The sequence below is a fragment of the Loxodonta africana genome, chromosome 11 (genome assembly GCF_030014295.1).
Source record: "Loxodonta africana isolate mLoxAfr1 chromosome 11, mLoxAfr1.hap2, whole genome shotgun sequence".
NCBI classification, from domain to species: Eukaryota; Metazoa; Chordata; class Mammalia; order Proboscidea; family Elephantidae; genus Loxodonta; species Loxodonta africana.
The window spans coordinates 11,477,912-11,538,859 of record NC_087352.1 but is presented as its reverse complement, the minus strand read 5'-3'; the positions used below and the strand labels follow the sequence as shown (position 1 = coordinate 11,538,859).

Below are 60,948 nucleotides of genomic sequence, written 5' to 3'. Positions count from 1 at the left end.
TGGAAGGAGGGAGCAGCCTGACTCATTAGGGGGAGAGTAAGTGGGAGTATGGAGTAAGGTGTATATAAGCTTATATGTGACAGTCTGACTTGATTTGTAAACTTTCACTTAAAGCACAATAAAAATCATTTAAAAAAAAAAAAAAGATAGACCAGACTTGCTGGCCTGACAGAGACTGGAGAAACCCTGAGAGTATGGCCCCTGGACAGGCTTTCAGCTCAGTAATGAGGTCACTCCTGAAGTTCACCCTTCAGCCAAAGATCGAACAGGCCCACGGAACAAAACAAGACTAAAGGGGTGCATCAACCCTGGGGCAGGGACTGGAAGGCAGGAGCGGACAGGAAAGCTGGTAATAGGGAACCCAGGGTTGAGAAGGGAGAGTGTTGACATGTCATGGGGTTATTAACCAATGTCATAGAACAATGTGTGTACTAACTGTTTGATGAGAAACTAGCTCTATAAATCTTCATCTAAAGTACAATAAAAAATGAATAAATAAATAAAAAGAAAAGAAAAAAAAAAGAATAGACAATTCTACCATAGCGAGAACAAGAAAAACAAAACCGGTTGCTGTCAAGTTGATTCTAACTCATACAGACCCTACAGGACAGAGAAGAGCTGTCTCCTAGGGTTTCCAAGGCTGTAATCCTCACGGAAGCAGCCTGCCACATCTTTCTTCTGAGGAGTGGCTGGTAGGTTCAAACTGCTGCTGGTTAACGCATCTGGCCACTAACCAAAAGGTTGGAGATTCGAGTCCACCCAGAGGTGTCTCGGAAGAAAGGCCTGGCAACCTACTTCAATAAATCACCCACTGAAAGCCCTATGGAGCGAAGTTCTACCCTGACACACGTGGGATTGTCATGAGTCAGGGTCAACTCAGTGAGAACTGGTTTGGTGTTTTGGTTTCTGACTATGATTACCTCTCAGAAACCCAGTTCTTTGTCTCTAATTGTCTATCTCTCTCTAAATCCCTCTCTGTCTCTGTGGTCTCTCACCTCTGGGCTTCGCCAGCTTATCCCTCTTCCCTCCTTTCAGGCTTTCCCTCCGTCTCTTGCAAATCCTTCTTCCTCTGCCTCAGTGGTATCTCAAGCTGTCCTCACTGTCTCTTTCCTCTCTCTGGCACCGGCCCCTCCAAGCCACCTCCCTTTCCACCATAACCACACAGAGGAGGCGCCTCCATCCCTAACTCCATCAACTCTACAGCTACCCGTTACCTGTTGCCGTCAAGTCGGCTCTGACTCACAGCGACCCTCTACGACAGAGTAGAACTGCCCCATAGGGTTTCCAAGGAGCAGCTGGTGGATTCAAACTGCTGACCTTTTGGTTAGCAGCTGAGCTCTTAACCACTGCGCCACCAGGGCTCCAGGTACTCTACAGTTAAGAGGGGCTTTTCCTCTCCCTGTTTCACCTCCCTCTGGGTCTCTGGAAAGAAGAAGTAGGAACTTTCTCTTTAGGGGACCGCACCCCACCCCCAAGCAGTCACTGGTCCTTGGGGGCTGGCCCAGAAACCTCTAGAGCTTCTGCACCCCTCTCCTCCACCCACAGCCAGCTGAGTCACCCTCTGCTTTCTCCCCGTCATGCCTTTCTCCATGACATCAAGCTTCTCCCAGGGCTTGCAAGCGGACCGTTGGAAGGGCGGCGTCACCTGTGTCACGACGCCCTGCCCCTTCCCACCCTCCAGAAGAGGCTCTGGCTGTGGATGGTGTCGGCGTGACAGCATTTATTCCAGACTCCAGTGTCCACAGATGAGGGGCGGGGCCGGGGTGGGGATCCAGTGTCAGACTATGCAGCAGGACGGCAGGTTGGGGGACCAGCAAGGGAGGCAGGAGGTAAAAATAGCCCCAGCCGCCCGACCCTCAGAGCCTCATCCCAGGCCAGGGCCTGGGCTTGGGTCCAGGAGCTATTCTGGGGCCTGGGAGAGTCACACTCCCTGGAGGGAGGCCCCCTCCCATCTCCTTTCCCTCCCAGCCAGTGGCTGCTCTGGGTCCTGCCCAGGCAGAGGAAGGAAGGGAGGGAGGGCCGGAGAGCGAGTGGAGAGGGAAGGCAGGGGCGGGCAGAGGTGTGAGCAAGGCCGGTTGTCTGGTCCTCTGATGCCCACTGCAGATCTGGGTCCAGTGACCGCCTCAGGGAGGTCCATGGGCTCAGCACTGGGAAGAAGGTAGAGAGGGTTAGGCTGTGCTCACAGAGGCCCTGCCACTGCCCAGCGGGCCCCCTCTTATCAAGGTGCCCAGGCCCTTACTCACCTCATCTCCAAAGCCCCCGCTGCCACCCCTGGCTCCTCCAGAGGCACCTCCCATGAGAAGGCCTCTCTGCTCTGGCCTCTCTGACCCTGAGTGGCTCAGGTCTGGCTCCCCAGGTGGCCTGCAGGGAGGAGACGGCATGTCAGAGGTGGTCAGGGTTGGGATAGGAATTGGGGATAGAAGGGCAGAGATGGAGTTAAGGTGGGTGGGGATGGAGTGGAGGGTGGGAATGGCTTAGGGTTAGGGATAGGGGTAGGAATTGGAAATGAGGGTGGGTACAGGGTTAAAGACACTGTCGGGTTGGAGATGGCAGTGTGGTTGGGGATGGTTATGGGTTGTGTTTGCAGCTGGAAATGGCGATGAGACTAGAGTTAGAGAGGGGCTTGGGAATGGGGTGGAAGTTGGGTTTGGTGATGGTTACAGGTTGGGTTTGGGATTAAGGATGTGGCTGCGGAAGAGATTGGGGGCAGATGATCAGTTGGGGCTGGAGGAAAAGTTGGAGCTAAAGGCTGAGGGTGGCTGGAGCTGGGGTTGGCAACAGGGATGAATTTGTGGATGGTTGGGATTGAGAATGAGGATGTAGTCGGGTGGGTTGAAGATGACATTAGTTCTGAGATGGTCATAGGTTGGGTTTGGGATAAAGGATGGGGGCGGGGTTGGGATTGGTGATGAAGTTGGGTTTGGGGATGGGAATGGGGTTAAACTGGGTTTGAGAATGGGGATGAGTTTGGGAATGGTTACAGGTTGCCCCTGGGGATGGGATTCGGTTTGGGTTGGTGTTCAACTGGGTTTAGAAATGGGTGTGGGTTTGGGAATGGCTAGGAGTTGGGTTAAGGGATGTGTATGGGGTTGGGGATGGCTATGGGTTGGGTTTGGGTTTGGGGTTCAGCTGAGAATGGAGTTGGGGATGAGGTCAGGGTTGGAGCTAGGGATCGGAAGGATCACAGAGGTTCATTTAGAGGCTGCAGGTCACTCACGGTGCTCCCTTCTCTCCCCGCCGGCAGCAGCCAGGACGTCCCTTACGTCTCATGCAATAGAATGCAGCAACGACCAGGAGCAGGAGACTCACACTGACAGCCACGGCCATGACAGCCACTCCTGCCTGGGCAGTCTGGGGGGCCACTGCAGCAACAGGGCAGAGAAAGGGGTTAGTCAGCAGGGTTCTGTCTGCCCCGTGCCTGGCTCCCCTGCCCCCACCATGGGTACTCACCGGCACCAAAGTGGAAGACATGCCGGACGTTCCCGTGGGGGTTGGAGGCCTCACAGGAGACGCCGTCACGGCTCAGGGCACTGGTCACCTTCAGGATCAGGGAGCTGCTCACCCAGCCCTGCCCTCCGGGGGCCAACTCTGCTGGCTGAGGAGGCTCGGGTCAGGCCCTCATGCATGGCGCCAAGGGCTGGGGTGAGGGCAGCGGTGGAGGATGACCAGGTCCCCAGGGAGTGAGGGACGCAATGCCTGGCTCAGTGAGGGGGCTGAGGAAGGATGCCTGGGTCCCAGAAGAGGATTCGGGGTGAAGAGGAAGGTCCCTTACACTACCACCCAGCCGGCTCCAGCTGAGTTTGGGCACTGGGTAGCCGCGAGCAAAGCAGACCAGCTTGACTTCATCTCCTTCCTGCCAGCTGCCCTCAGCCTTGGGCTGGGTCTCATCTGCCCTCAGCTCAGGTAACCCTGTGGGGGGCAGCGGTGGGGATCAAAGTGAGAGAGAGGCACAGAATGGGAGGGAGCCAGAAAGAGAAAAAGGAAAGGACTAGAGGGAAAGACAGGAGTCCCTGGGTGGTGCAAATGGTTAAGTGCTCAACACTAGCCGAAAGGCTGGCGGTTCGAACACACCCAGAGGCACCTCAGAAGACAGGCCTGTCGATCTGCTTCCAAATGGTCACAGTCTTGAAAACTCTATGGGGCCGTTCTACTCTGCACATGTGGGGTCGCCATCAGTCAGAAATGACTCGACGGCCACTAACAGCAACCATAGATGGGAAGACGGAGGATCCAGCCACGGGCATGTCCTGTTTGTCCCGGCCCCCCACCCCACTGTACACCATCCAGGCCTGCCCCCCACCCCAAACCTTGGACCAGCAGCTTGAAGCTTTGTGTGCGGCTCAGGAGGGGCACCATGGACATGGAGGCCTCACAGATGTAAGTGCCAGCAGAGTCAAAGGTGACGGAGCTGAGCGAGAGTGTGGGGCTGTCCCCCATGGGTGTCGAGTCCTAGGGAGGGGAGAGGCAAGGCAGTGAGGAGGCGAGGGCTTGACGAAGGGAGAGGGGTGCAGGTGGAGGGTGCGTGGCTGGGGCCCCAATCCTTCACCTTGGTCCAGTGCAGGGCAGGGGTGGGCAGGCCTTGAACAGAGCAGTTCACATCTGCGCTGCCGCCCAGCAGTAAGAAAAGCTCCTCTCCCACGCTGAGCTCCAGGGGGTCCAGGTCTGTGGTGGGGGACACACACACTGTCACTTTCCCAACCTCTCACCCACACAGGGATTCTCCAGGGCTGTCGGGGTACAGACATTAACGGATACTCCTAAGCACGGAATGGAGCCCTAGTGGCACAGTGGTTAAGTGCTACGGCTGCTAGCCAAGAGGTTGGCAGTTTGAATTCACCAGACGCTCCTAGGAAACCCTATGGGGCACTTCTCCGTCCTACAGGGTCACTGTGAGTCGGAATCGGGTTTGGGTTTTTTGGTTTAGGCACAGAATGCCAAGTGTTCCCCATCTTGTCCTCATGAAATCTCCATCCTTCCATCCAAGTCCTCAAGCTAAACTCTACAAATCTGACTCTAAAATACAGGCCAACTTGACCCCTTTCTTCCGGAGCGGACACCTGAGCCGGAGGTTAATAGATAACCCGGAGGTGTGAAGTATTCCTCACAGCCTTGCCACCCATCCTGTTACTCAAACCAAACAAGCCCTTGCTTCCCCCATCCATCGTGTCCTTATCCACTCTGCTGTCAAAGTGGACCCTCCCACTGCTCTCCACCTCCTACTCCGATGTGCTCAGATGCTGCAGTCACTTCTTCACAGGTCTCCCTGCTGCTACTCTTGTTCTTTCCAGTCCATCCTCCACTTAGCAGCCAGAGGGGTCCTTTCAAAACACACATTGGTCAGCCCTCTCCTTTGCTTAAAAATCCTGCAGTGGCTCCCCAGTACCCTCAGCATCAAGGCCAAATTCCTTAACACAGCCTGTAATATCCTACCTGGTCTGGCCCCTGCCCACCTCTTTGGCTTCATCTCCCACCCTCCCCCTTGCCCAGTAAGCTCCAACCACCACGTTCTCTTGTTGTATGCCAAAATGGGCCCTGCCTCAGGGCCTTTGCACTTGCTGTTCCCGCTGCCCAGAATGCTCTTCTTCTAGCTCTTCCCGTTTCTGATTCCTTCTTGTTCTTTGTGTCCTTGCTCAAACGTCCCCTTCTCAGAAAGGCCTCCCTGACCACCTGTTGTGGAAACGCAGATGCCTCCTCTAGGATTTACTCCTCCAGCTGCTGCTGAGAAGGCTGTCAGCTGTCAACCCTCTCTGGGAACTGCCACAGCTGCAGGGAGCCCCCTCGCCCAAGGTCATGCCCCTTTCCGGGTGCAGCCCACACCCAGTGACTACATGGGGGTACGAAGGCCCAGCTCTCCAGCCCCAACTCTGAAGGGCCAACTCAGCTTCCAAGCACCCTAGGGGAGAATGGAGGCCTTGCTGCAAGGACATCACAGTCCCATTTCTCCCTCTGCCCCACCCCTCTCTCAACAGATATTGACGCCAAGGTGGTGGTGGCTGTTGTCAGTTGCCATCGAATCTGCTCCAAATCACAGCAATCTTACATGTAACAGAATGAAACGCTGCCTGGTCCTGTGCCATCTTATGATTGCTGGTATGTCTGAGTCCATTTTTTCAGATACGTTTCCAAGTATTCTCCAATAAACTTCCTGCTTGCAGATCTCTGAATCAGAATCTGCTTTCAGGAAAACAACTCCCCCCATTTAAACACCCCCTGCTCCCCTGCCAATCCCTCTATCTCACCCACCCTGTGTTATTCCCTGTCATGCACGTATTGCTACCCAGTGTCTTCTTTAGCATTTACGAGCTCTGGGAAGGAGGGGGCTGGGCTGCCTTGTTCACAAGTGTGTCCCCAACATCTGGCACAGGGTCTTGTCCCAGGTAAGAGTGCATAGGTCCTTGTTGTTGTTATTCGTTGCCATCAAGTCAATTCTGACTCATGGAGACCCCATGTGTTTGCAGAGTAGAACTGCGTTCCACGGGGTTTTCAAGGCTGTGATCTTTAGGAGTCAGAGGACAATCGATCAGAGGGCTCTCTCTAAAGTGCAAACCTGATCCTCCTCTGCTTAGAACCTACCATGGCTCCCCAGTGCCCTCAGAAGAAAGCCCAGCCCCTCACCTCAGCCCAGGTAAGGCTGAAGGTGACTCTGGGTGGATTCGAATCACCAATCTTCCAGCTAGTCATCAAGTGCTTAACCCTTTGTGCCACTCAAGGATTCCTTAGGTTCTTAGGTCCTTCAATAAGGAGTTCTGAGAAGGAACAGCCCTTCCGCAGGGCTCGGGTACCAGCGGACTAAGATTTCTTAGAAGACTGGGTAGGAAATAGATGGTAGAGAGGGTGGGAATTTAACGAAAAAGTGAGGAGAAAAGCCTGGGCTGTGATGAAGAGATAACCTTGACGGGGGAGAAGCAACAGCTGAAGGTCAAGCTGCCCAAGTGGGCAAAGCCAGACCTTGAAGGGCTTTGAAGGCTGTGGTGAGGAGCTGGACTTTCTCCTAGGAGCCCTGGTGAGCCATGGTAGGTTCTGAGCAGAGAAAGGTCAGGTTTGTGTTTCGAAAGAGCCCTCTGATCAGACTGACAACAGCAACTCGAAAGGTCAGATAGGAAGTGTAGGGGGGGCTCAGAGTTTATGTTAACGGGGGAGGAATCATACAGAAAAGGAGGATGAGAATGATGGCACAACTTGAAGGATGCACTCAATGTCACTGCATTATTGTAGGTGTAGAAACTGTTGAATCGGTGTACGTTTTGCTGTGTATATTTTCTACAACGACAACAAAAATAAATTACTAAAAAAAAAGGAGTCCTCTAATGAGAAGGCAGAGGGGGTCAGAAGCTGGGTGAATGGACACGAAAATAGAGGGTGGAGAGGAGGAGTGTGCTGTCTCATTGGGGGAGAGCAATTAGGAGTATATAGCAAGGTGTATATGAATTTTTGTATGAGAGACTGACTTGATTGGTAAACTTTCACTTAAAGCACAGTAAAAATTAAAAAAAAAAAAAGGAGTCCTCTGGTTGCCTTGTGTTGAGTGGGTTGGAGGAGAGGAGACTGAGGCAGGAGACCAAGGAGGAAGGTAGGGCAGGGACCCAGGGGGAGAGAAGGCAGCTGGACCAGGGAGGGAGAGAAAGGGTTCGAGGGAGAATGTTCCAGAAAGGGGATGAAGGTGAGGAGGCAGTGGATGTCAGGGGCCCCGTCCTTTTCCTCCACCCTCTCCTAGGTTTCTCACAGGCCACATGCAGCTCCAGGGTCTGGGAGAGCTGGGCGTCCTCTGGGGCATCGTAGTCCTCCACCTTACAGCCGTAGGTACCACTCTGGCCCCGACGCACGCCTTGCAGAGTCAGGTTTCCGTCCAGGTTTGTGTTCAGCACTGTCTCCTGCTGGTCCTGGGGGCCATGGATGAGGAATCAGGTTTAGGAGCTACCCCGGGCAGGGGGGGTCATGCTAAGCCCGGGGCCACCGAGGTCAGAGTCAGGGGTCTTGGTGGGTCAGGGGTCACCAGGTTAGTATCATATTAGGTCTGATCCCACTCAAGTAAGAGGTCAGAGGTCCTGTGAGGTCAAGGGTCCCCCAAGGCAGGTATCATGCTAAGTGAGGACTCTCAAATCAGGGGTCAAGGTCCTGTTAGGTCAGGAGTCACCCAAGATAGGTATCATGCTAAGTTAAAAAAAAAAAAAAAAAACCCAAACCAAACCTGTTGCCGTGGAGTCGAATCTGACTCATGGAGACCCCATGTGTTACAGAGTAGAACTGCTGCATAGGGTTTTCTTGGCTGTAATCTTTATGGAAGCAGACTGCCAGGCCTTTCTTCCTGGCGCTGTTGGGTAAGTGAGAACTGCCAGCCTTTAGATTTACAGTCCTGCGCAAACTTTATACTAAGTCTGGACTCTCTCAAATCAGGGTTGGGGTCCTGTTAGGTCAGAGATCACCTAAGACAGGTATCACGCTAGGTCAAACCCAAACCAAACCAAACCTGTTCCTGTGGAGTCAATCCTGACTCATAGTAACCCTATAGGACAGAGTAGAACTGCCCCATAGGGTTTCCAAGGCTGTAATCTTTATGGAAGCAGACTGCCACTTCTTTCACCCACAGAACAGCTGGTGGATCCAAGCTGCTGACCTTTTGGTTGGTAGCCAAGTGCTTAACCACTGCACCACCCAATCTCCTATGCTAAGTCAGAATCCTCTCAAATTAGGGGTCAAGGTGGTCAGCAGCCACCCAGGTCTAATGTTAGAAGCTAGTGCTGGTGAGCTTGTCCCAGAGGTCAGGGGCTGAGGGTTTATAAGGGACAATGGAGTGATCACCTGAAAACGGAAAAAGGTGTACTCTGGGTTGGGACTACCATCCCCCCGGCAGAGTAGTTGGACTGTGTCGCCCTCTCGTACCCAGCCCTCTGTGGTTGATGGGCTGGCCCGCCAGAAGTGTACATTCTCCGTGGGATCTAAGGAAAGGGCACAGAGATTAGGGGTCAGGGGTGAGAGGCAGGACTGGATTAAGGGAGAAAGATCAGCACTAAGGTTGGTCAAAGGTTAGAGGTCAAATGTTTGAGGGCTTAGGTTCACACATCATCTGAGATCAGGAACCAGAGGTAAGAGGTTGAGAGAAGCTGAAGTTACAGGTCAAGGGTCAGAGGTCAGTGTGTGTGACAGGTCAGTGTGAGATTAGGGGCCTGATGTCATCCTGGGACTCAATTTAGTGTGAGGTGAGTGCGGAGAGGGGAGAGCTCAATGTTTAGTCATAAAACTTGATGGGGCTCGGAGTAATATGGATGGTCAGAGGTTAGAGGTCAGAGGCCAGCACCGGCACGCATTTGTGTGTGAGGCACTGTGAGGTAGGTCAGGCCATGGTGAGGAGGGGTCAGAGGTCAGGGCCAGCACAGACTCACAGTGCAGGGTGAGGTGGAAGGGAGGGCTGTCCAGGCGGCCGTGGCGGCCCCTGGGCTGGCTATAATGAGCGGCACAGTGGAAGCTGGCATCCCGGTCGGCTTTGTGGAGCCGAAGGTAGAGGACACTGGAGAGAGACTGCAGGCCTGAGGCCTCCCGGATGGTGCGGCTGGCCGTGTAGCCCTCTGGGAGAGACAGGGAGAGATGGTCAGTAACCCCCAGCCAGCCCCTCACCCCCACCCCCATGGCTGCAGTGCCGCTCACCCGGGTTCACCTTCGTGGGCACCTCCAGGCGCTGCCCGTTTCGATACCACGTGATCTGGGGGGCTGGGTTCCCATTCCGGCTGTAGCAGGTGGCAATCTGAGGCAGATGCAGGTGTGGCCCTGGGCTTAGAGCCAGGGCTCTCAAGTCTAGGTCCCCAGGCTCTCCTCCCGCAGGACCCCTCATTATTCACACCCAAGAATCTGGGTTCCCAATCCCCTCCTCTCCCAAGTTTCAGGAGTCCAGGTCTCCGTTCCCCTCCTCCCTCAGATCCAGGAGTCCAGGCCCCCAACTCCCTCCTCCCTCAGATCCAGGAGTCTGGCTCCTCAGCCCCCTCCTCCCTCAGACACAGGAGTCCAGCCCCCAGCCCTCACCTCCCTCAGATCCAGGCATCTGGACTCCAGCCAGTCACCTCCTTGCAACAACCCAGGGATTCAGACCCCTCCTCTGTCCAGGCCCCAGCCTCTTCCTCCCCCAGGACCCTGGACTCAAGGTCTATTCCCAAGGTACCTTATGTGCCAAGTTTTCCATCACAGACAGTGTCCCTTTGTTGGGCTCAACCTCGGTGGCCTCTGGTTTTGCTATGGAGAAGACGTTAAAGCCAGGAGCCTCTCCCTCAGCTCTCACCTGCCTCCCTGCCCCCGGGGAGACCCAGGACACTCACCAAAGACACGGAGCCGTGCGGTGGCCTCGGCAGTGCCTGCCGCCCCAGCCTTCACCACACACACGTAGTCCTGCTCGTCGCTCACCTGGGCCTCAGTCATCACCAGGCGCCCCTGGGAGTCCAGCTGGTATGGGGGGCTGCGGCTCCAGGAGTCAGACACTGTGCCCTGCAGCTTCGAACCCTGCAGCTCCACCGAGGTCAGGATGTGGCGGGCCCCAGACCGATCCACCTGCGAGCAGGCAGGGCCTTAGCTCAGGCTGCCCAGTTCGACCCTCCTCCACCCCTCCCCTTCTCTTTCCACATCGCTTTCATTCTGCTCCTCTAAGGGCCTGTCCTTTTTCATCTTGCTTTCTCTCTCAGGTCCCTCTGCCCCTTTCTCCGCCTCCTTCCACCCTTGCTTCCCTATCTTTTGACTTCCTTTGCTTTCTCTCTCCCTCTGCCTCCATCTCATTCTGTTCCCGTCTTTCTTTCACTCTGTCTCCTCCCTTGTCTTCTCGTTTTCTTTCTCTCTTGGAACAAAGGCCTGGTGATCTGCTTCCATAAAGATTACAGCCAAGAAAACACTATGGAGCGCAATTCTACTCTGTCACACATGGAGCCGCCATGAATCGGAATCAACTTGATGGCAATGGGTTTCTCTCTCTCTCTCCCTCTCTCTCGATTCCTGCCCTGGGGTCTCTTGCTTTCTTGGTGTCTCTGTCTCTGAAAGTTCTCTCTCTCAAGAGCCAGCACTCCAAAGGACAAAATCATTCTAGTCTCAGCTGTACCCAGCCAGCAGGGAACCTTGTGAGTCCTTGCTGGGCCTTAATTTCCCCATCTGTAAAATGGAAACACAGTTTGGTGGATTGCTAAGGGTCCTTTGGGCTCTGTCAAGGTAGCCTTTGCAGACCTGAGTGCCCTGACTCCCGGCCTGCAGCGCTCACCAGGAACCATTTCATCACATAGTGGTCTTGGGCCCCCGAGGGGGTACAGTTCAGAGTGACAGGCTCTCCTCGCATCACCTCCACCAATGGGGGCACGGATACCTGCACTTCAGCCTCAGCATCTGCAGGAGAACAAGAGAGCGCTCGCCCACTGCCACCAGGGACAGTCGGCAAGACAGAGTCCCTCCTCCCTCAGACCCGGGAGTCCAGGCCCCAGCCCCAGGAGTCCAGGTCCCCAGCCCCTCCTCCCTCAGACCCAGGAGTCCAGGTCCCCGGCCCCCTCCTCCCTTAGACCCAGGAGTCCAGGCCCCAGTCTCCTCCTCCCTCAGACCCAGGAGTCCAAGTCCTCAGACCCCTCCTCCCTCAGACCCAGGAGTCCCAGCCCCCAGTCCCCCCTCTCTCAGACCCAGGAGTCCAGGCCCCAGCCCCCTCCTCCCTCAGACCCAGGAGTCCAGGCCCCAGGACCCTCCTCCCTCAGACCCAGGAGTCCAGGCCCCCAGCTTCTTCCTCCCTCAGATCCAGGAGTCCAGGCCCCAGCCCCCTCCTCCCTCAGACCCAGGAGTCCAGGCCCCAGCCCCCTCCTCCCTCAGACCCAGGAATCGGGGGCCCCCACCCCCCATCTCTTATCTCTGTCTCTGACAGTTTCTCTCCATCTCTCCCTTCACTTGCCGAGCTGAGGGTTCATCCCTGGGTGGCACAGTGCCCTGGGGACCTCCATTCAATCAGCCTGGCTGAAAACTGTGTCCGCCCTGCTTCTCCCACTAGACCAAATGCCCTCAGAGTAGCACCCGGGCTGGGCCTGCCCAGTGACGTGGGCACCTGTCTCTCTCCATTCTGGTCTCCATCTCTGCACAGGTGATGCTCAACCTAGGTCTCAGTCTATTTCTTGGTTTTGGTGCATTAATCTCTCAGTTTCTCTGTCTCTCTGGGTCTCTATCTCTCAGCCTGTCTCTTTCAGTCCCTGGGTCTCTCATCCTCCCTCAGAAGTGGGGTCTGGGGTGTAGGTTGCGGCTGGGCCTGGAGCTGAGGCGGGCTGGGTGCGTGGGGGTGGTGAGGGGGGACAGGGCTGGGCAGGTTTCAGGAATGTGGGAGGGACAGGCTGGATCAGACCTGCCCGGCTTGGCGCCAGAGCCCCCTGCTCCCCCTGTCTCTTTGATAGGGGGTAAGGTGAGTCACCCAGAAGAGGGTAGTGTTGAGGCCCAGAATCCTGGGTCCTGAAGGAAAGGGGTCTGGGGTCCTGGCCTCCTGGGACCGAAGGAGGAGGGGGCTGGGGGCCCTGGCTCCTGGGTGTGAGGGAGGAGGGGGCTGGGGCCTGACTCCTGAATCTTGGGAAAGTCAGGGGCTAGGGGGCTGGACTTGTGGCTCTGAGACAGGAAGGGGCTGGAGGCCTGGACTCCTGGGTCTGAGGAGTTGGGGCCTGGGGACCCAGGCTCCTGGATCTGAGGGAGGAGGGGGCTGGGGCCTGACTCCTGAATCTTGGGAAAGTCAGGGGCTAGGGGGCTGGACTCCTGGGTCCCAGGTCCAGGCAGAATGAGCCGTGCTTGTTAGGAAACCACGCTGCTCTTTCACCCTCTGGGCTGGCATACTGGTACCACAGCTCTCAATTCTTAGAACCTCCCTTCCCTGCCCTGCCCAGCCTGGCCCAGCCCAGTCCCTGGGGACCCACTATTTGCCATACTTGTGCCAGGGGCCTGGATTCCCAGGCACCCACTTCTGGCCCCCGCTGGTCCCAGGGGAGTGGGAGTGAGGCCAGGCTGGAGTCTGGGGCAGGGTCTGAGCTACAGACAGAAAAGGAAGGCAGAGAGGTTTACTCTGTCTTCCCCAATCTCTCTCACTGCTCTGTTCCTCAGTTCCCAGCCCCTCAGGGCCTCCTCCCCTCCCACCACCATGCAGGCGTGTGGATTTATCTGGGGCCCCAGGAAGGGGGCACTGTCATTCGGAAACACTGTTCCAGGGTCACTGCCCAGGCCAGTGCTCTAGCCCTTTGTAGAAGGGAAGTGAGCCCTTTGGGGTCTGACCTCCGAGACTATGTTGGAAAAACTCCTAATGAGTGCCACTCGGTGGTTTCTAGCCACAGGGTCTCTAGCTTCTTTGAGGGGTCCCTGACCCCCTCCAAACTTGAAAACCTTTGAGCCAGATCCCTGAGGTTTTGGTCTTTTGTGTCCTGAGGGAAGAGGCTGCTGGAGGCTCGAACTCCTGGTCTGAGGGAGGAGGGGGCTGGGGACCCAGATTCCAGGGTCTGATCTGAGGGAGGGGGACTCGGGGCGAGGACTCCTGGGTCCTGAGTGGGGAGGGAGCTGACTTCTCGGGTGCTTTCTGATCCACTGCCAGGCTATCCCCAGCTCCCCTGCCTGGCTGTCCCCAGGTCTTTCATTGGGACGGGTATCCCCCCATACTCCCATATCCCTTCTCCCTGGGGTTCCCAGGTTTTGCTCCTCCGCCCGGAGTCTCGCAGAGCCACCCCCCAGTGCCGCCCTGTTCTCGGCCCGAGCCATACCTGGACGCGCCCAGAGTAGGAGCGTGAGCAGCAGCAGCCGGGAGGCCCTGCGCGCCCCAGCCAAAGCGTCGGGGGGCTCCATGTTCGCGGAGGTGGCGGCAGCGACTGAGCCCTGGCTGCCTGCGGCTCGGCCGCAGCGGGCAGGGGAGCAGGAGGCCCCGCCCCGCCCCGCCCCGCCCCGCCCTCCGGCCCCCCCACCCCCCCGAGTCCGGGCGCGGGGCCAGCACTTCCCACTGCCCCACAGCGGACCTCCCAGCTCACCGCGAACTGGCGGGTGCGGGGTTCCCTACGCCCTTAAGCCCCGGTGTCCGGGCTAGGCCGACCAGCACCGGTGGCAGTGGCCTGACCGACCAGCCTAGCCTGTGGCCTGGGCTCTGACCTCACCGGCCCCGTCGCGGACGTCTCGTTCCTCAGTCTCTCCAGGGACTTTGGGATCCTTCCCAATATGCTCAGTGACCTGGTCAATGTAAACCAGCAGACCCCAGTACAACCAGTGGCCTACATTGTCCTCTCCCAGTGTCACTAGTGGCTCCCAGTATTACCAGGGACCCACACTGGCCTCTCCCAGTACAAGTAGTCTGACCAGTGACCTGAGTTAGCCTCCCCCAGAACAGCCAGTGAACCCCAGTCCTAACCAGTGGCCTGGGTTGGACTAACTAGTCTGCCCAGTGGCTCCCAGCCTGACCAATGGCCTAGAACAGCTGCTCCAGGTATGCCCTCCCCTGTGGCCAGTGCTCTGAGCTGTTCTCTGGTCAGTGGTCTGGAACCAGCCAGTTCAATCTCATGTATAATAGTCTTCTGATCCCAGCTCTGCGTGGTCCTCTGTGACTGGGGGGGACGGGGCTGCCGGTGTTCTCCCCTGTAGGGCCCTCCCTTTCCGCTCCCATCTCCAGGGAATCCCAGGAATGCCACCCCCCTTCCTCCTCTCTCCTCTGTGCAAGCTCCCTCCCAGCCTTGAGGGAAAGGGAGGGAAGCAGGCAGGCAGTGCAGGTGAGTGGGGGAGGGGAAAGAATCAGTGCACCTGGGTCTGGGGTAAGGAGCCTACCTGGTGAGAAGGTGGGGGTTACAGGTCACACTGGAAGTCACAGGTCAGACTGCCCCAGAGGCTCCTCACAACCCAGGTCACTGCGGGACAAAATCCCCCAGACTGCTGGTTGGGAAGGGAAGTGGGGGTGGTGGGACAGGTTACCTGGGAGAAGCTAGCCCAGGAGCCACTGGTCAGAATGCGGAGTCGCTGGTCAAGGTGGGAGAGGTTCCCGAGGCCTCTGACAGAGTGTGTGTGTGGGGTGTCACATGAGACACAGAGGGGTCTCTTAGATCATAGGTCAGCCTAGAAGTCATTGTCAGATTGGTCAAGGCTACTTATTCATTGCTCATTAAAAAAACAAAACCAAACTTGTTGCTATCGAGTCGATTCTGACTCATAGTGACCCTATAGGACAGCGTAGAGCTGCCCCATAGAGTTTCCAAGGACCAGCTAGTAGATTTGAACTGCTGACCTTTTGGGTAGCAGCCAAGGTCTTAACAACTGTGCCACCAGGGCTCTGCATTGTTCATACAGGAAATCAACTGTTATACTGGGTTATTGTTGTTAGGTGCCTGCCGTGGAGCGGTTCTGACACATAGTGACTCCATGTGACAGAGTAGAACTGCCCCATAGGCTTTTCTAGGCTGTATTCCACAGAAGCAGATCGCTAGGTCTTTCTCCCACAGAGCTGCTGAGTGGGTTCGAATCACCAACCCTTCTGTTAGCAGCTGAGTGCTTAACTGTCTGTGCCACCAAGGCTCCTTGTTATACTGGGAAAGGTGACTTTTTTAGTATTAGTCATACCATCCCCTCCTCCAGGAAGGCCTCTGTACCCCTCAGGCTGAGTCAGCATCCCCCTCTGGGCTCTTCCAGCCCCCTAGGCTCCCCTATCTCAGTCCTGCCAACTCTGGATTGTTGCCATCCGGGGTCAGGTCTGTCTCCTGCTCTGGACTGTGAGCTGTGAGGCCTCTATCACCTCTGTGTCCCCAGCACTCTCTCTCCAGCACAAGCCCAGGCACAGCGCACGTGCTGGGAGAAGGTTTGCAAGACTCAAAACTCAGGAGCACACAGGCTCACATGCAGACCCCACCCAGATTAGATCATCACAGGATACACAGTACAACCTCACACCAGAACCTGAGACCGTGCGGTGGCGCTCCCACACAGCCCCAAGTGCTCTCAGGCACGAGCTCGCACGCTGCCACCCCAGCCACCCACTCCCAGCTCTTCCATCCCCGGCTTGTGCACCTGCTGCCCTGGCCTGGATGGACACTGGTGGGTGCCCTCTCATCAGCTCTCCCCCTTCCGCCTTCCTCAGGAACCCCACTAGCTGAAATTCTAGGAGAGGGAGAAGGAATACATTGAGTGTACACGGAGAAGGAGCCCTGGTGGCACAGTTAAGTGCTCAGCTGGCTGCTAACCAAAAAGTTGGCAGTTTGAACCCACCTAGCAGCTCCACGAGAGAAAAAGACCTGGCAATCTGCTCCCGTAGTGATTATAGCCTAGAAAACCCTATGGGCAGGGGTAGGTTAGCCAGTAAGCAAGATACGCACTGATTTACAGTAAGCAAGGTATGCCGGATTTAATTGTATTTACTTACCAATCTGTAGGGCACAATTTCACAGGGCACACAGCAATAACATATGGAGGATGGAAGTCATAAATACCAGCTGCGGCCCCTTTGCAGACTTGCAGAAACCAGTATTGTAACATCATCTGTCCTTGCCCCTACAATTTATTCCCAAAGAACAGCCAGAAGGATCCTGTTAAAATGTGAGTCAGATAGCATCATTCTTCTGCTCAGATCCTCCCAAGTGGCTCCCTTCTCACCCCAGTAGAAACTGAAGTTCCCTCTGCGGCTCACAAGGTCTTGATCTGGCCTGGTTACCTCTCTGACCCATCCGCTGATCCCTCCCCTTGCTAATTCTTCTTGAGACAACAGTATCCCGGGATTCCAGGCTTTCCCTTCTAAACACTAGGTAAATTCCAGCCTCAGGGCCTTTGTGTCTGCTGTTTCCTCTACTGCGACACCACCCTCTCCTCCCCCGGAAATCCACTTAGCTCCCTCCCTTACCTGCTTGGAATCTGTCCTCTATCATCACCTCCCCAGAGAGCTTTCCTGGCCACTCCTTATTCCCTTTCTCTTACTTCATTTTTCCTCCAAAGCGTTTATCACGGTCAGGTAGGTTATGTTTCGTTATTTTGTTGTTGTTGTTCATCTTGCCCGATAAACAAGAGAATGGGAACTTTGCTTTGTTGACCCCTGTACCCCCAGCTCCTGGAGCCCTGCTTGGTATGGGGAGGAGCCGAACAAATATTTGTGCAACGAATTAATTATTTTGCCAATTCCATCCTTTCCCTGGTGGTGGTGTTGTTGTTGTTGAGTGCCCTCTATCCGATTCTGACTTATAGTGACCCCATGTGTCAGAGGGCCCCACAGTCTTCTAGGCTGGAATCTTTACTGGAGCAGATCACCGGGTTTCTCTGGAGGAGCCACTGGGTGGGTTTGAACCGCCAACCTTTCGGTTAGCAGCTGAGCACTTAACTGTTGAGCTACCAGGGCTCTTTACACGTCACACACAATAAATAAGTATATATATACGTGTATAGATACATAAAATTGTGGTGAAGATACACACACTGAAACTTTTACCAATACAGTAACTCCCACATTATAATTCAATGACATTTTTCATGTTGTACCACCATTGTCACTATCCTTTTCTAAAACATTCCACCACCATTTTTACTTATGTATTTTAACTAAAAGGGGCCCTGGTGGCACAGTGGTTACGTGCTTGGCTGCTATCCAAAAGGTTGGTGGTTCCAACCTACCAGCCCTTCTAAATGTGTCATGATCCCCAATTTGTACAAGCTGTGAACTAATTTTAAAGTTAACCACATGGTATGCTCTATGTAAAATAATAGAATGAAAGTAGAGAAAAGATAAAGCTTGTTAGTTAAAATAAAATCCTAAACCAAACCCGTTGCCGTCGAGTCCATTCCAACTCATAGTGATCCTATAGGACAGAGTAGAACTGCCCCATTGGGTTTCCAAGGTTGGCATCCTTATAGAAGCAGACTGCCACATCTTTTCCCCATGGAGCAGCTGGTGAGTTTGAACCACCGACCTTTCAGTTAGCAGCCGAGTGCTTAACTGCTGCACCACTAGGGCTCCCTATGTCCCCTCCTCTTAAGTCTGTGCGGTCTCGTGACTCATATAACCACAGAAAGTGGCTGAATGACTCCTGAAGTCAGCCCAGAAAAGACCATATAGCTCCAGCCTTGTTCGTTGGAATATTCTCAATGAAGCCTTCAGCCACCTTATAAGCAGTCTGTTACCGCATGGTGGCTGCCATGCTGTGGGGAAGCCCCAAGCAGCCAAAGCAGAGACACGTGGGTGGGCTCTGAGACTCCAGCTCCCAGCTACTTCAGCTGCAGACTCTGTCTGATTGCAACTGCGAGACCGATGCTAAGCCACAACCACCCAACTGAGCCCTTCCCGAAATCCTGGCCCACAGAAACCATGAGCAGTAATAAAATCCCTTTGCTTTAAGCCACTTTGTTTTGAAGTGATTTGTTATGGGCACTCGCTAATGAGAAGAGCAGCCACATCCGGTTTCTAGGGCAGCAGCAGCAGCAGTGAGGTGACTTCAGCGTCCAGTGGTCATCAGGGCACCAACGTGTCCTCATTAGACCGGTTCTGTGATGTGATTGTGGCTGGGCTACCGTGGCTGGCCAGCTGCCAATGTTCTTGCTCATTTTCTGCTCTTGGTTCTCCAATCCCTCCCGGGATTCTGGGAGTGACCCAAAATCCTTTCAATAAATTCTCTTACTGCCCCAGAGGTGGTTTCTATTGCTTGGAACTAAATCTGGCAGACATGCTTCTGTGCTCCTGGTACACTGTCTTTCTCTCATCTTTTGAGTCTCAGCTCAGACAACACCCCCTCCTCCTGGAAGCCCTCCCTGACTGCTCAGGCTGGGTCAGCTGTCCCCTTGGGATTCCCATAACCCCTGGGGTCCCGCATCCCAGTTCTTCCCACTCTGGGCTGTCACTATCTGGAGACAGGCCTGTCTCCCCACTGGACTGTGAGCCCCGGGTTGGCAGGGCTGGGGCTGTTGTCATCAGCGCTGTGTTCCCAGCCCTGGGCTGGGCACAAGGCAGGGGCTCAGGGGATGTGGACTGATTTAACTAAAGCGAGAGAGGCTGCGTTGTTTACTCTAGGATTAGTGACAAGGTGGGGAGACACTTCCTCGGCCGGATTTAGACCAGAAGTTACTAGTACTTTGGGAGAAGGAGCCCAGGTGGGAATAGAGGAAAGAGGGATGAGAACAGGCAGGGTGTGGCAAGACTGGGTACATAAGCCTCATGGAGATGTGGGATCTTCTGTGACTGGGGATTTAGAACTTGGATACCTGGGTCCGGGTCTAGGAATTTTTTTTTGTCCTGATTAGAGCCCTGGTAGCGCAGTGGTTAACAGCTACAGCTGCTAACCAAAACGTCGGCAGTTTGAATCCACTAGCGGCTCCTTGGAAGCCTACGGGGCAGTTCTACTCTGTCCCATAAGGTCACTATGAGTCAGAATCGACTTGATGGTAATGGGTTTTTTTTTCCAGTTTGGGGAATACAAGAATAAATGCCAGATTTTCTGAGAGCCTGGGACTCTGGTGGTACAGTGGTTAGAGCACTCAGCTGCGAACCAAAAGGTCAGTGGTTCGAACCCACCAGTGGCTCAGCGGGAGAAAGATGTAGCAGTCTGGTTCTGTAAAGATTCTAGCCTTGGAAACCCTTTGGGGCAGTTCTATTCCGTCCTATAGAATTGCTATGAGTCAGAATTGATTTGCAGGTAAGGGGGTGGGGTGCTCTGGACTCCTAAGTACTGAGGGCAGAAGGGAGAGTCTGAGGGAGGAGGCTGGGGGTGCGGAGGATTCTATTTGGAGGTCTGAGGGAAGAGATGACTGGGAGCCCAGACTCCTGAGTGCAGAGGAGCTGGGTCCCTCACTTGTCCCTCTGATTCCCAGACTCCAGGGCTGGTCAGGTGGCATTCGGGCCTCTGGGACCACCTGTTTCCAATGCCAAGCTGCCCCCTGGCGGCCGCCTCACTCTTGCTTCACACACCAGACGACAGACCAGGCTTGGTACTTTATTTCCACTTCACAAACCCCTTCCAGCCCCTGGAGCTCTCTTTAGCAGCACTTCTTGGTACCCTGTGAGTTGGAAAGAGGTGGGTTAGGTCAAATCACATCAGGTTGGGGCGGGGTGGTGCGGGATGGGGCTAGGCCAGGGGAAGGAACCTGGAGGAAGAGGGGGAGACTCACCTGGCCTCCAGGCTTGGGCAGCAGTCAGGGATAGCTTGGAGGGGGGAATTTCCCTTTAGGAGTTTCTGCAATGGACACAGTTGGGGGGCATTGATTTCCTGGGGTCCAGTGCTTCCCCTCTGTCCCCTGACCCCCTTCTTCCCACAGCTCCTGGCTGCCCCCTGCACTTACTCTGTGGGCCTCTCCCTGGCCTGGGGGCTGGAGTTGGACTCCCATGGGACTGAGGCCACAGTTCTAATTTTCGGCAGGGGAAAAGGGGCCCGAAGTCTGGGGAGGGCCAGAGGTGCCTGGAGGGGAGAAGATGAAGAAATGTCAGAGCTGAGCTGTGGCTGTGGGCTCGGTGTCTCATTTCACAGGCCCAGACAGTGATGGGGGTGGTATGGTGGGGCCTTGTCCTCAGTCCATGCTACTTTCTCCCTTGTACCTTTGCCTTGAGTAAGAAGTTGTTTTAAGTTGTTTGTCCATCTGTCCATCCATCTACCCATTCACCCATCCATCTGCCCACCTATTCATCCATCCGTTTCTCCATCTGTCTGCCCACCTATTCATTCATCCATTTCTCCATCCAACCACCCACCCACCCACCCACCTATTCATACATCCATCTATCTACCCACTCACTCATCCATCCATCCATCCACCCATTCATCCATCTGCCCACCTATTCTTCCATTCATCCATCAATCTGTTTCTCCATCCATCTACCCACATATTCATCCATCCATCCACCCACCCACTTATCCATCCATCCACCCACCTTTCAACTGTTTTTCCATCCATCCATCCATCCATGCATCCATGCATCCATGCATCCATCCATCCGTCCATCCATCCATCTGCCCCCCATGCATCCATCCATCCATTTATCCATCCATCCTTCTTTCCTTCCATCCATCCACCCACCCATCCCTCATTTGTTCATTCATTCACTCCGCAAACATTTCCTGAGCACTTACTGGTCTTGGTTGGCTCTGAAGAGACAGTCGTGAACAAGACAGACAAAAATCTCTGCCCTTGTGGAGCTGACCAAGAGACTCATCAAGAGCTCAGCAAGAGACTTACTGTGAGTAATTCATGCAAGAACAAGGACATATCTCCGAGAATATTACAGGATCTCCAGAGAACTGAAATATGTATGGGGAGAACGGGAGTGACCACAGACAGGTGAGTGGTGGGGGAGGCCTCTCTGAGGAGCGGACAATTGAACAGAAGCCTGAATGCAAGAAGGATCTGGCCATAGGGGGTGGGAGAGGTGGAGAGGTGTCAGATCCCCAGGCCTTGTGGGCCCTGGACAGGACTTTGGCTTTAATCCTCAGAGCCCTGAGGAGTTAGCAAGGGCTTCTGAGAGGTGAGGGAGGGGATCCAACTCAGGTTGTTGTTGTTGTTAGGTGCCGTCGAGTCGGTTCCGACTCATAGCGACCCTATGCACAACAGAGCGAAATACTGACTGGCCCTGCGCCATCCTCACCATTGTTGCTATGCTGGAGCCCATTGTTGTAGCCGCTGTGTCAATTCATCTCGTTGAGGGTCTTCCTCTTTTTTGCTGACTCTCTATTTTACCAAGCATGATGTCTTTCTCCAGGGATTGATCCCTCCTGATAACATGTCTGAAGTATGTGAGAAGTAATCTCGCCATCCTTGCTTCTAAGGAGAATTTTTCGTTGTACTTTTTCCAAGACAGATTTGTTTGTTCTTTTGGCAGTCCACGGTATATTCAACATTCTTCACCAACGCCACAATTCAAAGGCGTCAATTCTTCTTCGGTCTTCCTTATTCATTGTCCAGCTTTTGTACACATATGAAGCTATTGAAAACATCATGGCTTGGGTCAGGTGCACCTTAGTCCTCAAAGTGACATAACTCAGGCTATACTAAAAATACTACATATGCCCAATTTCACTGACTTCCCCAAATCTGTGGGGCTTGTGTCTATTCTCCACATGGGGACACTGAATCAGAGAGTTCCCTAGCAGAGGATGGAGGCACTGAGATTTGCACCACGGTCCTATCGACCTAGAGGTGGGTTTCTCTAATGGAGAACATTGCTGCTCAGAGAGCATTCCCAGGGGAAGGAACCTACCGCCACTGAGTCCATGCCGACTCATAACGACCCTATAGGACAGAGTAGATCTTTCCCCATAGGGTTTCCAAGGCTGAAATCTTTACGGAAGCAGACTGCCACATCTTCCTCCTGTGGAGTGGCTGGTGGGTTTGAACCAACGACCTTTTGGTCAGTAGCCGAGTGCTTAACCATTGCACCACCGAGAGAACAGCATATGCAAATCACAACCACAGTGACCCTGACCCTTAACAGAGTCCTCACCTGGGGCCCTGCACCATCACATCCTGTCCCCACAACAGCCTCGTGTGGCAGGGACTAATATCATTCCCATTTTCCAGATGAGGTAATCAAGGCCCACAGAGGAAATGGAATATGAACTTTGGTGTCTGGAGCCAGGAGCTTAGGTTCCAGGGCTGGCTCCATCACTATGAGCTGGGTGGCTTTCAGATCTGTGAGCCTGAGTGTCCGCCTCTGGATAGTGGGATTGTAACAGTATCTAACTCATTGGCTGTCATGACAATTAAATGAATTATGGTAAAAAGCAGTGCCGAGCACAGGTCGTTGTTGGTGACTCTGTACACAAGGGAACAAACACTGCCCAGCCCTGTGCCATCCCTGTGATTGGTTGGGGATTGGACCACTGTGATCCATAGGGTTTTATTAGCTGATTTTTGGAAGCAGATTGCCAGGCTTTTGTTCCTAGTCTGTCTTAGTCTGGAAGCTCTGCTGAAACCTGTTCAACATCATAGGACACGCAAGCGTCCACTGACAGCCTGCAATGGTGGCTATGTGTGAGGTGCGTTGGCCGGGAATTGAACCTGCGCCTCCTGCATGGAAGGCGGGAGTCCTACCACTGACCCACCAACACCCCTTTCCCAGTTGCCTTACTGGGAAGCGGCAAAGCCCAGTGTGCGCCCCGGGCTGCTTCTTCTGTAGCAGGTTTTGAAGGGTGGAGGAGCAGGAGTTGATTGGACTTTGAATCAGGCAGGGTCTGGGGAGAAGAGAAAAAGGCAGGCCGGGTGGAGGGCACAGCCCAGGCAAAGGTGCCACAATGTGACAAGGGGTACCCGTTGGCGAGTAGTGCTGGCTGTGCCTCCTTGGTGTCCTCAGGGAGCCAGCTGAGCACCTCCTAATGTTTCCATTTTCATTTGGCTGCGGGTTGGATCTGTTTTTAGCTTCGTTGGCTAGTCTCACCACCACCCCCCCTTCCTGCTCCCTTTCTTGTTTGCTGTGGTCGAATAATGTTCCCGGACTTCCTGAGCTGTTTGTTTGAAGACGGCGGAAGACGGCGCAGTATTGATTTAATCCAGCCCACAGAGATGGCCCCCCCAGTGGAGGACTGTGGTCTTGAAAAATCCTGGGGAGGTACGGGGGTGGGGGGAGGGAGGGAACGCCAGGCTGGGGCTTTGGCTTGCTTATGCATTTGCTTAAAACAAAAGCAGAAGGACTGGGGGGGCTTTAAGGCCTCCCAGAGGAGCCCTGGTGGTGCAGTAGTCAAGCACTTGGCTGCTAACAGAAAGGTTGGCCATTCAAACCCACCGGCGGCTCCTCGGGAGAAAGACGTGGCAGTCTGCTTCTGTAAAAATTCCAGTCTTGGACATCTTATGGTGTAGTTCAATGCTGTATTATAGGGTCCCTATGAGTTGGAATCAACTCGATGGCAGTGGGTTTGATTTTTTGGTAAGGTCCCCCAACACTGGCTTCTCTTTCAGGCTATGTGGCTTTGGGCAGAGGAAGTCACCTTTCTGAGCTTATTTCTTCTACAAAACGGGGAGAAGAAGATTATTGACTTCAGAGGGCTGTTGGGAAGACTCAGTTCAATGTATTCACTCAACACCTATTTGCTGAGCACCTACTATGTGTCAGCATTGGTAGTTCAGTGGTAGAATTCTCACCTTCCATGCAGGAGATCTGGGTTCGATTCCTGGCCGATGCACCTCACATGCAGCCACAACCTGGCTATCAGTGGAGGCTTATGCATTGCTATGATGCTGAACGGATTTCAGCAGAGCTTCCAAACTAAGACTAGGAAGAAAGGTTTGGTGACCTACTTCTGAAAATCAGCCAGTGAAAACCATATGGGTCACATAGTTTCATCCGCAACCGAGAGTGGGGATGACGCGGGACTGGGCAGCATTTGGTTCTGTTGTGCATGGGGCAGCCATGAGTCGGGGCCAACTCAACGACAGCTAACCACAGCTATGTGTCAGGCACTGTTCTATACTCTGGAGATATATTGGAGAATAAGGTGCCTCAGAAGACAGGTCTAGCGATTTGCTTTCAAAAGGTCATAGCCTTGAAAACCCTATGGACACTCTGACTGGGATCACGACAGAGGGTCCTGAACAGAGTGGGAGAAAAATTGTAGAACAAAAAATCAAATTTGCAAAAAAGACCAGACTTACTGGTCTGACAGAGACTGGAGGAATCCCTGAGACTATAGTCTAAGACACCCTTCTAACCTGGAACTGAAGCCATTCCCGGAGATCACCTTTCAACCAAAACACAGACAGGCCCATAAAATAAACACCACCACCCAAGAGGGACATGCTTCTTAGAACAATCAATTACACGAGATCAAAGGGTGACATTTTCCTAAAAGCAAAGATGAGAAGGCAGCAGGAAGGGGTGGAAAATCAGGATGAAAGGTAACAAGGAAACTATGACGGAAATGGGGGGAATGCTAACACATTGTAGAGAATGAAACCAATGTCACTAAACACTTTATGTACAAACTATCGAATGGGAAACTAATTTGCTCTGTAAGCTTTCACCTAATGCACAATAAAAAAAGAGAAAAAACCTCTATGGAGCCCTTCTACTCTGCATGTATGGGGTTGTCATGAGTCAGAACTGACTCTGATGGCGATTAACAACAACACAAAGGCCTAACCCTCCAGGGTGGGTACAATTTACTGATGGTGGTACCAGGCAGTCCAGTCGATCCCAACCAATAGCAACCCTATAGGACAGAGTAGTACTGCCACACAGGGTTTCCAAGGCTGTAATCTTTTCTGAAGCAGATTGCCACACCTTTCTCCCGTAGAGCAGCTGGTGGGTTCGAACCGCCGACCTTTCATTTAGCAGCCAACTGCTTAACCATAAAGCTATATGCTCCACTAGGTGGTGGAAGGGCTGTCACAATACAGCAGAGCCAGGGGATGGAGAGATGAGGGTGCTATTTTCAATAGAGTGGTCAGGAAGGCCTCCCTGAGGAGTGGGCGAGAAAGCAAACCTGGGGGAAAGGAGATCCAGGTAGAAGGTACAGCAGGTGCAAAGGCCCTGAGGTGGGACATGCCTGGGTTGCTGGAGGAAGAGCAAAAAAGCCAGGGAGGCAAGAGAGAAATAGGAGAAGAGGGTCACGGAGGGGTGGGGGACAGATTGTGCAGGGCTTTGAAAACAGGGGCAAAAGGGGAGTGGCCTGGCCTGGCCCCCCAGGGTATCCAGTCAGACCAGGGACCCTGGGGCTGAGTGAGACCCAAGCAGACCACCCCAGCCCAAGGCCTGACTCACCACCTCCAGTCGGCCTCCACTTCTGGGTCTTGTGGGGGATAGATCTAGCCGAGGGGGGAGAGGGGGCGCTGAGGAGGCCACCTGGGAGGGACAGAGGGTGGAGGGGGTATTGTGAGCTGCTGTTCCCTTCTCACCCCTGTATCCTCTTGCCTGGGGTCCTGGCATTCAGGCATTGTTCTCAATTAGGGAGTTATGCAGTTCTACTCTGTCTTATATTTTTTTTTTTACTCTGTCTTATAGGGTCGCTATGAGTCGGAATCGACTCAAAGGCACTGGGTTTATTTTAATGGAGAATAACACGAAGTCCTAACCCTCAGGGGGGTTACAAGCAAAGAAAGCTACAGCCCCAGACCCCTGGGAAATCAAAAGTCCAGACCCCCAGGACCCAAGAATCCTGTCACCAGCCCCTTCCTCCCTCAGACCAGGAGTCTGGGTCCCCAGGCCTCTCCTTCCTCAGACCCAGGAGTCCAACACCCACCCCCTCGCCGGCCCAATCAGGCTCCAGGATTCAGCCCGATCTACTGCCTGGCCCTGCTTACCTGCCCCATCTCCTCCTCCCTGTCTTCCTGGTCACTGCTGTCCTCTGGGTCCTCATCAGCTGCAGACCTGGCCCCCGCCGGCCTCCCTGGGAACTGATGGACACTGATAGGCTCTCGGCCCTTGATCTCACAGCGGCAGAAGGGGCAGGTCTGGCTGTCCGAGTGCTGGGGGAGGTGGGAGGGGAAGGTCAGGGGTTCCCTGTTCTCACCATGTCCTTCCATCCCTAACAGAGTGATGGGGAGGACAGAGAGGGAGAGGGAGAGGGAGAGGATGAGAGAGAGAGTGAGAGAGAATGAGGGAGAGAGAATGAGACAGAAAGAGAGTGAGAGACAGAGAATGAGAGACAGAGAATGACAGAAAGAATGAGAGAGAGAACGAGAGAGAGATTGGACGGGAGCTGAGGTAAGGAGAGGCACGCACAGACGGAGCCCCATGGAGCCGACGGCAACAGTGCCTGCCTCCCAGGGGCCTCTCTGGACCAAGCCTTTGCTGAGAGATTCCTGTGGCTGGAATCCTCACTATGACCCTTGGGAGGGTCATGCCACCAGCCCCACTCTCCAGAGGAGGAGGCTCAGGCTCAGAGACGTGTAGCTGCTTCCCCAGATCACCCAGTAAAGGAGAGATGGGGCCCTTTCTACTAATAACATAGCTGGAGAAGGACAGATGGAACGACAGACAGAGCAAGATGGAGACAGAGGCACGGACATAGACAGCTGGGCTCCTGGCCTCACTCCTGGGGGAGTCTCTGCTCTCCTGGGCCTCAGTTTCCTCATTTGATCAAGTAGGCACATGAGAGCTCCCTGGGTCCCTGGGAGAAGCAAGCGGTTAAGCGCTCGACTACCAGCTGAAAGGCTGGTAGTTTGAACGCACTCAGAGGCGCCTCGGAAGACAGGCCTGGTGATCTTCTGAAAGGTTACAGCCTTGAAAACTCAATGGAGCAGTTCTGCCCTGTACACATGGGGTTGCCAGGAGTCGGAATCGACTGGAGAACAACAACTGGGGCTTTCCCCTGCAGAGATGGGGAGACGGGGCGGCAGGGTGGGGTGGGGCCACAGAGGTGTAGCTAAGGGGGTGGGGGAACATGGGGGCATTTGCCCCTCGGGCACAGGTCCAAGGGGGAGCTAGATGAAGCGTGGAATGGCATTCCGAGGTGCCACAAATATGAAAGGCACCCGATTAAGGCAGCAGGACAAGAGGGGGAAAAGTGTATCTGCTGACGGGTCACTGCTACCATCGTCTGTTTGTCTTGAAACTGGGGGGTGCAACTGAAAGATTGTCCCGTGCACTCGTTATCCTTGATATACCCCTGCGGGGCTAAGACTCACCTGCCAGGCAGCCAGGCAGCGGCTGCACAGCAGGTGCCCACAGGGCTCGATCTTCACATCCTTGTCATTCTCAGCACATATTTTGCAGAGCTCGAATGTGGAGTCCATGGCCCAGTAGAGCTGCAGTTGCTCCTGGTGGGAAACAAGATGCGGAGAAAGAAGGTGGGTGTCAGGCACAGGGATGCAACTCTGGTCAAGGAAGAAAGCCCCAGATCTCTGCTCCAGGCCAGACCCTCTCCCAAGTTCAAGGCCTCCTATCCAACTGCCTTTTACATGTCAGGAAATGTTTTCCCTAGGAAATCTGTTTGCCAGATTCAGCAAATAAAAATAAAGACGCCCAGTGAAGTTTGAATTTCAGATCAGCAATGAACGATTTTTTTTAGTATAGAAAAACTATACTAAACTCGTTGCCCTTGAGTCAATTCTGACTCAGAGCGACCCTATAGGACAGAGTAGAACTGCCCCATAGGGTTTCCAAGGAGCAAGTAATGGATTCAAACTGCTGACCTTTTGGTTAGCGCCAAACACTTAACCATGGCGCCACCAGGGGCCCTTTTTTTTCCTTTTTAGTATAAGTATGGGCCCTGGTCCTATAGTGTCGATCTGAGTTGGAATTGACTTGACAGCAACAGGCTTTTGTTTTTTTTTGTCCTGAATAAGGTCCCTGGGCGGTGCAGTTTGTGATCACTTGCTAATGTAAAAGCTGGTGTTTGAACGCACCCAATGGTGGTGGAAAAAAGTCCTGGCGGTCTGCATCTATAAAGATTACAGCTAAGAAAATGCTAAGGAGCAGTTCCACTCTGTAACACATGGGGTCACCATGAGTCAGAATTGACTTGATGGTAACAGGTTTGGTTTTTTTTGGCTTGCGTCCCAAATATTGCATGGTACGTGTTGTTGCTAGTTGCCAAGAAGTCAATTCTGACTCATGGCAACCCCATGTGTGCAAAGGAGAACTGCCCCATAGGGTTTTCAAGGCTGTGACCTTTTGGAAGCAGATTGCCAAGGACTTTTGGTCAGTGTCGACTGCTTTAACTGTTTGCTGTACCCAGGGACTCATTTATACTCAGAATGTACTAGGGTGGCTGGGAGAGTTAACAGCTGGCACAGGGGCTGTCACTGGCGAACGTTCAAGCACCATTAGCTCTTCTGATGATCTCAGCAGCTCAGTTTCCTTGTCTCATCCCCACGATGACCCCTGGGAAGGAGGCAGGAGGAACTAACTGAATTTTTGAGAAGATGAGCAGAGGCTCAGAGAAGGGAAGTGATTTGCCCAAGATCACACAGCTGGCTAGCCACACTCCAAGGCAAGGCCTTGGTGATTCCAGGGCCTGAGGCTGTGGGGAGGATTCCTGAGCTCAGGCAAATGGTGTAGTGTGACCCTCAGCAGGGCCAGGAGCACAGGCCTATCTCACCTCTGACACATGGATGTGCTGGTGAGGCTCCATGTGGCAGAGTTCAGTCAGGTCCGGGTTGTGGTTCCTCCCGTCTGGGTACAGGTAGCTGTGGGAGGGAGGAGAGGGGTGCTGAGGGGCCATTCAGCACCCCTCACCCCTAGGCTGACAAGCCCCGCCCCCTGGGGGGTCCCACAGCTCCCTGGGATGAGGATCTGCCCCAAACCCATTGCTGGCCTGGGAGTATTTTCCCTCCTCAGATTGGGACACTGTGTCCCCTTACACCTCTCTCAGGACATAAGAGTGTCCCCTCAGACCCAGGGCAGGGTGTGTCCCCTCAGATCCCTCAGGGCAGGGTGTGTCCCCTCAGATCCCCCAGGGCAGGACCATGTCCTCCTCAGACCCCAGGACAGGGTGCGTCTCCCAGGCTCCCTAAAGAAGGACATAATAAACCTATAAACTCAAGCTCTGGAAACAGATCACATGGAACCAGAACAGGAAACTGATAAAAATCTTGAGTCACAGCTCCCAGAAACCCCCGCCTCCCCTTCACAGATTCTTCAGGTCTGAGCATAGAAGCCTCTTCGGGTAACAAAGTGTGGAAGTGACCAAATCTTAGAGTCTTAGACCATCAGGGCTGAAACGGGGAAGGGCCCTCTGAGGGCACCCACGCAGCTTCTCGCCTTACTGATTGTGGTGACCCAGGGTTCCGTGTGGGAAAGGCACTGGCCCAGGGTCACACAGTGAGGCTGGGAGAGATGCAGAACAGCGGCTGAGGGCAAGATTTGAGGGCTGGGCTGTAAAGGAGCGGAGAAGAAGGTTCTAGACCCTCGGGGTCTCCCATCTGGATTGGAACAGCATCCTCAAATCAACGGGGGGGCCAAGTTCCCAGAGACCTGGGCTCCAAAGTGCCTCTCCCACAAACACACCTTGGTGATTCAGGCCTCAATTTCCCCTTCTGTAAAACGGACACAATCATGCTTAGGGCAAAGGTGAAGCAGCTTTGGTAGCCCAAAACAGTTCAGCGCTCAGTTGCTAACTGAAAGGTTGGGGGTTCCAACCCACCTCGCAGCTCTATGGGAGAAAGACCTGGCAATCTGATTCCTAAAGATTACAGCTAAGAAAACCCTATGGGGGCAGTTCTACTCTGTCCCACGGGGTTGCTGTAAGTTGAAATCGACCTGATGGCACCCAACAACCACAACGGGGCAAAGACTGGTGGTGAGGATGAAATAGGAGTGCTGGTAGCATAGTGAATTCTCCACTCCGAAGGAGAAGGATGTGGCGGTCTGCTTCCCTGAAGACTCCGGCCTTGGAAACCCTATGGGGCAGTTCTACTCTGTTCTATAGGGTCACTATGAGTTGGAATCGACTCAACAGTAATGGTTTGGTTTTGGTTTTCGGTAGCATGTCCAGCACAGTCCCTGCTCAATAAAAGGAAACTGCTATGATCAACTTTAGACCCAGAAAGCCACCTTGAGCCCTGGTGGTGTAGTAGTTAAGCAGTCAGCTGCTAACCGAAAGGTCAGCGGTTCGAACCCACCAACCTTTCTGTGGGAGAAAGATGTGGCAGTCTGCTCTCGTGAAGATTACAGCCTTGGAAACCCTATGGGGCAGTTCTACTCTGCCCTCTAGAGTTGCTATGAGTTGGAATTGACTTGAAAGCAGTGGGTTTGGTTTTTGTTTATGTAGTAGAAAGCTCTGCCTCCCGTCCCTTCTCTCTGAGCCTTGATTTTCCCAACTGTAAAATGGTAGTGTGTGTGTTTATGGGGAGGGGGGAGGCTGGACCAGGTTCACACTGATATGAACTGTGGATCTTCTCCTCCAATGAAATTTGACCTGGAACTCAGGACAGTGTAGTGGCAAAGGGCCCGGACTCTGAGCTAGCTTCAAATCCCAGCTCATTAGTTCAGTAGCTGTGTGACCTGGGACAAGTGACTCTGCTTCTCCGTGCCTCAGTTTTCTCAGCTGTAAAATGGGAATATAATAACAGTATGGGTGTATAGGAGTCTCTGGGTGGCACAAAGAGTTAAGTGCTCAATTACTAGCTAAAACGTTGGCAATTTGAACCTACCCAGAGGAGCTTCAGAAGACAGTCCTGGAGACCTGCTTTCAAAAGGTCATAGCCTTGAAAACCCTGTGGAGCACAGTTCTCCTCTGTACGCATGGGGTTTCCATGAGTTGGAATGAACTAGATGGCAACTAACAACAACAGTCAGATAGCATATCAATTACATCAGGGTCTGGTTAAAAGTCCAGGGTACGGCTCCAGAATCTCACCCATCTGTTCTTCCCTCCCCTCCTATCCATGGCAGCTTCTGAAAAAGGAGCCCTGTGGCAACCGAGGTTAGAGGTCAAAAAGCACTATGAGTCAGATCAGAATCGACTCAATGGCAGCGGGTTTGGTTTTGGGTCTTAGCTGGTCCCCTGGTGCGGTGGTAGAATTCTTGCTTCCCATGCGGGAGACCTGGGTTCAGTTCCTGGCCAATGCACTTCAGGTGCAGCCACCACCTGTCTGTCAGTGGAGGTTTGCATGTTGCTAGGAAGTAGAACAGGTTTCAGCAGAACTTCCAGACTAAAATGGACTAGGAAGAAAGGCCTGACAATCTACTTCTGAAAATCAGCCAATGAAAACCCTGTGGATTCTCCTTTGCCATGAGACCAGAAGAACTGGATAGTGCCTGGCTACCATTACTGAACATTTAATCAAAGAGTCTCTAGAAGAATCCTCATCACAATGGGGAAAATACAGAAAGGAATTTCAAATTTCTGTGGACTGCAGACTTTCTGGAGCCATGGAGGCTGGATGAACCCCTAAAACTGTTACCTGGAGATATCTTTATACCTTAAGCCAAAAATGTCCCCCGAAGCCTTTAAATCTAGCGATAGTTTAATTAGTAAAGAATGTCTGCTTTGAGCATTATGCTCTTTTAAGATCTATCTGTATGGGATCAAATGGACAACAGCAACTTGAAAGGTTAGACAGGAGGCTTAGGGGACAGGGAGTTTATGCTAATGGGGGAGGAATAACTCTGAAAAGGAGGGTGAGAATAGTTGCACAACTTGAAGAATGTAATCAATGTCACTGAATTGTACGTGTAGAAATTGCTGAATTAGTGTATGTTCTGCTGTGCATGTTGTCAACAACAAAATAAATTATTAAGAAAAAAAAAATCTATGGATCATGTGGTCTTTGTGTGAACTAGAAGGTGCCACTTCCTCGAGACCCTTGACTGCCACCTGCTGGAGTACTGTGGTATTACAAATTTATGATGTTGCTAGGTGAATGTGTGTCTTCAGACATGGTGATCTTGGGCAGTGGGCAACATGCATAACCTTTTGCTGTGGGTTCTGCTGACACCTTCCCCTTGCCGGGATGGGGACTCACAGGCCTTTTGTTTGTCCTTCCAGGAGCACCTGGAACAGAGGTTTGTTGGGAGGGATGGTCTGTAGGATGTTGCCTTCCGTGCTCACGTATCCAATGGCCCACTGCCCCAAGCGAGTGCAGCTGGGGCGAAAGATGTAGCTGGAAGGAGAGGTAGGGGAGGTGGGGTCAGGGAGTGGTCATCACTGCCCCTTCAGGGACCTCCCATCTCTCCACCCTGTTGGGATTGAAGTATTTAAATCCTCATCCCTTTACAAACCCAATTCCCTACCCTTTACGGATATGGTGCCAGATCCCCTTCCACCACTATAGGGGATACCTGTCGTTTTTACCTTCTTCCAATAACAACACCCCAGTGTTTATTTGGGGACCTCCCTCTCCTTTACTGGGGTTCAGACAAGGCTGATTCTAGCTTGGCCAATCAGTATATTTCAGAACCCTTGACCACAGTGATGGGAGTCTGACCTAAGACTTTTGCTGGAAGTATCAGGAAAAAGGTACCCATTTCTACAGAGCTTGCTAAAGTGGGAGGGTATACAGCTGGGGCTCATAGAAACCATTCTGCCACCGTGAGGACAGGATCAGCCTGGGAATGAAGCCAACACAGGGGAAAGCAGAGACGATGAATAGGAATCAATTCCTGACTATCACTTGAGCACCTGGGTCCAGCTGTGCCTGAAACCCAATATTCTGGTCTTTCTGATTATGGGAATTAACTCGTTCTTCCCCCCCCCCCCGTTCTTAAATCAATTTGAAGTATAATCAATTTGAAGTATAACTGGAAGAGTACTAAAACACTCACCTTCCTGGGGATCCCTCCACCATGAATCTGACCACCTATCCCTTTATCCTCTTGGTGTTTCAGGCAGCTCAGTCTCTTAATTCTTAACCCTCTGGGGAACCCAACAGCTTAAAACTCCAAGTTTGAAACATTCAGGTGTCTGGTTTTCCAGTCTCCTACCCCCAGCAGGTGGGTGTCACATTAAAAATATTTAACAGATGGGGCAGCTTGGGCTGCACCTATCAGTGTTAACAAATCTTGACCCAGGGCAGGGTCTTTGGGGCCTCTGCTAGGCTAGGCAGTCCCTTTAGTTGCTGGATTGTGGGAGGTTCAGGAAGTTCAGGGAGAGGAGTGGGGGTGGCAGGGCCACTGGGCATTTCCCTCCAAATCATTGACTTTCTGGGATCCCAGAGACCTCAGCCCTTCACTCGTCACTCCCTGAAGAATGTCTGGGCTTCCACCACCCACCAGCCCAGGACCCTGACACCTGAGCCCCCGGCAGCCCCATCCCCCTGAGGCCTGGGTTTTTACCTGCCAGGCTTGTCCCTGCAGGCCTGCAGCCGTGCGCGGACCTCATCATACGTGAGGAAAGCCATGTAGCCTGGGTGGTTGACCGCCAGGAGCTCCCAGTTCTTGAGGAGTGTGGACCATGGCTGGGGTGGGGCAGGGTGTGGTCAGCGAGGGGCCTAGGAAGCAGCCCATACCTCTAGTGCCTCCAACCAAAACAACCAAACCCATTGCCGTGGAGTGGAGATTCCGACTCATAGTGACCCTGTGGGACACAGTAGATCTGCCCCATAGGGTTTCCAAGGAGTGGCTGGTGGATTTGAACAGCGGAGCTCTTAATCACTGCACCACCAGGGCTCCCTAGTGTCCCCAGGGTCCAAGGTTTTAGTCAGCTCACTCGCATCCAAAGGTCTCAGGAATATCTCTACATGGAAGACTCCAGCCCCTTCCTCCCCCAGAATCCAGGAGTCCAGGTCCCCAGACCTCCCTCCTTCAGACCCGGGAGTCCAGGCCCTCAGCCCCCTCCCTCCTCAAACCCAGGACTCCAGGCCCCCAGCCTCCTCCAACCTCAGAACCAGGAGTCCAGATCCCCAGTCCCCTCCTCCCTCAGACCCAGGAGTCTTGGCCCCTAGCCCTGACCTTCTCTGACCTGGAAGAGCCTGGTGAAGATGTCAAACTCGAAAATGGACACGTGGCCGCTGCAGGTGAGGTCGATGGTGGAGCGCAAGGCCAAGGCCGTGGAACCTGATTCCACAGGGTGGCAGGTGTGCAAGAGGGACTCAAACTCAGCCCAGGGCAGCACACACCTGATGAGAGTATGGAGCTGAGGTCTCTGGGAGCCTAGGACAGGAGGATCTCTGGCAAGGAGGGGGCTGGGGCCTGGACTCCTGGGTCTGAGGGAGGAGGGGGCTGGGGCCTGGACTCCTAGGTCTGAGGGTGGAGGAGGCTGGAGGCTAGGACCTCTGGATCTGAGGTAGGAGGGAGCTGGGGGCTGGGACTCCTGGGTCTGAAGGAGGAATGGGCTGGAAGATGGGACTCCTAGGTCTGAGGGAGGAGGGGGGTGGGGGCCTGGATTCCCATATCTGAGGGAGGAGGAGGCTGGGAGCCTGAACTCCTGGGTCTGAGGGAAGAGGGGGCTGGGGGGCTAGATACCCATATCTGAGGGAGGAGGGGGCTGGGAGCCTGAACTCCTGGGTCTGAGGGAGGAGGGGGCTGGGAGCTTGGACTCCTGGGTCCCTGGGAAGGGGCAGGAGGGGCCTCCAGGAGCTGAAGGCTCTGGGGAGCCAGGGCAGGGGCTCACTCACCGAGCCCCGCAGTGCTCCCTCCAGAAGGTGTGGGCTGGCACCTTGGTAAGCTGGTACGTGTGTCCACAGTACTGCCCCCCGGGGAATAGCGCGTCAAGCTCTGCATGCATGTGGCTGAAGATGAGGGCCAGCTTGGCCAGCTGCCGCCTGCGGGGAAGGGCTCTAAGGACCTGGGCTGGACCTTGGGCTTCCCACCAACTCCCTGCTACCCACGGGGCATACCCACAGGGACAAACCCCCCAGACTCTAATGATCAGCTCAGCGTAAAAGCCACTTCCAAGCCTGCCTGTTCTGGGCCTCATTTCCCTCATCTGTGAAGGAAGTGTAAGTACTGCCCCAGATCCAGGTTGTTGCTGGTTTGTCATGGAGCTGGCCCCCACCTCATGGCGACCCCACGTGTTACAGAGTAGAACTGCTCCATATGGTTTTCTTGGCTATAATTTTTATGAAAACTGATCACCAGGCCTTTCTTCCACAGCACCGCCAGGTGGATTCCAACCACCAACCTTTAGGTTAGCAACCTAATGCCAACCGTTTGTGCCACCCAGATGGCTTATTTGCTGTAAAGAAGGGGTGTGGGGCCTGATGGGGTTGAGAACCACTCACTGCTCTAGACCTTGTTCGGAGCTCTAGGCCTCACACCTCATCCGCCCCTGTCACTCAGCAGAGTTCAGTTGCCCACTAGAGTTGGCCACCTACAGACAGGCCCTAGGTCTTGAGCTGGCTGTTACTCAGGAACTAAAGGACCAAGGCCCTGGAGAGCCAGAGAGGGGAGAGTTGGTACCTGGGTCTCCAAACAGGACAGGGCCTGGAGGCCTTGGCCCCTGGGTTCCCTAGAGAGGCAATTTGGAAGTCTGGTGCCCCAAAAAAGAGTAAGATAGGGTGGCTTTGGTGGGTAGTGATAGGACGGGACTCTCCAGGCAGGGGCTGTGATAGGGACTTGAAGATCAGTTTCTCCAGGTGTGTGAATCCTCCTCAGGCAAGAAGCCCCACAGGGTCCTCACGTTCCCAGAACTGCCTATATGAGGCCCCTGGAGGTGGGGCAGAGGCTGCTGGGTGCCCAAGAAAGAGGGGCAATGGGGAGCCTAAGGTCTGGATCTCCAAGGAAGGAAAATGCTGGGCTAGGTCTTCTCAGGGAGGAGGGGACTGGGAGGCCCTGACTCCTGGGTCTGAGGGGAAGCTAGGGCCCTCCAACTCCTGGGTCTGAGGGAGGAGGGGGCTGAGGGCGTGGCCTGGGCCTCCCTCCTGATCCCACCTTTGTCCTGGGGCCCAGGCATCTGCTCACCTGAGTCTGGAGCCCTCCCGGAAGAGCTCGTCATTGGCTTCCGTTCGGCCCCTGGGAGGCAGCAGCATTGCCACCTGCCTGCCCTTGGCCTCCAGGTTGGCGAGGTAGATGGCGAGGAAGTCCCAGGCTCCGCCGGGAACCTCGAGGCACCTACCGCCCTCCGCCCGCCGGGCCAGGGTCACCTTGCGCAGCAGCTGCGCGGTGCGGGGCAGCAAGTCTCGCAGCGAGGGGGGACTCGAGGCGAGCCGGGGGTCCCCGCAATGCGCTTCCAGGCGCTCCAACAGCTTCACCACCCGGCCGAGTGCGCGGGCGTCCCCCGACTGCCGCCCCCAAGGGGCCGGCGCCGCCGCAGCCATGTGTCCCTCGGGTGCCCTGGAAGGGACAAGAGAGGCGGGAAAGGGCGCGGCACAGAGTGGAGGCGGACGGGGCGGGCCCTGAAGAACCGGAGTAGGGACCCTGGTACCTGTGTCTCCAAAGGGGGCGGAGTCTGAGGCTCTGGCACCTGAGTCCCCTAGAGGTGCGGCTTGGAAGTCTGACTTGTAAAAGAGAGCAAGATAGGGTGGCGTCGGTGGGTGGCGAGAGGAGGGCGTTCCTGAGGAGGTGGGAATTGCAGGTAGGATGCCTAGGCCCCTTCAGGGAAGAGCAAAGGGCTGGTGCCAAGATTGCAGTGGAGGACAAGGCTGGGGAGACATCTTTTGGGGGGCGTAGGGCTGGGAGTTTAACTCTCCAAATCCTTCAGGGAGGTGGGGCTGGCACGCAGAGCTCCTGGGTCGCTGCTGGGATTAAAGGTCAGAGAGCTGGGCTGTAGGAGGAAAGGTCAGGGAGCAACGCTATCTCTTTGTCCCCGAGAAGGAAGGCACAGCCTGACCAGACTCCTGGGTCTCTTAGGAACAGGGCTTGGGAGGAGGGAGTCTGAGGGGGCAAGAATTTGGTGACAGGACTCCTGGGTCCCATAGTGGGGGCCTGCGGAGAATCAGGCCGGAGTTGAAACACCCGGATTTACAAAAGAGGCAGACTCCTGAGTCCGGAAGGGGAGAGGCTGAAGACAGGGTTTAAGAATGCAGTGGCGGGGCTAGATTTGCGAGTGCAGGGCTTGCGGGCGGGATCTTCCCTCCAACCTGCAGGACCTGTACCATCAGTCCCGCCTGCGCTGCGCTCTGGGCAGCCACCAGGGGGCGCCGTGTAGGGCCGTCTTGCCGCCCCAAGGCATCCAGGCCACGCCCCACGGGCCCAGGCCACGCCCAAGGCACCAGACCACGTCCCCAGGAGGCCAGGCCAAGTACTGATCCCAAATATGCAGGCGCTGAGACAATTTGGAAGCCTGGTGCTCCAGTGGTTAAGAGCTCGGCTGCTAACCAAAAGGTTGGCAGTTCCAGTCCACCAGCAGCTTCCTGGAAACCCACAGGGGTAGTTCTACTCTATCCTGTAGGGTTGCTATGTGTCGGAGTCCACTCCACCGCAATAGGTTTGGTTTTTGGTTTCAGAGAATTTAGTATCAGGGACAAGTCATAGCTAACATTTTTCAACACTCGCTGTGTGCAGGCTTCACAGCATTTATTTTCTCTGAATCCTCAAAAATTCTTTGAGGTGGATCAGAGGGGAGGGGGTTTAGGATGAGGGCTGAGGGGTGAGCCTTCCACCGCCCCCCCTCCCACCCAGCCTCCACCCTCCATCTCTTAAAGAAAACAAAAAACATTGCCATAGAGGCCGACTCATGGCGACCTCACGTGTGTCAGAGTAGAACTGTGCTCCATAGGGTTTTCAATGGCTGTGATCTTAGCCCTGTGGTGCAGTGGTTAAGCGTTAGGCTGCTAAGCGAGAGGTGGGTGGTTCCAACTTTTGTGGTCCAGAGATGTGGCAGTCAGCTTCCCTAAAGACTTACAGCCTTGGGAATCCTATGGGGCGGTTCTACTCTGTCCTATAGGGTCGCTATGAGTTGGAATCTAGTCCACGGCACCCAACAGTAACAGTAATCATACAGAATAGGAGGCCTGGTGGTACAAACGGTAAAATGCTGGACTATTAGCCAAAAGATTGATGGTTGGAACCCACCCAGAGGCACCGGTCAGCAGTTCCACTCTGCACACCTGGGGTCGTCATGAGTCAGAGTTGACCGCACGGCAACTAACAATTGTCCTACTGAAGTTGGTCACCAGGTCTTTCTTCCACCATCTGCTGGCTGGATTTGAACCACTAACCTTTCGGTTAGGAGCCAAACACAAATGATTTTTGCCACCCAGGGAACCTCTTCCATCTCTTAGAACCTGAGAATCCTGAACGTGTGGACTCCTTGATATTGCATTTCACACTAAGTGTCTTTGCGGTCAGAATGGCTGTTGTATTCCAGCTCCCAGTGTTTCTGCCCTCTCTGAGCCTCAGTTTCCTCCACCAGTAAATAGGATGAAAACCCATTATCCTGGCAAAAATTCAAATTTCAGACAATGCCAACAGTTGGAGAGGAGGTGGTAGGAGTGTAAATGGCCAAACGACTTTGGAGAGCAATTTGGCAGCCTCCACCAAACCTTGACAGGACAAGTCCATTGCCAACTATGTCCTTCAGAGTTGTGGCTTAGAAACATTTTTGCTCCCATCGGGGTATTAATACAGACGTATAACCTGAAACAATGGCAGTTCAGCACAAATGGTTAAGTGATGGACAACCCACTAAATTGATTTCATAACCCACTAATGGATCTCGTTCGGCAGTTTGAAACATACTGCCCTAAGAAACTCCAAGAGACGTGTCCAGGAATATTAATTGCAGCCTTGTCGGAAATGGAGAAGACTGGAAACAGGGGAAGAGTTCATCACCAGGAAAAGGGATACATAAATTGTGGCTTCCCACACTGGCCTCCCAAACAGCAGGTAAGATGAATGAACTAGACACACATACCAGTACACGTGAATCTGAAAAACGTAATGATGAGCAAAACAAACAAACAACCAGGTGCACAACAGTTAGTACAGCACTGTGTCATTTATACCAAGCTTCAAAACAGGGCAGGACATCCCACTTTGGTGAGTGGCATCTGGGGTCTTAAATGCTAGCAAGCGGCCATCTAAGATGCATCAATTGGTCTCAATCCACTTGGAGCAAAGGAGAATGAAGAACACCAAAGACACAAGGTAATCATCAGCCCAAGAGACAGAAAGGAACACATAAACCAGAGACTACATCAGCCTGAGACCAGAAGAACCGGTGCCCGGCTACAACCGATGACTGCGCTGATGGGGAACACAGCAGAGAATCCCTCAGGGAGCAGGAGAGCAGTGGGATGCACACCTCAAAATCTCATAAAAAGACCCGACTTAATGGTCTGACTGAGACTAGAAGGACCCCGGAGGTCATGGTCCCCAGACCTTCTGTTAGCCCAAGACAGGAACCATTCCCAAAGCCAACTCTTAAGACAGGGATTGGACTGGACTATAAGAAAATGATACTGGTGAGGAGTGGGCTTCTTGGCTCACGTAGACACATGAGACTATGTGGGCAGCTCCTGTCTGGAGAGGAGATGAGAGGGCAGAGGGGGACAGAAGCTGGCTGAATGGACACGGGAATACAGGGTGGAGAGGAGTGTGCTGTCTCATTAGGGAGGGCACCTAGGAGTATGTAGCAAGGTGTATATAAATTTTTGTATGAGAGACTGACTTGATTTGTAAATTTTCACCTAAAGCACACACACACACACAAAAGGCAGGAACACAAGTAGCTGGGTTGCAACAGCCATTCTGAGCTCAAAGAGGCTTAGTCTAAGATACAATGTCAAGGATTTCACAGGTTCAGTGTTCTCAGATTCTAAGAGATGGAGGAGGAGCCCCTGGTGGTACAGTGGTTAAAGGTTCAGCCGCAAACTGAGAGGCCAGTGATTTGAACCCATTAGCCACTACGTGGGAGAAAGATATGGCAGTCCGCTTCCTTAAAAACTCTGTAGGGGCAGTTCTACTCTATCCTAGAGGGTTGCTATGAGTCGGGATAGACTAGACGGCAATGAGTTTTCAATGGGTTAAGAGATGGAGGCAGTTCCCCGGGTGACGAAAATCATTTTTGCTTGGCTACTAACAAAAAGTTGATGGCTCAATTCCACCCAGTGGGCTGCAGAAGAAAGGCTTGGTGACCACCTTCAGTAAAATCATTGTTGTTGTTAGTCGCCATCTGTCGTATTGTTTGGGAGTGCATACATATGTGATACAGTATAAAAGCATACATGGTCATTCTGAACGTGATGGTCGGGATGCAGAGAAGGATGGAATCTGATATGGATGCGCTGGTACTTTAATGCTTTGATGTTAAAAATCTGGATTCAAATATGGCAAAATGGTGATGAGTTAATATACACTTTGTAGGGGATAAAAGCGAAGTAGACGACATGAAGAGATGCTCAAATCATTAGTCATTAGGGAAATGGAAAGATAAACCATAGTGAGATACCACCTCACGCCCTCTCGTCGTTGTCAGTCTCTGCGGAGTCTGTTTCGACTCACGTGGACCCCATGTGTGCAGAGTAGAACTGCTCCATAGGGTCTTCAAGGCTGGGACCTTTTGGAAGCAGATCGCTAGGCCTGTCTTCTGAGGCACCCCAGGTGAGTTTGAACTGCCATCCATCCAGCTAGTAGTAGAGCCTTTAACCATTTGTACCACCAGGGTGCTTTCATATATCCCAGAGCCCTGGTGGTGTGGTGGTTAAGACCTCAGGCTGCTAACCAAAAAAGTCGGCAGTTCGAATCCATCAGCTGCTCCTTGGAAACCCTATGGGGCAGTTCCACTCAGTCCTGTAGGGTCATTATGAGTTGGAAAGAACTTGAAGGCAACAGGTTTTTTTTTTTTTTTTTTAACCTGTTGCTGTCCAGTCGATTCCAACTCATAGTGACTGTATATGACACAGTAGAACTGCCCCATCAGGTTTCCAAGGCTGTAATCTTTATGGAAGCAGACTGCCACATCTTTCTCCCTTGGCTCGGCTGGTGGCTTCGAACAGCCGACCTTTCGGTTAGCAGCAGAGTGCTTTAACCACTATATCACCAGGACTCCTTTTACTTCCTCTAGGATGGCTACAATAAAATAAGACAGACCATAACAAATGTTGGTGAGGATGTGGAGAAATTAAAACCCCCATACACAGCTGGTAGTGCAGCTGCTTTTGAAAATAGTTCAGTAGTTCTTCAAAATGCTAAAAACAGTTACCATATGACCCAGCAATTCCACTCCTATGCATATACCCAAGAGAACTGAAAACACGTGTCCACACAAAAGCTTGTACATGAATGTTCATCGCTGTTGGTAGGTGCTGTCGAGTCGGTTCCAATTCATAGCAACCCTATAGGTTACAGTAGAACTGCCCCATAGGGTTTCCAAAGAGTGGCTGTAGATTTGAACTGCTGACCTCTTGGTTAGCAGCCGAGCTCTTAACCACTACACCACTCACAGCAGCATTACTTATAATAGCCAAAAAAGTGGAAACAACCAAAATGTCCATCAACAAATAAATAATATGTGGTATATCCATGCAATGAAATAGTATGTGGCTGGAAAAAGGACTGAATTTCTGATACATGCTATGACATGGTTTTTTTTTTTTTTTGAACATTTTATTGTGTTTTGGGTGAAAGTTTACGCAGCAAATTAGTTTCCCATTCAACAGTCCATACACAGATTGTCCCCTGACGCTGGTTGCTGTCCCTGCTATGTGTCAGTGCTCTCCCTATTTCCACCCTGCCTTCCTCATTTCTGTCCCTCCAATGTCCCTGCCCCTCGTTGCCTTCTCATCTTTGCTTTTTGGCAAATGTTGCCCATTTGGTCCCATATAGTTGAGTGTTGTAAGGAGCACATTCCTCACGGTTGTTATTGTTGCTTTTATAAGCCAGTCTACTATTTGGCCGAAAGTTCACCTCTGGGAGTGGCTTCAGTTCCTGGTTAAAAAAGGGGGTCTTAGGGCAATAGCCTTGGGGGTCCCTCCAGGCTTTATCGATCCAGTAAATCTTTTTAATTTATGAATTTGAGTTTTGTTCTACATTTTTCTCTCATTCGAACCAGGACTTTCTATCGTGTCCCTCAGAATGGTAGGTCGTGGTAGCCGGGCACCATCTAGTCCTTCTGGTCTCAGGCTAGAGGAGGCTGTGGTTCATGTGGGCCATTAATCCTGTGGACTAATTGATTCCTTGAGTCTGTTTTCCTTCACTCTCCTTCACTCCAGGCATGAAGAAACCAATACTTGTATCTTAGATGGCCTCTTGAGAGCTTTTAAGACCCCAGATGCTACTCGCCAAACTAGGATGTAAAACATTTTCTATATGGACTACGTTATGACAATTGACCTAGATGGTCCTGTACGACATGGTTGTAACCTTGAAAACATTACGCTAAGTGAAAGAAGCCAGTCACAAAAGACCACATGCTGTATGATCCCATTTTTATGAAGTATCTAGTATAGGCAAATTTATAAGGACAGAAATTGGAGTGGTTGCCTAAAGATTACAGCCTAGGAAGCCCTATGGGGCAGTTCTACTCTGTCACATCGGGTTGCTATGAGTCGAAATTAACTTGATGGCTCCTAATAACAACAACAGTACGGCTGGGGGAAAGGTCCCTGAGTGGGGCAAATGGTTTGTGATGGACAACTAACCTGAAGGTCGATGGTTCGAAGACACCCAGGCAGTATAGCGACCCTAAAGACTAAGCTAAGAAAACGCTATGGAGCAGTTCTACTCTGTTAACACGTGAGGTCACCATGAATCAGAATTGACTGCACGGCAACCAAGAACAAGGGCTGGGGGGTCTGGGGGGAGTAGGGGGGTGACTGCTAATAGGTATGGGTTTCTTTTGGGGGTGATGAACATGCTCTAAAACTGATGTGGTGATGGTCGCACAATTCTGCGAATACACTAAAACCGCTGCGTTGTATACTTGAAATGGATATATTGTATGATGTGAGCATTGTGTCTCAATAATGCTGTTTAAAAAAAAGTGGATGATAACGCTCCCTACCTCAGCAGAGACCAGACCTCCGAATAGCCACAAGAGGGCGCGCTCGGTACAGCGTTACCTCTCCCCTTGGGAACGGAGTGTCTCTGGCCACGCCTCTGGCCTGTGGCCGCGGCTCGGACAAACTGGCCTCGCCTCTGAGGCCCCGACCACACCCCCACCGTCCTGGCCCGACCTCTAGGCCTTAACCACACTCTGAGGCCCTGATCCTAAAGGACTCAGCGGCAATGGGTTTGGTTTTCGGTTTAACTCTCTTTGCCATTGGCATAAACAGTATGCCAGCCACTTTTTAATGCCTCTGGACCTCAGAGAGAAACCCTGGTGTCATAGTGGTTAAGTGCTACGGTTGCTAACCAAAGGCGTCGGCAGTTCGAATCCTCCAGGCGCACTTTGGAAACTCTATGGAGCAGTTCTGCTCTGTCCTATAGAGTCGCTATGAGTCAGAATGTACTGGAGGGCACTGGGTTGTTTGGTTTTTTTTTGGTTTGGACCTCAAAGGAAAGGCCGTTTCCCGGGTTCTAACGCTTTAAGGGTAGTTCGCTAGTGAAGTTCAGCAGACCAGAGCTGGAGCCTTAATTGTTATGTCGGTTGAGCATTCTATCAGGTGAGGCTTCCTGGAAGGGTTAGTTTTGTAAGCTTTTGCCTTTTTTCCCTTTATTTCTGTGAGAAAAGATTTGCAAGCATAATTATGGCTTTCCTATGTGACAGTTTGGGAGCCCTAAAGGTTTTGTTTTGGCTTTTCTGTGTCGTGTTTGGAAAACCAGACGTTCCCCGTGTAACCTGATGGAAAGGCGCAGGCAATAAATTCCTTATCTAGTAGCTCTTACTGGTATATTGTCACACCACAGATCAGTGGCGCCACAGTGCCACTCACCTCATTGGTGGCTTGCATTACCAGATCACATTTCTCAAAATCCATATTACCAACCAAAAATTTAAACACACTCAGCTAGTAAGCACGCACTCCAATACCGAAAACGCATGCCACTAAAAAAAAAAAAAAAAAGACCAGACTTACAGGTCTGACAGGGACTAGACAAACCCCAGGAGTATGGACCCCGGACACCCTTTTAACTCAGAAATTCAAGTCACTCCTAAGAGTTCACCCTTCAGCCAAAGATTAGACGGGCCCACAAAACAAAACAAAACAAGACTAAGTGGGCATACCAGCCCAGAGGCAAGGATGAGAAGGCAGGAGGGGACAGGACAGCTGATATAATAGGACCCCAAGGCCTAGAAGGGGAGAGTGTTGACACGTTGTACGGTTGGCAACCAATGTCACAAAACAATATGCATACTAATTAATGAGAAACTAATTAAGGAGAAAAAATGTAGTAATAAAACTAAGGCCCTGAAGATCACACCCCCAGACAGGGTCTGAAGCAAAAAATTCACCCACACTCTGACCACAGGCTTAGAGACACAGATCCTCAAGGCTGCAGGCTTTTAAACCATGACTTTTAATTTGAAATCATTTTGAACTTGCAGAAAACTTACAAGAATAGGACAAAGAAATTCTTGTCTACCCTTGTCACAGATCCACCAACTGTTAGCAAGTTATCACATTCGTTCCATCTCTTTTTCCCCCCTAGATCCATTTAAGAGTAAGTTGCAGACATTCTGCCCCTTTGTTCCTGATACTTCAGTGTGTATTTCTAAACGTAAGGATACTTGCATAGCCACAGCACAAGACCAAAATCAGGACTTTAACACGGTTACAGGAGTCCCTGGGTAGTGCAAATGGTTAAATGCTGGACTACTAACCGTAAGATTGGCAGTTAAAACCCACCCAGCGGTGCCTTGGAAGTAAGGCCTGGCGATCTGCTTCCAAAAGTTCACTGCCTTGTAAACCCTATGGACCACAGTTCTAGTCTGCACACATGGGGTCGCTGTAAGTCGGAACCGACCCAACAGCGATTAACAACAAATGTTGATACTAGTATCTACGAGTTCAGACCATATTCACATTTTGCCAGTTGTCACAAAACCATCCTTTCTAACAAAATTTTTTGCCACTCCATCGTCCGGTTCAGCCTTATGTGCTGCATCTAGTTCTCCTGTCTCTTTAGGCTTCTTCGGTCTGGTAGTTTTTCAGACTCTGTGTTTCACGACATTGGCAATTTTTGAAGATTATAGGGCAGATATTTTGTAGACTGTCCCTCAATTTGTCTTTGTCTGATATTTCCGTGTTACCAGACTGAGGTGGCAGGAATATCACAGAAGTGACGTTGTGCCTTTCTTGGTCCCTATATCGGGGGAACCCTGGTGGCATAGTGGTTAAGTGCTATGGCTGCCAACCAATAGGTCGGCAGTTCAAATCTACCAGGCACTCCTTGGAAACTCTATGGGGCAGTTCTACTCTGTCGTATAGGGTCGCTATAAGTCAGAATTGACTTGACGGCGGGGGGCTTGGGGGCAATATCTGACTATAAGTCAGAATTGACTTGACGGCGGGGGCCTTGGGGGCAATATCAGGAAGCACGTGATGTTGGTCCCATTAGCAGTGACAAATTTGATCACTTGGCCAAGGTGAACCCTAGACTTTTTTTTTTTGTGCTTTAGATGAAGGTTTACAGAGCAAATTAGTTTCTCATTAAACAACTCATACATATAATGTTTTGCGACCTTGGTTGCCAACCCTGTGATATGTCAACACTCTCCCCTTCTTGATCTTGGGTTCCCAATTTCCATTCATCCAGCTTTCCTGTTCTCTCCTGCCTTCTTGGCCTTGTCCCTGGACTGGTGTGCCCATTGTCTCATATACATGGTTGAGCTTCGTGTATCATTGTTTGTTTTATGGGTCTGACTAATCTTAGGCTGGTGGGTGAACCTCAGGAGTGACTTCAGTACTGAATTAAAAGGGCATCCAGGGGCCATACTCTTGGGGTCCCTCCAGTCTCTGTCAGACCAGTAAAGAACCTGAGACTCTTAAGTTCATGGGATCCTAGACCCATAGGCTTACCAGGTCCGTTCCTTCCCTCTCTAGACCTCAGTTTCCTTTTCTGTAAAATGGGTCTGCAAACAAACCTACCTAGCCAGCAGATGAGTTCTGTTCAGCTCTCATGCTCTGAAAAACTATTCTTTGGCACATCACCAACATTTAAAATTTCACAGATTTCACCCATGCATCTGAAAGAGACATTCTCTGAGTGTCAGGGTTTACCCAGGGTGGTAAGAATAAGTAAAACTTTGCAATAGGGGCCAGGGGCCCCTGAGAAATGTGTCTAAAACATGACTTCTGGTTTTCGAGTTGACCCTGGAATTCTAGGACTGTCACTGCTGGGAACAGTGATAGTGGTGGTAGTTGTGGTTGAGGGGGTGGTAGCTGAGGGGCGGGGGCTTAACTCTGTGAAGGCTGGAGGGCAGGAGGCCCTCCCATAGCCCCCCCACCCACACTCTGCCTTTCTCTCAGGAAAAAGGGATGCGTGTTGAAGGACACCCGCCGGGTCCCAAGGTCTAGGAGGCTGAGCGGGGATTTCCATGTGTGAGAAGCCAGAGCCTTTGTTTTAGGGAAGTAACTACCAAGGTTACTGCTGAGTTCAGTTATCCAACCTGGTTGCAGTGTCTTACACACAAAGAGGCACGTCTCCCACAGCCTGGGCCCACAGGTGCAGAGAGACTCCTGTTATGGATTGAATTATGTCCCCCAAAAATGTGTGTAATAAATGCAGATCGATTAGGCCATGAGTCCCAGTATTCTGTGGCTGTCCTCCATTTTGTGATTGCAATTTTATGCTAAAGAGGATTAGGGTGGAATTGTAACACCCTTACCAGGTCACATTCCTGATCCAGTGTAAAGGGAGTTTCCCTGGGGTATGGCCTGTACCACCTTTTACCTCTCAAGAGATAAAGGGAAAGGAAAGCAAGCAGAGCTGGGACTTCATACCACCAAGAAAGGAGCAGAGAGCATCCTTTGGACCTCAGATTCCTGAGCTGAGATGTTCCCAGACCAGAGGAAGAAAGATGCATCACAGGGGCCTTCTTTCAGAGCCGACAGAGAGAGAAAGCCTTCCCCTGGAGCCGGCGCCCTGAATTCGGACTTCTAGCCTATTGGGCTGTGAAAGAATAAACTTCTCTTTGTTAAAGCCATCCACTTGTGGTATTTCTGTTATAGCAGCACTAGATGACTAAGACAACTCCCAACACACACTCCCGGGAGACAATGGGCCAGGTCCTGTGCTAAGTGCTTTACATGCATGCTCATTAACCCCTCATCCACCCTGAAAGGTGAATGTTTTGCCCCTCTTACAGATGAGGAAAGTGAGGCTTAGGTAGTGAAGTCATTCACCAAGGGTCATGTAGTCATTTTGTGCCACAGCCCTGGTAGGACAGATGCACTTGTCGTGTTGACTGCTGACCAAGAGGTTGAAGGCTTGAGTCCACCCAGAGGCACCTCAGAGAAAGGCTTGGTGAACTGTTGAAAACTCAACCAATGAAAACCCTATGTAGCACAGTTCTATTCTGACACACATGGGGTCACCATGAGTCGGACTTGATTTGATGGTGTCTTAGGCTGGGTTCTCTAGAGAAGCAAAACCAGCGAAGTGCACACACACACACACACACACACACACACAGAGAAAGAGAGAGAGGGAGATTTATCTCAAGGAAATGGCTCATGCTGTAGTGCAGACTGGCAAGTCCCAAAGTACGTGGGTCAGGAGTCAACTGGAGGCTTCTGACTCACGTGGCTGCACGGGCTGACAAACCCAGAATCAGCAGCTCAGAGGGCAGGCTGCTGGCTCACAGGGCTGTGGAGCTGGTGAATTCCAAAGTCAGCAGGTCAGGCGGCATGCTGCTGACTCAAAAACCGAAGGTAAGATGATGACAAGCCAGAAACAGGATCCAGAGCACGCAAGTGAGCTTAGCCAGATATATATATATATAGGTTGTAGACCACATCCCTGGGGAAACTGATTGGCTGATCACATCAGATCACATCAGATCACATCATGGAGGTGATTATATTATATCACAAAATGGAGGATAATTAAGTCGGATCACAAAATGGAGGATAATTATATACTACTGAGAATCATGGCCTAGCCAAATTGCCACATAACATTAACTATCACAGTCCACCCCTTGTCAACTTGACACCTGTATGCACCTCTTTTAGTCATGCGTAATCTCTAAATAAAGACAATCATAAAGTCATACTTTTGCCTAATATGATACAACTAACGTATGTACAACCAAAAATGCACTATCCTAGTTTACATCTTATATTTTATAAGTGATGGGATAAGGGAGCAGAGAAAGCAAAAATATTTCATATATATATATGTATGCACACATACACATATAATAAAAAATTTAAAAAAGAAGAAATACTGATAACAATTATAGTCCTTGTTTCTGCAACTGGTCACATGGCTGTCACTGGACTTAGAACTACCTTCTTCCACAACCTATTCCATATTCCCCTTACCCTCAGCAAGCACCTTAGCTGCTTGTGGTTCTTTGCCTGGTGGGGTGACCCAAAAGTTCATTCCTGAAGGGCCTGTACCATTAGTAGTCATGTTGGAATTGGGTTGCTGTAGTTTTCCATTGACTTCAATCACAGGGCATGGTAGTACTAAGAGTTGCCCTAAGGGATCTCCTGAATTCCAGACATACTCTTCTTTACCTCTATTATGTAATATCAGTCTAATTGCCTCCTGGTAATCAGGATCAATTACACCAGCCAATATGGTAACTCCCTTCTTTGCCTGTTGATCCAGAGGCATGAGGAGCCCAAAGGGCCAGGTGGCATTCTTAGCTTCCAGTTCAATAGAATCAGCATTGTGTATCCAGGTGGGAGAATTCTTCCCTTTGGTACTAAGACCTTGAGACCTGCAGAGCATAGAGTTGCATGGAGAGGAAGCAAAAACTTTATGAGTGTGTCACTGGGGGTAATATTGAGTGGTGCCATTCACATTTACACCCCTTGGTTCCTGGACCTGTGAATCCTGTCTATGAGAGAAACAGCACCACATATCGGATGCTGGTTTAGAGCATATATAGCCTCGTGGAGAACTCTGCCCCAACCCTGTAAGGTATTGCCACCCAGCTGGGGCCATAATTGTGTCTTTAGGAGGTCATTCCATCGTTCTATCAAGCTAGCTTCTTCAGGATGATGGGAAACATGGTAGAACCAGTGAATTCCATGAGCATAGGCCCATTGCTGTAATTCATTTGCTGTGAAGTGAGTCCCTTCATCTGAGGTGATGCTGTGTGGTACATCATAATGGTGGATAAGGCCTTCTGTGAGCCCGCGGATGGTGGCTTTGGCAGAAGCATTGTGTGCAGGGAAGGCAAGTCCATATCCAGAGTAATCATCTATTCCAGGAATGATAAAATGCTGCCCTTTCCACGATGGAAGTGGTCCAGTGTAATGAACTTGCCACCAAGTTGCTGGCTGATCACCTCAAGGGATGGTGCCATATTGGGGACTCAGTGTTGGACTCTGTTGCTGGCATATTGGACACTTAGCCAAGTCGACCTTGGTGAGTGGAAGTCCATGTTGCTGAGCCCATGCATAACCTCCATCCCTGCCACCATGACCACTTTGTTCGTGAGCCCGTTGGTCAATGACAGGAGTGGCTGGGGAAAGGGGATGATTTTTTCCACAGAACACGTCATCCTATCCACTTGATTGTTAAAGTCTCCTCTACTGAAGCCCCCCTTTGGTGAATATTCATGTAAGACACAAATATCTTCACTTCTTTGGCCCATTCAGAGAGGTCTATCCACTTGCCTCTTCCCCATACCGGCTTGTCATCACTTTTCCAATCATGTTCCTTCCAGGTCCCTGACCATCCAGCCAAACCATCGACCACAGACCATGAATTAGTATACAATTGCCTATCTGGCCATTTCTCCTTCCAAGCAAAGTGACCAACCAGGTTCACTGTTTGAAGTTTTGCCTATTGGGAAGATTTTCCTTCACTGCTATCTTTCAGGGAGGTCCCAGAAAGGCACGGTAGTGCTGCCTCTGTCCACTTTCCCATGGTGCCTGCATATCAAACAGAACCATCTGTAAACCAGGCACAAATTTTCTCTTCCTCCGTCAACTGATCACAGGGAATGCCCCATGAGGCCACAGGGCAGACTGGAAGATGGAAGGAGCGGAGGCCGTGGTCATTTGGTCCACTTCCTCATGTAACTTACTTGTGCCTTCAGGTCCTGCTCTAGTCCGATCTCGTATATACCACTTACATTTAATGATGGAGTGCTGCTGTGCATGTCCAACTTTATGACTCTGTGGGTCAGACAACACCCAGTTCATGATGGGCAGCTCAGGCTGCATGGTGACTTGGTGGCCCATGGTTAGGCATTCAGTCTCTACTAAGGCCCAGTAACAAGCCAAAAGCTATTTCTCAAAAGGAGAATAGTTATCTGCAGAGGATGGGGTGGCTTTGCTCCAAAATCCTAAGGGTCTGTGCTGTGATTCACCAGTGGGGGCCTGCCAAAGACTCCAAAGAGCATCTCTATCTGCCAGGGACACTTCAAGCACCATTGGATCAGCCGCATCATATGGCCCAAGTGGCAGAACGGCTTGCAGCAGCCTGAACCTATTGCAGAGCCTTCTCTTGTTCTGGGCCCCACTTAAAACTAAAAACTTGTTGCTGTGAGTTGATTCCGGCTCACAGAGTAGAACTGTCCCATAGGGTTTCCAAGGAGTGGCTGGTGGATTCAAACTACTGACTTTTTGGTTACTAACCAAGCTGTTAACCACTGTGCCACCAGGGCTCCCACTCAAAACTAGCACTTGATAAATGGTCTGAGGTAGCACACCCAAATGAGGGATATGTTGCCTCCAAATTCCAAAGAGGCCCCCTAGGCATTGTGCCTCCTTTTTAGTTGTAGGAGGGGTCAGACGCAATAACTTATCCTTCACTTTAGAGGGAATATCTCTACATGCCCAACACCACTGGACTCCTAGACATTTCACTGAGGTGGAAGGCACCAGAATTTTTGTGGGATTAATTTCCCACCAACTCGGATGCAAATGTTTTACCACTAAGTCCAGAGTCATTGACACTTCTTCCTTACTAGCATAACGTCATCATTGTAATGGGCCAGTGTGATGTCTTGTGGAAGGGAAAGGCGATCAAAGTCCCCGCAGACGACTAAATTATGACATAGGGCTGGAAAGTTGATACACTCCTGAGGTAGGCAACTGAAGGAAACTATTTTGCTCTGTAAACCTTCACCTAAAGCACAATAAAATATTAAAAAAAAAAAAAAAGACTAGTCAGACTGGAGAACCTTGGAGCAAGGGAGAATGAAGAAAACCAAAGCCACAAGAGAAAATCAGTCCAAAGGACTAATGAACCACAACTACCACAGCCTCCACAAAACCGAGTTCGGACCAATTAGGTGGTGCTCAGCTACCACCATGGACTGCTCTGACAAGGACCACAACAGGCGGTCCCAGACAGAGCTGGAGAAAAATGCAGAACAAAATTCTACTCACAAAAAAAGACCAGGCTTACTGGTCTGACAGAGACTAGACAAACCCCAAGAATATGGTCCCGAGATACTCTTTTAACTCAGAACTCAAGTCACTCCTAAAGTTTCACCCTTCGGCCCAAAGATTAAACAGGCACATAAAACAAAACGAGACTAAAGGGGCACACCAGCCAAGGGGCAAGGACGAGAAGGAAGGAGGGGACAGGAAAGCTGGTAATGGGGATTCCAAGGTCAAGAACGGGAGAGTGTTGACATGTCATGGGGTTGGCAGCCAACACTATGTCACAAAAGAATATGTGTATTAATTGTTTAATGAGAAACTAATTTGCTTCTGTAAACCTTCATCCAAAGCACAACAAAAAGAAAACTCATCCTTGCAATTTTGTTTCTCTAGAACTACTCTCAGTACCAAATGTCTTAGGCTGGATTCTCTAGAGAAGCAAAACCAGTGAAGCGTATATATGCATTAAAAAAAAAAAAAAACCAAACCCAGTGCCGTCGAGTGGATTCCAACTCATAGCAACCCTATAGGACAGGGTAGAACTGCCCCATAGAGTTTCCAAGGAGCACCTGGCGGATTCGAACTGCCAACCCTTATGGTTAGCAGCCATAGCACTTAACCACTATGCCACCTGGGTTTCCTATATATACCCAAATCTGTGTGTGTGTATATACGTGTATATACACACACACATACACATACATACATACACATATAGAGAGAGAGATTTATCTCAAGGAAACGGCTCACACTGTCATGGAAGATGGCAAGTTCCAAAGTCCATGGGTCAGGCGTTGGCCGGAGGCTCCTCCTTACTCACATGGCTGCAGGGACTGATGAACCCAGAATAGGCAGGTCAAACAACAGGCTGCTGGCTCAGGGGTGCGGAGCTGGCGAACCCCAAAGTCAGCAGTTCGGGCGATAGGCTGCTGGCTCAAGTCCCAAGAACCAGAGGTAAGATGATGACGAGCCAGAAACAGGATCCAGAGCAAGCAAGAGAACTTTGCCGGAAGGTCCGTATATATACTGGATGCAGGCTACACCCCTGAGGAAACTCCCCAGACAACTGATTGGCTGATCACATCAGATCACATCATGGAGGTGATTACATTACATCACAAAATGGGAGATAATTACGTAATATTGAGAATTATGGCCTAGTCAATTTGATGCATAACATCGTCACAGACAGGAACTGTTAATCCCTGGAACCTGTATATGTCTCCTTAAACAGCCAAAAGGAGTTCGCAAATGTGAAGTTAAGGTTCTTAAAATGGGGGGATAATTCTGGATTAGCTGGATGGGCCCTAAATGCAATCACATGTATCCTCAAAAGAGGAAGGTTTGACTACAGAAGTAGGAGACGTGGTGACAGAAACAAGAGACTGGAGTGATGCAAGGAGGACTCATAAACCAAGGAATGTGGGCAGCCTCCAGAAGCTGGACAGGGCAAGGAAATGGATTCTCCCCTGGAGCCTCTAGAAGGAGCCAGCTCTGTGGACACCTTGACTTTAGCCCAGTGGCCCTAATTTTGGACTTCTGACCTCCAGAACTGTAAGAGAATAAATGTGTGTTGTGTTAGCCACAAAGTTTGTGGTGATTTGTTACAGTGGCAGCCAACACAAACCCTGCCCAATTTGCACAGTCACATCACAGAGTCAAAACACAGACAGTAACTTACTGGAACCTGTAGAGCCACTGAACAAAATGTGACAAATGTCACACAAAATGTGACAACAGTCAGACACTCAGAAATCATCACATGAGGACCCCCAAGTCTCGAAGTTAGAAACACTCAAAAATGCTACGCACACAGAAACCCGACGTGCAGCCACATGGTTGGTCTTGGTAACACCAATTAAAAACCGGTTATCAGCCAGGGTCTTAAAAGCTTGCAGGCATCCATTCAAGGCATAACAACTGGTCTCTATTCACCTGGAGCAACAGAGGAAGGACAGTCAGGAATAGGAGGGGGATATGGAATGTGTGGGCAATTGCCTCCATGAACACCTGCCTCCTTTGCCACGAGACCAGAAGAAATGGATGGTGCCCGGCTACCACTAATGAACATTCTGAGCAAAGATTCTATAGAAGAATCCTGATCAAAAGGGGGAAAATGAAAAACAGAATTTCAAATTCTCATGGAATCCAGACTTTCTGGAGCCATGGAGGCTGGACGAACCCCAAAACTATTACCCTAAAATAATCTTTATACGTTAAACCACAACTATCACCAGAAGTCTTCTTATAACCAGAACAACAGTTTAACTTACCTAGTAAAGAATGTCTGCCTTGAGCTTTATGCTCTTTTAAGATCTATTTTTGTATGGGATCAAACTGACGACAGCAACTTAAAGGATTAGATAGGAACCTTAGGGGGCAGTGAGTTGATGTTAACTGGGGTGGACAACTCAGAAAAGGAGGGTGGGAAGGGTTGCACAACTTAAAGAATGTAATCAATGTCACTGAATTGGACACGTAGAAACTTCAGTTGGTGTATGTTTTTATGCATGGTTTGTGTATATTCTCAACAAGAAAATAAATTATTTAAAAAAAGACAGTTGCCATCAAGTCAAAATTGATTCATGGTGACCCCAAGTGTGCCACAGTAGAACTGTCCTTCTTTGGGTGTTCAATGTCAGATTTTTTGGAGGTAGATCACTAGGCCTTTCTTCTGAGGTAGCTCTGGGTGGACTTAGACCTCCAACCTTTTGGTTAAGAGCCGAGTGCCTTAACCGTGCTAGCCCGGAATCCCTTTCGGTAATACAAGGACCCCAAAACCACCGAATCCCTTAGAAACACACACATACAGAAACCCAGAATCAACTATGGAATCCAGCTGGATTCCCTGCAAAGATGTCACACACCAAGTCACCCCCGAACATAATGATGCAGTGATATCATGTAAAAAACACTCACATTCCAAGCCAAACACACTTGAAGTCCTAGAGTCACACATGGCCATGTGATCATTAGTTTGTGTAGTAAAGAAATGACCTCATCCAAGAAGAGGGCAGAGGCCAGAGGTCAGTGGAGGTTCAATGGTAGAATTCCCACCTTCCGTGCAGGAGATCTGGGTTCCATTCCCGGCCAATGCACCTCGAGCAAAACCACCACCCGTCTGTTAGTGGGGGCTTGCACGTTTCTGGGATGCCGAACAGGGTTCAGTGGAGCTTCCAGACCAAGACGGACTAGGAGGAAAGGCGTGGCAATCTACTTCTGAAAATTGGCCAATGAAAACTTATGCATCGCAGAGGTTCAATTTGCAACCCATCATGGGGATGGCACAGTACTGGGCAGTGCTTCACTCCGTTGTGCGTGGGGCCTCTACGAGCGGGGGGGGGCCCAACTCAATGGAAGCTAACAACTACCAGGAGGGCTAGCCTTAGCCCTGGGTTATTGGGAAGTGAGCTCTGAGCCCTGCCTGATAAATGTCCTTACCTGGAGGCCTTGGGCCACACTGCACAGTCTAACCATATGATTTATAGTTGGTGCTTCGGGCACACAGTATCCACTCTACCTCCAGAGGGGCTGGAAACTAAAGGTCAGCCATGTGGTCAGTCAGCCCTGTCTACGCGACTGAGCCCCAGTGAAAACTCTAGACACCAGGGCTCAAGTGAGCTTCCCTGGTTGGCAATACTCTGCCTGTATTGTCACACACTCTTCTGGGAAATACAGCACTGTCCATGACTCCATGGGACAGGACTACTAGAGGCTCCGTGTGTGGGACTTTCCTGCACTCCACCCCGCATGCCTCTTCCCTCCGCTAATTTTAATCTGTATCCTTTTGTTGGAATAAGCTATAACTGTGAGTGGGGCCCTGGTAGCGCAGTAGTTAAGAGGTTGGCTGCTAACCAAGGCTCAGTTTGAATCTACCAGCCGCTCCTTGGGAACCCTATGGGGCAGTTTTACTCTGTCCTGCAGGGTCACTATGGGTCAGAATCAACTCAAAGGCTACTCTTTTTGCGTGTGTGTCTTGTGTGAGTCCCTGGCTGGTGCAAATGGTTAATCACTCAGCTACTAAAGGAAAGGTTGGCAGTTCAAATCCACCCAGAGGCACCTCAGAAGAAAGGTCTGGTGATCTACGTCTGAAAAGTCAGCCTTTGAAAATCCTACGGAGCACAGTTGGATTCCACGAGTTGGAATGAACCTGACGGCAACTGGTTTGTTTCCTCGGTGAGTAACAGGTCATAACAGGTTTCAGTGAATTCCGTGAATCCTCCTCGCAAGTTATCGAAACTGAGATGGTCTTGGGGACCCCCGAACTTGCAAGCGGTGTCAGGAGTGAGAGTGGTCTTGGGGGTTGTTCCCTAACTTTGCAGTCTGAGACTCACAAAGCCGCTCACGGGGTCGGCTGGATACAGCGTACAGTTGTGAGCACACCAGAACACATTCCCTGCAGACCTCCTCAGAGAACCCCAGCTAAGCAAGAGACACGGTACAAAAATAGTTTATTACAAAAGAAATTCAACCAAAATGCCTAATAATTTACATTGTTATCAGTGCCCGCCTACGGCCCATCTCTCCTCTCCTTGTCTGTCCGGGTACAGGAAAGAGAAGAGTGGCTGTTTCTGGTTCCACCAACTCTGGGATAGGACAAGGAAGTGAACGTTTGGATGGAATTCCAGACAGGGGCCTGGTGCCTGAGAATAACCGGGTCAGAGTCCTGGGTGGGGGGACGAGATGGGGGAGTATCTGCTCTTAGAAGAAGGGACTTATGGGTAGGTGCATGTGCCTCTGTGCAAATCCTGGTCCCAAAGATTGGGGGGGGGGGGCAGAGTGAGATCTTCACAGTTTTCAGGAGGGCTGACCCCACAGGACAGGGAGGCCCCTCCTCATGAGTCCAAGATCTGCCCCCCCGTCCCTCTCAGCTGCCTCCTGGAGCTGGAGAGGGCGGTATAGGACGGCCTGGGGCTCGGAGGACCCCAGCAAAGGGCAGGAAGGCAGGTGGAGATGAAGGAGGAAGGAAGAAATTGGGGGGAACCATGGGAAATCCAGGGGGGTCCTTGGGGGGAGACTGGGAAGGTGAAGAAGATGGTGATGCAGAAAGAAGACCTGTGGGGAGAAAAGAGAAGGGTGACAGCAGTGAGAAACTGAATCTACACATGAAGGGGCTGAGGCCCGGACTCCTGGGTCTGAAGGAAGAGGTGGCTCGGGGCTGTGACTCCTGAGTCTGAGGGAAGAAGGGGCTGGGTCCTAGACTCCTGGCTCTGAGGGAGGAGTGGGCTCGGGGCCTGGACTCCTGGGTCTGAGGGAGTAAACGGCTGCGGGCCTGGACTCCTGGGTGTGAGGGAGGAGGGGGCTGGGGGCCTGGACTCCTGGGTGTGAGGGAGGAAGAGGCTGAGGGCTGGATTTTTGGGTTTGAGGGAGAAGGAGGCTGGGTCCTGGACTTCTGAGTTTGAGGGAGGAGGGAGGGAACCAGCAGCCCGGACACCTGAGTCCTGAGGGAAGAAAAGGTTGGGGGCCCGACTCTTGGGTCCGAGAGAGGAGACTAGGAGCCTGTGGGTTGGGAGGAGGTCTCACCGTTGGAGCTGAGGCGGCTGCTGCTCTCAGGGGAAGTGGTGGCACTCCTCTCAGGAGATGGCTCTGGCTGTGGCGGAGGAGCTGGCCGCGTGGCCTTCCCCCTCAGAATGTCAATGACCTGTGGGAAGATGGGGGATCACCAGGAAGCCACCCCTACCCACATGCTCCTCCATCTCTTCTTGCTCATGGGGTCTGTCAGTCCAGGGCCTCCATGCCAGAGCCTCTCTTTCTCAGAGTGTGACATGGGAAAGTTACTTTCTTCCTTTGTGCCTCAGCCTTTCACTTCTAAAACTCATGCTCACAGGCACACTAGTGCCTTTGCACCCACCAATTCACATGCCCACTCGTTTTTAGTTACCATGGTGTCATTTCCGACTCATGGCGACCCCATGTGTGCAGAGTAGAACTGCTCCAGAAGATTGTCAAGGCTGTGACCTTTTGGAAGCAGATCGCCAGGCCTGTCTTCCGAGGTACCTCTGGGTGGGTTCAAACTGCCAGCCCTTCCTCTGGGCTAGGAGTGGACTGCTTAACCGTTGCACCACTACGCCCACTCCTTACACTCCCATACTGGCCCAAACACACATTTTCACACACACTCCTGCATCCTTGCACACACATGACCACGCACCTGTCCCGCCGCACACACACGTGTGCATTGGCACGCACACACCCCCGTACATTCTCACCCTCTCAGGCTCCTGCCCGGACCTGCGCCCCCACCCTCACAGAAGGGCCAACCTCTGGCGCGCACACTCACCCGACGGCTGCGCGCCACCATGAGCGGCGTGTCGTTGTGGCAGTTCTTGAGGCCGCTGTCAGCGCCGCTGCGGACCAGCGTGCGCACCAGCGGGAGGAGCCCGCGGCCGGACGCCGAGTGCAGCGCCGAGCTGCCGGAATACATTTGCGCGTTCACGTTGGCGCCGTGCTGCTGGGCGGAAGGGGCGGGTTAGAACGGGCCAGAACCCGCAAGAGTGGGACAGACCTGGGCCAGACACGGTGGATAGGCCGTGGCCCACAGAAGGGCGGGTCTTGCGAGAGTGGCAGGGCCCAGGGCGCAGGCCAGGCCGGGGGCGTGGCCAGCCGAGTGGGTGTGGTTACACGAGGGCGTGGCCAAAACTAGCAGCGGGCCAGGGACAGTTGTCGTGGGCGGGCTCCTAGACCGGCGTTGCCCGAGCCGCTTGAGCGAGGGGCGGAAGAGGGAACCGGGGCGGAGCCATATCGGGCTGGGGTGGGGTCATAGGAGAGTTGTCGCTAGAACTAAAAGCAGCCCAGAGGGGATTGGGCGGGCGGCGCTGAACCAATCAAAGCTGGAGCGGGCGGACTGGCCGAGGCAGGGGCGGTCAGATAAGGGGAGGGTCCAGAGTCTTGGCCAGATCGAGGGTGGAGTCAGGGCGGAGGGTCAGTGAAGGGACAAGGTCAAAGCCTGTAGCCGGAGTCGGAAAAACCATCGCTGGGAGGGGCCTGGGGCGTTGTGGGGGCGGAGGAGGAGTGGAAGAGAGCCCGGCACAGGGTCGCAGCCAGGGGAGGGAATTCAGGGAGTTAAGGGACGAGCCCTAGAGGAGGATCAGAGCTGGGAAGCAGAGCTCGAAACGGAGAACTAGCCAGAACTGGAAGGCGGGGTCAGGGCCGGGCGGGGGCCCAGAGAAGAGGGTGGGCGAGAGACTAAGGAGGGGGCCGTACCCACCTGCAGTAGCAGTTGCACCATGCTAAGGCTGTTGTTTTCCACGGCGTGGATGAGAGGGGAGCGACCGCTCTTAATGTCCTGTGGCAGGAAGGAAGGGTCTCTGAGCTTCTCCAATTTCTGTCCAGCCAGACGCCAGCATCCGACCCGCCTGGTCCAGCCTTGGTGTCCCGCAAGCTCCTTCAAGCCCCGCCCACTCGCGCGCTCTCACGCAAGCTCCACCCATGTCCCCGCCCCTTCCGAGTAAAGCCCCACCCCTGCCTCTCTTGGCACCAACCCCGGTCAGCGCATGCTCACCACGGCGTCGATATCGGCGCCACGCTCCAGCAGCAGCAACACGGCTTCGTGGCACTCGGTGTTCACCGCCACGTGCAGGGCGGTGAGCCCTGAGGGGGGGGTGGGGGGGGCTCAGTCAACCTCTGGCCCGGGACCTTGCAGCCCCGGCTGGACTCCAGGTCCTGGCGACAGCCACCCTCGCTCGCCCTACTCACCATCATAATTGCGGGCCTCCAGGTCCACGGTGCCCGGGGCTGCACTGTCCAGCAGGGCCCGCAAGCAGGTGGGACTGCGGTGTTCGCACGCCAGGTGAGCTGCCGTCTGACCGTGGCGGTCCAGCGCCATGGGGCTGGCGCCGGCCATCACCAACAACCGAACCACGGATGGCAGCGTGGTGATCACTGCCAGGTGCAGCGGTGTCTAGAGGATAGCGGCTATGAGGGACCCATGCTCTGCCCAGAGTTCCAGTCCAACCTTCCTAAAATTTCCAAAGCCTGACCCCTAGCAACCCATAACCAGAAGTCTGGGGCACCTCCTTCAGGTTCAAGTCAGAGCCCCCCAGCTCTTCCTCCCTTAGAACTCAGAAGGCTGGGCTTCCAGCCTCCTCTTACCCCACAATCCGGATTCTGGGTCCCCAGTCCCCTCCTCCCTCACACCCAGGAGTCTGGGGCAGCTTCCTGCTTACAACTAAAAGTCTGGGGTTCCAGCCCGCTCCTGGACCCGGGAGTCCCAGCCTCCTGTCCCCTTCTCCCTTAGACCCAGGAATCCAGGCCCCAAGCCAGGTCCCTGCTCCCTCAGACCCAGTAGTCTGAACACCCCTCTCTCAAGACACAGGAACCCTGGCCCCCTGCCCCCTCTTCCCTTAGACCTAGGAACCCAGGCCCCCAGGTTCCTAGGTCTAAGGTCCTTCCTCCATCAGACCCAGGAGTTCAGCTCCCAGACAGACCCCTCCTGCCTCAGACACAGGAATCCAGGCCCCTGTCCCCAGACCTCTCTTTCCTCAGACCCAGGAGTCCAGGCCCCCACCCCCAGGCTCACCTGCCGTAGGTTGTTATAGATGTCCAGCTCCCGGCCCCCGTGCTGGAAGAGATTGACCAGCCGGTGCACGGCCGGCAGGTTGCCCTGCACCACGGCAATGTGGAGGGGCCTAGAGGGGGAAGAATCACAGGTGTGAGGAATGGTCGCCTCTCACCCCAGTCTCTTGGCTGTGCTAACTTCAAGGTGTGTTGGCTACTTTGGAAATCTGCAGAATCCAACCACTTCTCCCCATGCCCTCCACCCTGGTTGAGCAACCATTGTCTTCCTCCTGGATTATTCTAGTCCTCTCCTCACTGGCCTTGCTGCTTCCACACCAGCCCTACAGGTCTGTTGCCTATGCACTAGCCAGGGGGACCCTTTTAGAACCTAAATCAGGTTACGTCCATCTTCTACCCAGAACTTTGAGCTCCTGTGGCTCACAAGGCCCCATGTGATCTTGCTGCGCCTGTCTCCAGTACCCTTTGACCTCATCTCCTTTGTTCTCCACACCCTGCTCTGGCCACGCTGGTCTCCTTGTGTTCCTCAAATATACCAAGCATGTGCACCTCTTCAGGCCTTTGCACTGGCTGTTCCCTCTGCCTGAAACATTCCCCCACATATCTGCAAGGCTTGTACTCCTCAAGAGGTCCCTGGGTGATGCAAACAGTTTGCACTTAACAGCTAACCTGAAGGTTGGTGATTGGAACCCCCCAGTGGCACCTCGGAAGAAAAGTCCTGGCAATCTGCTTCTGTAAATATTACAGCCAAGAAAACCCTATGGAGCAGCTCTACTCCGTAACACGTGGGGTTGCCATGAGTTGGAATCGACTTGATAGCAACTGATTTTT

The 60,948-nt window shown here is 52.3% G+C and overlaps 3 protein-coding genes across 5 annotated transcripts in view; all 3 read right to left on the bottom strand.

Annotated features, from left to right (window-relative positions):
* Window positions 1-1,700: 1,700 nt before the first annotated feature.
* On the bottom strand, window positions 1,701-13,830 carry BCAM (basal cell adhesion molecule (Lutheran blood group)). Of its 2 annotated transcripts, none has more exons than XM_003406475.4 (15): window positions 13,725-13,830; window positions 11,228-11,349; window positions 10,305-10,533; window positions 10,151-10,221; window positions 9,643-9,739; window positions 9,381-9,563; window positions 8,800-8,936; window positions 7,724-7,880; window positions 4,547-4,662; window positions 4,308-4,449; window positions 3,773-3,909; window positions 3,451-3,595; window positions 3,218-3,362; window positions 2,244-2,361; window positions 1,701-2,147 (listed from the first exon to the last, which is right to left on the bottom strand). In XM_003406475.4, exons 1-15 carry the CDS (start codon window positions 13,804-13,806, stop codon window positions 2,142-2,144), a joined length of 1,887 nt encoding a protein of 628 aa, XP_003406523.2. In that variant the 5' UTR covers window positions 13,807-13,830; the 3' UTR covers window positions 1,701-2,141. The 2 variants fall into 2 exon arrangements, with proteins under 2 accessions (XP_003406523.2, XP_023398928.2); XM_023543160.2 differs by having other exon boundaries at window positions 8,881-8,936.
* Window positions 13,831-19,352: 5,522 nt separating this feature from the next.
* Window positions 19,353-36,525, bottom strand: CBLC (Cbl proto-oncogene C). 2 transcript variants are annotated; one of them, XM_064293790.1, is made up of 12 exons: window positions 36,167-36,525; window positions 34,882-35,028; window positions 34,227-34,383; window positions 33,602-33,723; window positions 32,293-32,430; window positions 28,926-29,013; window positions 27,511-27,642; window positions 26,185-26,349; window positions 25,646-25,726; window positions 20,242-20,357; window positions 20,071-20,135; window positions 19,353-19,959 (listed from the first exon to the last, which is right to left on the bottom strand). In XM_064293790.1, the coding sequence occupies exons 1-11, from the start codon at window positions 36,520-36,522 to the stop codon at window positions 20,126-20,128; spliced, it is 1,512 nt and encodes a 503-aa protein (XP_064149860.1). In that variant the 5' UTR covers window positions 36,523-36,525; the 3' UTR covers window positions 19,353-19,959; window positions 20,071-20,125. The 2 variants fall into 2 exon arrangements, with proteins under 2 accessions (XP_064149860.1, XP_064149861.1); XM_064293791.1 differs by lacking the exons at window positions 19,353-19,959; window positions 20,071-20,135; window positions 20,242-20,357 and adding an exon at window positions 21,563-21,874.
* Window positions 36,526-56,009: 19,484 nt separating this feature from the next.
* The window catches only part of BCL3 (BCL3 transcription coactivator), an 11,525-nt gene continuing 6,586 nt past the window's right edge, over window positions 56,010-60,948 (bottom strand). The window contains exons 3-9 of the mRNA XM_010586444.2: window positions 60,122-60,230; window positions 59,299-59,503; window positions 59,105-59,193; window positions 58,811-58,888; window positions 57,884-58,051; window positions 57,127-57,244; window positions 56,010-56,658 (exon numbers count right to left, since the gene is read on the bottom strand). Coding sequence (XP_010584746.2) covers window positions 56,471-56,658; window positions 57,127-57,244; window positions 57,884-58,051; window positions 58,811-58,888; window positions 59,105-59,193; window positions 59,299-59,503; window positions 60,122-60,230 — 955 coding nt within the window. The 3' untranslated portion in view covers window positions 56,010-56,470. The remainder of the gene's footprint in view (window positions 56,659-57,126; window positions 57,245-57,883; window positions 58,052-58,810; window positions 58,889-59,104; window positions 59,194-59,298; window positions 59,504-60,121; window positions 60,231-60,948) is intronic.

Bases quoted from the DNA above. Each gene is read 5' to 3' on its own strand.
- CBLC (XM_064293790.1), bottom strand. From the start codon at position 36,522: ATGGCTGCGGCGGCGCCGGCCCCTTGGGGGCGGCAGTCGGGGGACGCC. The intron at 25,727-26,184 runs GTAAGCAGGGCC...TGTCCCTCCCAG, and splicing joins GGGAGGAGGAGATGGGGCAG to GTGGCCTCCTCAGCGCCCCC. The intron at 20,358-25,645 runs GTGAGTCAGGCC...TCTCCCCTCCAG, and splicing joins GTGGAGGCCGACTGGAGGTG to GCACCTCTGGCCCTCCCCAG.
- BCAM (XM_003406475.4), bottom strand. From the start codon at position 13,806: ATGGAGCCCCCCGACGCTTTGGCTGGGGCGCGCAGGGCCTCCCGGCTG. The intron at 8,937-9,380 runs GTGAGTCTGTGC...CCCTTTCCTTAG, and splicing joins CTTCCACCTCACCCTGCACT to ATCCCACGGAGAATGTACAC. The intron at 4,450-4,546 runs GTGAAGGATTGG...TCCCCTCCCTAG, and splicing joins CTGCCCTGCACTGGACCAAG to GACTCGACACCCATGGGGGA.